The sequence below is a fragment of the Triticum aestivum genome, chromosome 3A (assembly GCF_018294505.1).
Source record: "Triticum aestivum cultivar Chinese Spring chromosome 3A, IWGSC CS RefSeq v2.1, whole genome shotgun sequence".
NCBI classification, from domain to species: domain Eukaryota; kingdom Viridiplantae; phylum Streptophyta; class Magnoliopsida; order Poales; family Poaceae; genus Triticum; species Triticum aestivum.
In genome coordinates, this window is record NC_057800.1 from 20,645,724 (window position 1) to 20,716,905 (window position 71,182).

Consider the following 71,182-nt stretch of genomic DNA (forward strand, 5'->3'; position numbering starts at 1 on the left):
CAGATATATAGACGAAGGTATTGCAGAGCTTGTACCTGGTGTGCTGTTCATTGATGAGGTATTATATTATTATCTCAGGATTGAAAATCTACTTGTCTTCGTAGGTTTGTTTTGGATTTCCTAAAATATGAATGAGCTTGGGCTTGTTTATTTCCAACTTCTCCTATTGCCAAATAAACATGTGTCCATCTTGTGGAGCAGCATTGTTCTCCTGAACTAATTGGCTTTATGTTACTAAATGGTAGAACTATGCCTTACAGTGATCTGATTTCATTAATGATAATAATTTTATCTGTAGGTTCACATGCTGGACATTGAGTGCTTCTCTTATCTTAATCGTGCTCTCGAGAGCCCATTATCGCCAATTGTAATACTCGCTACAAACAGAGGAATATGTACCGTAAGGTAAGAAATTTGATTTACCTGTCGTGAATTGCTCCATGCTGAACTGCAATACTGGAATCCCTGTCAGCGCCTTGCAATTATGCCCACTTTAGGCGCTTAGGCATCAGGGCGGTGTGCTCGCCTTACCACCTTAAAAATATTGCTCTTATGTACTATTTTGCCATTATTATACATCTTATGATTGTACAACTCTTTTATTTATTCAGGGGAACTGACATGACAAGTCCCCATGGTATCCCAGTCGACCTCCTAGATAGGTTGGTTATCGTACGGACACAGATATATGGCCCTATCGAGATGATCCAGGTTCCTATTTCCTGTCTTATCATGTGTTCAACTTTCCTATGTAGAAATGCATTTAATGTTTGTTTATTGTGCGTTGCAGATATTAGCTATTAGAGCACAAGTGGAGGAGATTGAAATTGATGAAGACAGTCTTGCATTTCTAGGAGAGGTTGGGCAGCAGACATCTTTGAGGTATGGTTCTTCTTGTTGTTTCGGATTATGTCCACACACTTGCGTCCCATGCCAAGATTAGAAATGCGAAATTAAGTTAAATAGCTGGAATGTGGGTTGGAAGGACTTTCTCGAGCCTTTAAAGCTAGGACAGTTTCCAACCTGTTTTATTGCTGTCATCCCACTTTTAGTGTTCTACTTATTTGAATTTCAACATGTCTGTATGTCTAGTGTAATCATTGTTGGTTGTAATGGGTTGTAATAGATCTTGAATCTCTTTGCAGACATGCTATTCAGTTGCTATCACCTGCTAGCGTAGTTGCCAAGGCTAATGGGAGAGACAAGATCTGCAAGGTATATGTTGAATTTCAATAACATGTCATCTTCCTAGCTTGATTTCAGTCACTTGTAGTCTGACTTCACGATCCTCTGTCAGGCTGATCTCGAAGAAGTTCGTGTTCTGTATTTGGACGCAAAGTCCTCTGCTCAGTTGCTTCATCATCAGCAGGGAAGTTACATCACCTAAATTACCCTTGCACAAGAATTCTCAGCTGTCGGCTCAGGTGACTGGACTGTCTTCCCCTACCTTGACTTGGCAAGCAGGCGCTGACTTCAAGAGCACAGTTGGGGGCATTATTTTTGTAGCAGGTGCACTCTGGACTGGACTTCCATTGGTTCAAGAGGACAATTTGATTCTGGTCTATGGCTTCTTTTTTTTTTGCGGGGGCTGGTCTATGGCTTCTGTTTGCTGATTAGATTTAGATTATGTGTAGGGATTACCGGGCATCTTCGTTGCCCTTGCTAATTAATGGTTAGATCTCGTTTCCCCCCTTACGACTACCAGTCACCCTTGGATGTATCAGGTCGTGATTCCTTTATGGTAGAACTGGAATTTCTTGGATTATGTCTCGTGTTAAGACCGACTCAACTTGTTGAGCATTTGTCATTGCACGTTGCCTTGCTCACTTGAGCTCAGTAACGTATTGAGTTGTGCTGTAAGTTTGCCTTGTGTAACTTGTTACTCCCTCTGATCCATAGTAATTGATGCTGGTTTAGTACAAAGTTGTACTAACTTTGTACTAAGCTAGTATCAATTAATATGAATTGGAGGGAGTAGATTAATTCATCTACTGTTTTTTTTGCTCTATAAAAATCCACTGCCATTATAAAAGGCCAATAAAACGTGGTACTTTGTTTTGTTTCTAATCACAGGCTTCATTTATTAGCTCGAGTTAGAATAATTACCACATGTAGGCATCTGATTGATAATGAGGCTGATTGTTTTGCAGCCAATTTTTGGCATGCCTATTTGCAAGGCTGGAAGTTGCCAGCATTTGGCATGTTTGGCTGCCAATTGGTAAGGCAAAAAAGATGGAATGCGGTGTCAACATGCTTGTCTATCAACCTGGTGAAGAAATTGTTGCTGCTGGTGAATGCACTTCACCAGAGAGAAACGGTATCTAGCAAATTCTTTATAACGGAAGAACCCGAGTAAATGGCGGAAAACCAGCACATTTGTGGACCCTAAATAAAAAAAACCATGATGTTTATGTTTTATTTTTTGCAAAAATCCACCACCATTTTGCTGACAGTTTGCGATCGGTAAATAAACACGTCGGATGGGACTTGCTGGCAATGCTGATGTGGCAACAAAACTTGACACTGTTTGACTTAAACGTTATGCTGCACACATGACCCACCGGTCAGCATCTGGGATCATGCCTTGACGTCGGAATTGGCTTGAGAGCGTGCGTGCTGAGAAGGTGGTGGCCACCATCGGCCGCACCTCCGGCGAATCTTCTTCATCAGGCAAACGCTCCCGAGCTAGGCGAGGTGAGGCGGAGCGGGGGCGGAAGAGGATGGAAATTTTACCCACGGGTACAGGTACCGTATCCGTATGGATAGGGTATGGGCACACTTTTATATCATGGGTAGTATTAATATTCTACTTGTTAAGTCATGGGTAGGGACGGGTATAATCTTGTATCCATGGGTATATCCATACCCTGACGCTTGTGAACTAACATTAAGTTGTCGTCAATTAATCATCATTAATTTTTCATGTGACTTTTCTGCTCCTATTGACTTATGAGTATGTCGTACTCATCCACCTGTTATTGAGCTAAGATAATTATTTTTTGTCAAATGTGCTATCAATGAGTGTAAAAATGTGAACAACTCGTGTGCTATTTGTTCTACCTGCTGGGTACCCAACGGGTATGGGTAAAGTTTCATACGCATGGGTACGGGTACGGGTAGAATTTTGTATCCACTGACTATACAGGTATGGGTATGGTATTGCTTTACCCTGCCCATACCCTACCCATTGCCATCCTTGAGCACCGCATCTGCAGCCTAGCTAGCCAGGTGAGGTGACGAGCACATCGAACAGGGGGAGGAGGTAACGCAAGTAGGGCTGGACCAAAAGCTCGTAGCTCGTGAGCTTAATAAGCGCTCGATAGTTTGGCTCGTTTCTTAATAAATAGAGCCAATCATCAATTTCAGCTCGTAAAGATTAACAAGCTTAACGAACGAGCTAATGAGTTTCGCGAGTAGCTCGTTAAGCTCGTTGGTAACTACACTGAACAAATTTTCGTCTTCGTGCCTAAATTTTTGTGGCAGCTCAACCATCTATTTAATGTGATCTACATATAAGGCAACAAATTAGTGCATTTCTTTTCGTAGTCACCTCATTCCTTATTAAAAACCACATCTACACACTTATTCTGTAGACTGTAACACATCAGAATTTGTTAATGAGCGCTCGCGAGTTTAACGAGCTTCAAACGAGCCAGCCGAGCAGCTCGTTAGTCCACCCCTAAACGCAAGTCATGGCGGCCATGGTCTGCACCTCATCGACGCCGCCAAGGCAGCGTGCGTGTAGACCCCTCTCGTGCGGGGAGACGTTCGCCGCGGGTATGCCCCTGCCGCTGTGCCCCTTCTTCAGCAATGTGCTCACTCACTTCAGCACCGCTGGCTGTACCAGGGGCCAACGTGATATGGCCGTATAGCGCTAGCTGTCCTAGGGGCAGCGTGGGAGTGAGTGGTGTGACCTTCGAGAGACAATTCGACGGTGCGAACAATTTTCCTAATCTTTCACGATATGATATCACTTGAAACGGCGTGACTCTTGCGATCTTGTAGATGCAATCACCATGAAAACAACACACACCCGACAATAGAAAGTACGGGAACGACCTTCAACAGATCAGTGGAAATTAAAACTATGGAATCAATCTCAAAAAAAAAAAACACAAAGCGTCGATAGCTCATCGATAAATATCCAGCGGTGGCTCCGTGATACCCCGACTTGCCGATCTGTCCATGGAAAATATAACCTAAAAACGAAAATGTCGTAATAATTTTTTCATAGATGTCTTTGTTAGTGTAACAAGTGTGCTTGCCAATTTTCGTGGAAACGGGATGACAGTGCTTCGTCGGTGAAAATAAAACAAAAATAAATATAACACTTGAAGGTAACATTTGTCGTTTGACTTTTTTTTTTGCATAGATCAAAATACTTAGGCTTTCCTCCTAAAAATTTGCAGGTAACATTTCGGTGTGACAATGATCACGTCAATTATTTTGACATTTGAAAAAAAAACATTTTTGATGAGTAGAAGCATATGCTCCCAAGAGCCGAATTGGATTTCCGACTAAGGAGCTCCAAATCCTCTTTCCAGTATTGTTGTGCAATAAAACTAGTAGAGAGATGTCCAACCCTATGAGCGTTGTGTGTTTTCTACTAGCCATGGTGCACATGTATTGCACGTTTGGAACAAATATATGTCCCATATATACTAATGAGTACGCAAAAACATATTTATAGTTTACACCCTAATAACCATAAAATAACCCATCAATATAGATGCAGGGGACTCATGATTCGAAGTTCTATTTGGTATGTTATCCAAAACACCCTATATATTCAATATGCGCCACAATTTAAACAAGACAATGATATGTACTAACGAAAGTTCGGTGCACATCATTGTTGCTCTCATCCATAATGTCGATGCTCATGGTGGTAGAGGCAGAGCTACAAAGTTTCTGATGTGCGGGCCACATATTAGTCCCACGTGCTCATTTTTGCTCCTACTCTTTAGAGGTTTATTGCTGGGTTGGGTGGGTCACATCTAGTTTTGACTCTCGCTAGCTCCGCCACTTTTGTAGTGGTTGGCTTATTTTCAGCCGTTCGATGCAAATAGTAACTCTTATAAGGGTTTTTACTGCTTGTGCATAGTTGGTGATCATGCAATTCTGTTTTAATTGCTGAATGGTGAGTTTGTTGTATGGTGATTCATAAAATTGTTTTAAATATATGCAGAATATGCTTGCTCTCATTTATTTGTTTGATTGAATCCATGGACAGTTAGAAATTCTATTACTGCCACAAAACATCCTTTTATTATTGAACTACCGCTCTTTAGCTTCAGACTTCCATTCCTAAAATCGCGCACCCACACCATAGGCCACTAGGAAGTTCTTTTTTTTTTTTGCATTCATGCACCTAACCGGATATTGTAGCTAGCTATCTAGGCGGGCCGCGGGCTTCTCAAAAAAAATCTAGGCGGGCCGCGGGCTTCTCAAAAAAAATCTAGGCGGGCCGCGGAGCACAGTCCGGTCCACCGGATCCGCCGAATGCAACGCTGGCACCTACGCTTCCATTGCTTTGGCGGAAGAACTTGGCGTCGTAGCAGGTGGGCGCAGTGTGAAGAATGATTTGGAGAGTTTCGGGGAAAGGGTGCCCATCGAGGTCGACAGCTACGTAACCCTTGATGACAGCGGGTTTGGGGTCGCCGGGTGGCCGTCGTCCGTTGCCCATAACGGTGCCGGTGTGCTTGCCGCCGGGCCATGTGTTGAGCACCGTGCCACCCACCAGGTTGGCAACGGCCTCAGGGAACATCCACCACGGGAAAATGGCCCGAGGGTAGTAGCCGAGGTCCGTGTCGTTCACCAGCACATGCCAAGGCCCAGCAGGGCTCTGCACATCATCCATCCATCCATGCATGGAAAAGGAAAGCTCGTTAACAAAATGAAACTACGTATTTATTATCAACAAAAATCACGGTACATGTACATATACCTTTTGTATACTAACTAGTAAGTATGGCACGGGATCATCTACACCGGATGCGCCATTGACGAGGCTAGCGCCCAGGGCGACGGCCCTGCTTGTTTGAACGAACCCTCCGCAGTTCAGGTTGTAGCACAGAGTCTTACCGTCATCCGGCTTTGCACATCAACCAAACAAGATCAGGTCAGATTCATGCAGCTATATATTAGTACTACTCACCATACGAGTACGCACACTCACCGTATAGAATATGTTTAACCGAGGATTATTGTCCTTTTCTGGATAGGCCTGCAGGGGTTCGTCCTTAGGATGGGGATGCTCCCTATGGGGCATTGCCTTGTGCCTTTGTTCCATTCCTGCTCCACCGCCGCCGCCTGCGTATCTCCATCTTGTTGCTCAATGCTCAGCCACCGCGCTGGCTATGTCCCTCATTATCTACATGCACCCGCACACACATTTATGCACGGCGTCACTTGATTCAAAAGGAAGAAAAAATGTGCACTAATTTTCTTGGATATGGAGAACAAAAGCAGACCACTCGCGGAAAATTCAGTAGCTAATTATTTGCATGTATAAAATGAGGATCCTTAACCTGGTGTTTCATGTCCTTCAGCAATGGGTTATCCAGGCTCGGTTGCTTATAGATGTCAACGCAGTCAATTATTTCCCCATTTCTGCTCTGCAATATGCATATAGAAAATGATATGCGCATATATAGATATAACAACAGGTCAGAAAGGAAACAAAACTAATGAAAAAAGTATATTCCCGAAAGAACAAAATCGCAAGTTTAGAATCGACTGAACATATATATAGATGGAGATGGATACACGTATATACCTTTATAGTCATCTTAATGTCTTTGGGATCGAATTGTACCGCATCATCAATAACCGCGGCCAGTGCCAACTCTACTGCAAAAACAACCAGCAGAAGTAAGAAGCACCATGACAAGTTCATCGCCTATGTTGCCGACTCTCTATTGTTTTTGAGTTTTGACTGAACCCTGAGATGAACTAATCGATGGATGCTCATATATATAGGCCGGCCGCAGTACTTTTACCAATTCACACTTAGTTGGGCAATAAATGTTGGAAGAGTATAATGACCAAAATATCCTAGGTAAAATACAATTTATATGGTCTGTGTTGAGCTACTAGTGAACAAATAACTCGGTGGAGTAGGGCAAAATGGGAAAATACTGGTCAAATACATTAAAGACCCATAAATTAGCATGTTGTCTCGTAGGAGCTGCTAGCTGGCTGTAGTCATTGTAGTAGTACTCCCTCCTTTCCGGTTTATAGGGCTTATCTCAAAATCTTAGGTTTCCCATTTTATAAGACTCAGTTTGGTTGTTCCCCATCACAATTTCAGATTCCAAGGTGCATTAAATAATTACATCATGCATTAAATAATTACATGCAAGTATTAAGAGAAAATTAATCAATGCATGTACTTTATCCTTGCATGCATTGCAATTAATACATTGATAAACATAAACTTTTGAGGAAAACAAGAGCATTAATTGAGTGCTTTTGCAAATTATAAAAAGTATTCCACCACTCACCATCTATCTTGGTTGGTGAGATTTTTGAATTGAGCCCTATAAACCGGACAGGAGGGAGTAGTAGACAATATGTTGAACTGGCTGCTAGCTGGCTGTCATCTGCACATTCATCTTTTTACTAATTAATTTGACATGTGTTTTATGATGACTTGTCCATAAATGAGTGACGTAAATGGATGTATGAGTTAAAAGTTGTACTCATATATATTAGACTTACCTATATAAAAGTTGTACTCAAGAATTATGTCTACTATAAACAAGAGATGATCTCAAGTCCACGAGCAAGATTTTCAATGTCATCGCTGAAACGATGGACTTCAGGTAGGTGCTTTCCTTCTTGGGGCTGTTGATCACATAAATGTCATCTCTATAACATAGTTATTCGAGATCAAGGTGTCGTGTCTCACTGCCTGAATAGCGATCGAGCTATCTGTGTGAACATTTGTTGCAAGAATAATTTGACTACCTATGTTTTTTGTAGTCTGATCCTCATGAGCTATGTATAGATACCCATGTAGGACCACTTCAGGAAAGATTTTTGTTTGAAGGACTTAGTTTTTTAAAGGAAAAAGTCCATTTTAAACCTTGAATTTGTAGAGCCTAGCTAAATCGAACCCTCAACTTCAAATCCCGGTCGTTGGCACTCTGAACTTATCAATCCCGGTCTAAATTGAACCCTGGAGCTATTTGGCGCACCGGGAAAGCGACGATCCTGGGATTGCATCTCTCAGCTTGCTTCTTTGGTGGGCCGACCAGCCTAAAAAATAGTCATGAATTTTTTTACGAATTCAAAAAATTGTGTTTGATATTGAAAAATGTCCGCAAATCAGAAACAATGTATGGAAATAAAAAATATATTATTAAATACGAAAACACTTCAGGAGTTTGAAAAAATGTTCAGGAATTAAAAATTATAATTAAATACGAAAAAACTTTAGGAGTTTGGAAAAATGTCCATGAAATAAAAAATGGTCGCAAATCAGGAAAAAAGCAGAAATAAAAAACATTCTTAAATTTGAAAAATCTCCAGGAGTTTGGAAAAACCGCGAACTCAAAAATTGTCACAAAATTGAAAAGCTTCTTGCATTTGAAAAAAAATCGTGAACTCCAAAAATGTTTTGAATATTAAAAACTGTTCACGAATTTGAAAAAAATATCAAGAATTAAAAAATGAAAAAATGTTCACGAACTCAAAAATTGTTTGCATAGTATATGAGATGTACAATGTTTGATTCTTTTTTGAAAACATTGTACATCTCATATACTATTAGACTCACAGAAATTTTGAAAACAATTGTGAATTTGACAAAAAAAGAATCACAAAATGAATTCTTTTATAAAAATTTAATAAATCATGAATAAACATCACAAAAAATAAAAAAATCACGAAGTTAGAAAAAATCATGAATTTCTAAAAGGATCATGAAAATTTGAAAATGTTCACAAAGTTTTAAAAAGTTCACGTGATATGCACTTGAAAAAATTCACAAAATCTATACAATAAAAAAATTGATAAAAACCGACCCTACACCGGACAAAAACAAAAGCATAAAAACGGCCTAAAAGGGCCGTCCTGCTCGAGAGGGGGGGGGGGGGGGGGGGGGGGGTTGTGCCATACCCGGCATGCTCTATTTGGGATTCGTGGTGACTATATCTCGTTTTACGCAAGATGGAAGGATCCCTCTTATGAAACAGCTGCAGTCACGAACTGGCCCATTAGCACCACTAAAATAGGAGAAATGAAGAAAAAGCGAGGATTTGATCCTAGGTCACGCATGGAGGTGCTAGGTGTTGCTAGCCATCGCACCACAGTTGCATTCATCGTAATATGGGAGGTGCGACTTACTTAAGGGAAAAAGACCCTAGATTTTTTAATTCTCCTTATTTTTTCTTATTTCTTCCCTGGTTTTCTTTGAGGTTTTTTCCTTTATTTTTATTTTTTTATCTTTGTTTCTTCCATGATTTTTATCTGTTTTCCCTTTCTTTCACATTTTGCTTCAATTTTTTTCTTTATCAGTTTTCAAAGTTTTCCCATTCTTTTTGTGTTTGTTTCTTTGGTTTTATTTTTTCGTTTCTTATTACTTTGGTTTATTTTTTTATTTTCATTGGTTTTTCGGTTTTCTTTCTTTGATTTGGTTTTCATTCTACATTTTTCGTATCCAGAACATTTTTTAAATACACATCTAACATTTTTCAAATACGAGATTAATATTTTTAGAATACATGGTGAACTTTTTATCCATAAAATTTTCAACAATTTTGAAATGCTTGATTAACATTGTCGAAATAAAAGATAAACATTTTTTAATACATGAGCAATATTTTTTCTATACACACTAAAAAAAATCAAATGTATGATTAACATTTTCAAAAAGAAGACCAACATTTCTTTAACACCTGGTCAACATTTTTCTATACACATTTAATATTTTTCAAATGCTTTACTATCTTTTTTATATGGTCAACATTTCTTCTACATAAATTTAATATATATTTTTATTAAATGGTCAACATTCTTTCCGTATATTTTGACATTTTTTAATTGCTTGGTTAACATTTTTTATTACAAGAACACGCCAGGACTAACGTGAGTCGCTCGAAAGATAGTATAGCCTGAAGTTTTTTCTTTCCCCGCATATTACTAGGCTAGGCCATTTCCAACAATCGTTCATGTTACCTTGCTTGCTCATGTTTTTTCCTTTTTTTGTTTCATCCGTTTTGTTTGTTCCTTCAGACGTTTCATCTGTTTTTTTGTGTTTCCTTTGTTTTTCACCGTTTTCTATGTTTTATTCCAGTTTTCACTGCCTTTTTCTTTTATTTCTTTTTTCTTTGGTTCCCTTTTGTTCCTTACTCTGTTTTATTGTTTTTTTCTTTCTTCCATTTTCTTTGTTTTTTGTTTCTTTCTTAGTTTTCATCTGTTTTGTTTTGTTTTCCTTGCTTTTTGTTCGTTTCGTGATGGGTTTTAATGGGTTCTTTGGCTTCTTTCTTTTTCTTCATTTTCGAGGAGTTTCTTCCGTTTGTTTCTTCTGTTTCTTTGGTTTTCACTACTTTTCTTTGTTATTTCTTCAAAACATATCTACATTTTTTATAAACATTTATACATTTTACGTAGTAATAAGGTACACGCGCATTGCACGCATGAGATTTGGTAATCAGATTATGAATAAATAACACAGTATAGCATGTAAACTTTGAGTCATATATGCGTGATGTAGATGTTCGTTTAATTCTTATGATTCATCTAGTTCAAAATCAATTAGCAACAACCAGGTTTTTAGACCCAACGACGTGTACTATCACGTTCAACCATCATCTCCTCTTCAACCTCCCGCTTATATGTGACTCAACGGAGTAGCATGGCCTTTCTTATGGCAACTTCTTGGCCGGTAGGAATTTTGATACATCTGCCATTCTGTCAGGAGAGTTGTCGATGATGTGACAAAAGGCCCGCCTTCAACTGGAGTCGAGAAGACGCAGGCAGCAAAGCTCAATCATGCGCACCAACAATGATGACCCACTCCGCCAATTACTCTCTAAAAGCAGGCTAAAAGCAGGGCCGGCCCAGGGCCCAGGCAGGAGGGGGGCCCATGATGTAGTACACACATATAGTATAGCCCAACAAAAAATAGACAAGGAAAAAAAATATGAGATGAGAAAAACAAGATGGGCTCGACCCAGCAGATCACCTGGTAATGTGTAGCGAAGCGTCACACACGCAAGTCACGGCCGCACGATGCACGCGTACATGTGAAACAAACCAATCGGATTTTTTTTGGAAATGGAACAAATCAATCGGTTCGTCTTCGTCGTCTCATCATCCCGTCGCTCCGTCGTTCCTCGCATGGTGCCTCAGCCGCTCGTTGCCTCCGCGGCATGCAGCAGTCCGGCAACTCGGCCTTCCAGCAATACGACAATACGTATGTATGTGAACGCAGGTACGTATCCAATATCCATGTTCGGATGTTCCTGATCCATTCATTCCTACCCTAATTCCAGTAGTTTCTTTAGCACATATATTAAAAGAATCATCCATGATTCATCCCATGAAGTATCAAAAATTTTATGTATAATTTTCTATTTCAATCTTTCATAGTATGTATTAAATCATCCTAATTTTTTGTCATTCTGTGTACATGTCTAGGGTTCTGATCATCCGATCTATAAAATTATAATTCGTTGTCTACTCTTTGCTTCGTAATATTAGGACATTATCATGCCATGTTGCCTAAGAAGCATTTGTCGGGTGCTGAAAAAAGAAAAAGAAAGAAAGAAATATATCTGAAAATTCAACCACTAAAGGGTTCTTTGACAAAGTATTTTGCATCTTCAAGTATTGTTGATGTCAATGAAGAACATAGGCAAGGAACTAATCCTGAGCATGAAAATTCAGATGTTAAGGTCAATGAAGATGGTGCAAGTACAGAGGAGCAAATAATTTTGTTTCCTATTTGAGGTAATCATATCATGTTAGTTTTATTTTGCATTGCTCAACAATTATTGTAGTCCAGTTCCAAACAAAAGATGTGTGGTTGAAAGTTTACTTTTAATATTATGCAAATGAAGTTATATATACTGTTTATGTATCACGCAAATACATACATATATGTATGGTCTTAAGACTTAGGGGCCCATATCGTCGAGTTCGCCTAGGGCCTCCCGAAACACAGGGCCGGCCCTGGCTAGAAGAGATGAGAGAACCTAGACTTCCTTGAGAAGAGACCTCAAAATAAGCTTATTGACAAGGTTCTGTCCCGAACCTCCAACCACTCTCCACTCGGCACACTAACCGAAGCTTAGGTTGGATCTTATGCTCAATTGTCGGGGAGACTAAAGCTTGAGGACTTGATTTCATCGAGGTCGCTTCATGAAGGAAAAAAAAACTCGAATACAAAAGCCCACAATCTCGCTCGCTACGCTCTATCTTTAGATGTTGGTCGCCATACACGGCCGATCTCACCGTATGATGCACTACCTCTGTAAAGTAATATATGACCTTTTAGAGCATGGCCATCGCTCCAACATGGACCGCTGCCTCACGTGCCCACGTAGGCTCGGATGCCAGATGGATTCAAAGGTGCAGCCCCGCAGGTGGCAGGTGCATCCTGCAGAAGAGCCGTCTGCTTTGTCAGAAAAAAGGTAAAGCTAGCAAAAAGATGAGAGGAACTGGGTAAAGAAAGGATAGAGAAAGGCCCCCACTTTGATAGATGCTACTGCAGCCTCCATTGGGCTTTGATCAATCAACTCGGTGGTTTCACCCTCAATTAATTTACGTGGTGATGCCTCCATTGTACATGCCCTTAGATCACTATAGTTGTTTGTTATCCGTATAAAGCCAAGGGAAAAAAATCGTATGTTCATCCTTTTACTTCATTGGATTTTTTTGAGTCTGATCGTATATATCCATCCTCGTGGTCCAGACGGGGGCACCGTCATCGATTGCGTACAAAATTTCTTATCCAATGCACACATCGTTGCCAGCACGGCAGACCCTCTCTCACTCTGGTGGCGTGGATGTACATGCCGCGCCAGCAGGAAAAGGGAAAAAAAAAACACGCGAAAAGAGGAGGAGGAGGAGGAAGAATTCCATCGACAGCCCTCCCTCGGAACTATCGGATCTCGGGAAGAAGATATATCCATCGCTGGCACCCGTCGTCTTCCTCCCCCTTCTTCCCCATCCCATCTTCGTCCACTCGCGAGCTCGCCATTAATCCCACTCCACTCGGCTCCAGAGGGCCGGCCGGCGGCCTCCGCTCGAAGTCGAAGGTGCGACGACGTCGTTTTCCACCCGTCCCCACGTCAGCCACTCCACTCCCGGTACTACCAGTACTAGTCAACGCGCCGGTTTAATGCGATTTTCGCCGTTACATTTTTTTTTTGGTAACGGAAGCTGAGAATTCCTGCGGTGGTGTGCGTGCGATCGCAGGAAGGTCCCCCTCTCGCCCCCCGTTAAGATGATGCGGTGCGCCGTGAGGGGCGGCGGTGCTCACGTCGTCATCGGCGAGCGGAGGTCGCCGTCGTCGTCGCCCGGCAGCGGAAGGAGCGTCGTGCGGATGTCGGAGGGCCGCGGCGGGCTCTGCTGCGGCGGCGTGAGGTCGCGCGCGGCGGATCTCGCGGGGCTCGAGATGGGCAGGCCCAGCGCCGGCGCCGCGGGGCTCTTCCGGAGCCCGCGCTACGGCCGCGTGCGCGCCACCGCCTCAGGTGCGTCGCCGTCACACCCGATTCGGGGTACACAAGCGTGCTTCTGCAATCTGGGGTTTGGTTGTTAGGGGTGATGCAAGCTCCAGCAACAACCTATACCAATCGCCGCCAGATTCCGTGCGATTCTGTGAATATTTGGCAGGGGGAATGTGACGGGGGGTCATGCCTGCTGCGCCGGCCAGCAATTTCGTTGTGAATTCCGCTTTGGGGAAACAGGGATTGCATCCGCGCTGTCTATCCAGTACTAGTACCAGCTGTAGTTGTCGTGGGTGCTGTACTAGTGTGGTTGCCAGCGGACTTGTGACATGCTTATTGGCCGTCTGAGATTCAGCTTCTGGTATACCATGGGAATGTCCGGGTTGCATAGTAGGCTCCGAATTGTGCAGGATGTTGGTAAAGAGCTTGCGGTTAGCTGCACATGATGCCATGCCAGTGTATTGTCACTGGAATTTTTCAACCGTTTAACCGTGTCAGCTAATCTAGGCTCCTTTACCATCTTATATCCAGCTGACCCCGAGGATATTCCATCTGACAAGCTTCAAGCTAAATCATCTGGGAGTGTTCTGCCGTACGTTGGCGTTGCTTGCTTGGGGGCAATTCTGTTTGGCTACCATCTTGGGTATGTTTTTCCCTTTCACTCTACTGTAGCGTAGAAAAATTTCCCATGCATTGCAAGGGATAAAAGCGCAGTTTCCTGGTCTAATTGTTAACTGACGAATACCAGTGTCTAGCAAAACTGAATATCTCATTTTGAATACATGTGCTTTAGTGTGGTCAATGGCGCGCTTGAATATCTCTCGAAAGATCTTGGGATTGCTGAAAATGCTGTGTTACAAGGTATGCCATTCTTTTACTTACTAGTATAAGCCACACTTCAATTATTGTAGTTTTAGAATCTTTTCGTACATATCTTCTCTTAGTGTCTGCAATAGGGACATCTGAAATGTCAGATCAATTATGTACAACCATTTTTCTTTTGCAAGATACTTGCATACTGTTTTTAAAAGGGATAAAGAATAACATATGCACTAGGACTTTATGCATTATGAGGATTCCATGAGATATCATTTTGCCTATATGCTTCACAATACATCTGCCTTTTCACTCAGGATGGGTGGTTAGCACAACCCTGGCTGGCGCGACAGTAGGTTCTTTTACTGGAGGGGCTTTGGCTGATAAATTAGGGAGAACACGGACATTTATCCTAGATGCCATCCCTCTTGCTGTAGGCGCATTCTTGAGGTGTGTTCTGAGACTGAATTCACTGCTATAACAATTTATGGTTCAAGGTATACTATTGCTATGTAAACCTAACTCGCAAAACATTTGTAGTGCAACAGCTCAAGATGTCCGTACAATGATTATTGGTCGATTACTTGCTGGGATTGGTATTGGGATCTCTTCCGCTCTTGTGCCGCTTTACATATCTGAGGTTTGTGATATCTCAAAATTATCACAACCACTGTTCAGCAACTTCTGCCTGTGATATTGAGAACTTCCCCAGCTGACCTATTTGCACCTTGTCTCAAAATTATCACAACCACTGTTCAGCAACTACTACCTGTGATATTGAACTTTCCCAGCTGACCTATTTGCACCTTGCAGATCTCACCAACTGAAATACGTGGAGCACTTGGTACGATTAATCAACTTTTTATCTGCATTGGAATTCTTGCAGCTTTGGTAGCTGGATTGCCATTAGCACAAAATCCTGCATGGTTAGTTTTCTCCTATCCTCTTTAACTTTGTCACATTCTGTTGGTGCCTTCTGAATTTATTGTGCTTGTGCTTAAAATCTGTTACCAACTTCTGAATTCTCGAAACTTCTAATTTATGAAACCATGATATATCTAAGAGCAATTGTTTTTTGTAATTACAAGGGGGAAACCTCTTTCTTCATTTGTTTGTGAACAAATGCAATTGTAAGGGAGGAAGTCAGAAACAACAGGAATATTTATTTTTAATACATATGACAGAACTAAAGATGCAAATCCCAATAAATCTGGCATGATAAACGTATGAGTTATTCACTTTCTCCTATGTGGTTGTGTGTAATCAGGTGGAGGACAATGTTTGGAATTTCAGTAGTTCCATCTATTTTGCTGGCTCTAGGAATGGCTGTTTCACCTGAAAGCCCTCGCTGGCTATTCCAGGTTTGTGCTGTGCCAATTCTTTCACCATATTTCGTACTAAGGTGCCAACACTATATTTGAGAATAACTTTCATGCGATTAAACGCAGCAAGGAAAGATTTCTCAAGCGGAAGCAGCTATAAAAAAATTGTATGGGAAAGAGAAGGTTACTGAAGTTATGTATGACCTAAAGGCTAGTGGGCAAGGATCTAATGAGCCAGATGCCAGCTGGTTTGATCTATTCAGCAAACGCTATTGGAAAAGTAAAATGTTCTCTGATTGTTTCCCTATACACTATCAAGTCAATGTCTTGGTACAAAGGAATTAGTGATAAAGTTTCATGTGTTGTCTTGATCTTATAGATGCAAGTGGTTTGGGCAAAGCAACTTCTGCCTATCATCTATGACAGTTTTTTTTTCTTTTTTCTTTTTTTTTTTTGCATAGGAATGATAATAAGAAGAATTACTATGGTTTTTATGCTCTCACATTTGCATAGTTGCTCGATGGAAACTATCATCTCAGGGTTAGCCTAGAACTTTTCCTTGCAAACTGCTTCTACCAACCATGTTCTTTACAGTCCACGATTGAATGAACAATCATGACTGGGGTACATAACTTGGGTAGCAGTTTATAAGTATTCTTCTGATACTCATTTGTGCCTGCGTCATAATTGATAATCATGATGAAATTTTGGTATATGTGTCCTGATATATTCCTCATACTGCAGTTGTGAGCGTGGGAGCGGCACTGTTTTTGTTGCAGCAACTTGCTGGCATAAATGCTGTTGTGTACTACTCTACATCAGTGTTCCGCAGTGCAGGCATTGCATCTGATGTTGCAGCGAGTGCTCTTGTTGGTGCTGCCAATGTTTTTGGTTAGTTCCGTGTTCGTAAGAGTGTTTCGGTAGTAACTTCCAATTCCTTTTCTGAGGTGTATGCATACTTCTCATAGGCACCATGATTGCATCTTCACTGATGGACAAGCAAGGGAGGAAGAGCCTTCTCATAACAAGCTTTTCTGGAATGGTACTGTCTTTTCTACAGTAGTCTGTGTATTTGTGTTTCTCAATGTGCAAATGACTTATGAATTACTGTATCTTCTTTCTCTTTTGAAGGCGGCGTCGATGTTACTCTTGTCATTGTCCTTCACCTGGAAGGCTTTGGCACCTTATTCTGGCACTCTTGCTGTTGTTGGCACTGTCCTGTAAGTAGTTTACATTCACCTAATATGGATTTCTCCTGGTTTTTCTTTATTAAATAATTTTAGCACTTAACTAACTTGAAATCTTGATTGTAATTTTTGTTCAGGTATGTGCTGTCATTCGCTCTTGGAGCTGGCCCTGTTCCAGCTTTGCTCCTTCCTGAAATATTTGCCTCCAGAATAAGGGCCAAGGCTGTAGCATTATCAATGGGCATGCACTGGGTAAGTCTCTAGTGGTCACAGTTGTGACAACTGACAACTGACAAACAGATGTCTGCGCCAACCAATTATATTTTGTACCCTCCTTCAGCAGTATCGCGTGTCTTTTAGTACAAAATACAGGTGGTCATATCTTGTCCACTATTAGATAGATGAAACTGGAAGGAGAAGAAAAAGAAAAATGAATTCTGTAACAGTGATAATCCTTTCTACTCCCTCCGTCCCGTAATATAAGATGTTATTACAACTATCGGTTGTTTAGTTGTAATAACTTATATTATGGGACGGAGGGAGTACTTGCTTAGATGATCAATGTTTTGTACTGTCAGACTTAGCCTACTGGCACCAGTGAATCATCACCTGTTCTTTCTCTTTGCAGGTATCCAACTTCTTCATCGGCCTGTACTTCCTGAGCGTCGTCAACAAGTTTGGAATCAGCACCGTGTACTTGGGATTCGCGTCCGTGTGTGCTCTCGCGGTCCTGTACATTGCCGGGAATGTGGTCGAGACCAAGGGGCGATCCCTGGAAGAGATTGAGCGGGAGCTAAGCCCGCCCAATAAAGCCGATGCTAATGCTTTCTTGGTGAGTGATCAATGAGCACCGAGCAGAAACCATCCTTGGACCTGGGGATGTTGTCTCTGCCTTTTATGAGTAGTTCCTGAAAGAGTAACTCTTCCTGAAATAAGTGAGCCGCAAGATCACCTGACGCCATGCAAACCGCCTGGTGCTCAGGGTGTTGTGGCACCAGTGAAGCTCAGCTATTTCTTGTTACATCTCAAAATCAAAGAGCTTATGTGTCATTGCTCCGGGAGGTGCAAGATTTAGGCTGGCTGTTAGCCCTTGGATGTCATCGTTTTTGAGTGTACAGATGATCTCCTTGTATGTGTCGGAAATAAAACTCCGATTTGCCGAATTTCAAAGCGTGATGTGTAATTATGCTTACCAATTGAAAATGCCCTATCTCGTACTGTGTAAATGAGATCTTGATGCAGCGGTAAATCGGTAAGTACTCCACACAGTTCATGTGTTCATTTGTGAGCGGGTGCGTCTAAGTCAAGTGATGGGGGGCATGAAACTCATCCAAGATGAAGATGATGGCTTCGTGCTCGCACGACACACAGGGCGACGCACGGGACGAGAGATGGAGCGTATCTTACGCCGCCGATCTGCAGCACCGCTCGCTCACGTTCCATGATGGCGAGTTGATTCTCCAGCGTGATGCTCTCCGGCTTAATCTGGTGGATGACCGCGGAGTCATAGTGGATGCGCGTTTCGGAGTCATAGTGGATGCGCGTTTTCTCCGTGCAGGGGAATTCATAGACATTGGTGACATTATCTCGTTGCCGTGTCATTTTGCGAGGATAAGGGAGCGATCCCCGATGGTGAGCGCGTCTCCAGTGGGTGCGACACACAGCACGATCCATGGTGCGGTACACGGGGGGCATGTGGAGATCCAGGCGGGCGCGGACCGGGTCGGGGTGGCCCCGCACCTCACCAACCGCCTGCTAATGGCGGCGGGACGCGTGGGAGCCCCTTCATGGCCACCCGACCGACAGGCGGGGCCCAACACCAGGCCGAGCGTGGCGCCTTCTAAAGCGGAGGGGGCGAGGGGAGTCGCCTCATTTCCCCCACCTACCTCCACTACGCGAGACGCACACCTCGCGCCTCTCTTCAAGCATCTATGGGAGCGCCCTAGGGTTTCCTTCCCCAATCCTCTCCTCCCTGATTCCTTTGGCTGGTGGCGGGGCAAGGCTGGCGGCGACGACCGATCCTTCGCCCAAGTGACTGCAACGGAGCAGGCGGGGGGTGCGCCGCGCGTCTCGATGGGAGATCGGGGCGGGGGGAGATCTGGTGGTTGGCGCAACAACACAGCGCGCAGAGGGTTCGGAGGTGGGCGAAGGGCTCCGCTGCCAAATCAGTCTCGACACATGGTGTGGCAGCGGCCAGATCCGCCACCGGCGACGTCGGGAGATTCGAGATCTGGTGATGGTGAAGTTGGAGACAGATGGGAAGCTGCTGCGCGTGCCATGAGCGGCGCGACCAAGGAGAAGACGGCGGGCTCCAAGGAGCCACCTCCGCATCCTGCACCTGGGCAAGCAACGACCAAGGGCAATGCCGAGATCTGCATCAACTGTTCCCTCCCAGGTCATTTCGCTCCTCGCTGTCCTACTATTCGCTGCGAAAAATGCAACAAATTAGGTCATATGGCTCAGCTTTGCCAAGTTCTGAGGCCTTGGGAATGCATTCCTCTCATGTGTGGGTTTCAGTCGCCTGGTCAGGGATTCTTCTATATTCCTGATATGTGTGCTGCTAAACATAGTGCAGAGAAAACTAATAATGTGGTGATTACTATAGTGGAGGGTGATGCTACTGTTAAAGACATTGAGCAGGAATTTAATGCTATATTTGCCAAAAAACCTGGGAAAAAGAAATGGCGCTGTACGGCCCGCTCTATTGGCCCTGCTCAGTATGTGATGCGATTCCCTAATGCTAGTGAAGTAGAAAGGGCATGTTGTTATGGAAAACGCTTGCCTCTGAAGGAAGGGAACATTGTTGTATGTATTACTCCTTGGACTGCTTCTATTGGAGCCAAAGGCATTATGGAGAAAGCATGGGTTAGGGTTCGCAACATTCCCATAGAGAAAAGATGCACTGAACATATAGCTTATGCTGGAGCTCTAGTTGGGATTACTTTAGAAGTTGATGAATCGACCGTTCATAAACCTGAATATGCTAGAATCCTTCTCGGTTGTAGAGAGGTTGAGAAAATTCCCCCTTCAGCTGAAGGAATGCTGGGAGAACAGTATTATGATTTTTTCTATGAAGTTGAAAAAGTTGTGACTGTGGGTGCTGAGAAAAGTCAGTCCTATACTGCTGTGGATAGCAGTGCATCTCCTTCCTTCCCCAAGAAAGCGAGGATGGACTCATATCCTGCTTCTTCCATGGGGCAGGGGGAGACGAATACATCCGTGACTGGTAATTTTTCCTCTCAGAACTATGGTAAGGGTATGCAGAGGCTTCCGGCAGTGGCTGAGAGTGAAGAAGAAGATGAGAGTGAGGAAGGTAACAACACAGAGCTTCTGATTGAGACTATGGCCAGAGAACATGCGGCTGAAAAAATGTCTTATTGTGGATCTCAATCTGATAAAAAATCATGTGAGAATGTCTCTGAGGATTTGAAAGTGGAAGAGATGACTGAATCTCCCAGTAATGAGATCAGTGTGCATCAAGGTGCTTGGGGAATGATTACTCCTGTTCCACCCTCACCTCTGTTTATGTGTCACGATGTGAATACTTATGGGAATGCTTTTCCTCCCTTGTCAGACTATGTGGTTTGGCCCTCCCTGCCTCACATTGTGCCTCTCGAAGAGGGTTTCATGGAAGGAGGAGAAAACTGCAGTGTCTATACAGTTGAATCTCCCTCTGGATCCCCAATTCATGACTGCATGAGTCAGGGCAGACAGAAGCAGAAGTTGGAGAAGGTGGGAGATGTGGCCACCAACAGAATGAAGAAGCGCAATTTGGAAGGTACGAATATGCCCAGCTCAAAAAATCAATTTCATGCTTTATCTGACTCTGCCATTATACTGCGTGCATCTTTGATGGGGGTACAAATACCTGATGATGACTTTGCTACTGTTGATATTTTACGTGAATTAGAACTTTCTAGATGTCTGTTGCAGGATAAAAACATTGATAGTAATTCGCAAAAAATAACTGTCAGTGATGGGTTTGGCAATGATGTGCCCCTCTCTTTAACATGGGACGATGATAGTGGAGATATTGAAGAACCATTCATCCTGGTTCAATCTAAAAACAAGAAAAAGAAGTATCACCGTAAGAAATCGGTGGTGGTTTTATCTCCCAATAAATCCAGCGGGCCTGTGACTAGAAGTCAACAGAAAAAGGGGGTGGGTAAGGCTGCTATGGAACCTGGCAGACCTACCAGAGTGAGAGATAAACCCGATCGGTATAAATGAAAGGGGTTTTTTGGAATTGTAGGGGAGTGGGTAAAAAAGGCATGTCCACCTGCCTCATTGACATGATAAGTGCCAATGAATTGGATTTTATTGGACTTCAGGAAACTATGAAGAAGTCGTATACTCCTGCTTTCTTTAGGCAAATTGACCCTTATCAGAAGTTTCATTGGGAATGGATCCCTTCAAGGGGGAAATCTGGTGGCATTCTTTGTGGGCTTAACAAGGAAAAATTTGATATCCTTACGACTAAGTGTGGTAAATATATCCTGCAGCTGAACCTGTTCGATAAGAACAAAAATTGTAGCTGGGCCTTGATGACTGTGTATGGTGCTGCACATGATGAACAGAAGCCTGAATTCATTGCTGAACTGTCATCTATGTGTCACAGCAGTAATATTCCTTATCTAGTTGGGGGAGATTTTAATATCATTCGGCATGGTGGGGAGAAGAACAAAAAAACATCTATGTCCCACTTCTCGGAGGTGTTTAATTCTGTTATTCATCTACTTGGGTTGAGAGAGATTTATATGACTGGTGGGTGTTATACCTGGTCAAATAAACAAGAAATCCCAACTTTGGAAAAGCTAGATAGAGTTCTCATGTCTCCTGAGTGGGAGGATCTATACCCTCTTGCTTCTGTACATAAGTTGGTCAAGGATATATCAGATCACAACCCTTTGTTAGTGGATGGTGGGAGTGCCTCCTCTAGAACACCAGGTAGCAGGTGTTTTAAATTTGATAATGCTTGGCTCAGTAATCCAGAATTCTTCCCTCTGGTTTCTGAGATCTGGTCGAGGCCTGTATACACTTCAAACCCCATTGACTCCTTGAATATTAAACTTAAGAGGATTAAGAAGTTTTTTAAGGGCTGGGGATCTAATTTGTTTGGTCACAATAAGATCAGGAGAAAAATTATCAAGCTCGAGTTGCAGGAGCTTGAAAAACTGGAAGAGACTGATGGTTTATGTGGGGATGCCTACACTAGGAAGTTGGATATTCTAGTGGAGCTTAATAAGATGTATGTGGAAGAAGAACTACACTGGCATCAATTCTCTAATGAGAGGTGGCTTCTGAAAGGAGACAATAACACTGGTTTCTTCCATAAAGTAGCCAATGGCCGTCGTAGGAAAAACTCCATGATCTCCCTGGAGTGTGGGTCCACTATTATTGAGGGCACTAAAAACCTTCTGGTCCATGCTACTGAATACTATAAATCCTTATTTGGTCCAGCTCCTGGCAATTTATGTCAGATAGATGCTGCTCTATGGTCTCAGGATGAGATGATTACTCCTGGTGACAATGAGGAATTAACTCGACCTTTTTCGTTAGAAGAAATCAAGAAAGCTTTGTTTAGCATGAATTCTAACCGTGCCCCTGGTCCAGATGATATTCCTGTAGAATTCTATCAACACTGCTGGGAGGTAGTAGCCCAAGACCTTCTATGCTTATTTGATTGGTTTCATGATGGCAAGCTAGATGTACAACGACTTAACTATGGCATCATAACCTTGTTGCCTAAGTCAACTGATGCTAGTAGGATCCAACAATATAGACCCATTTGTCTATTGCGCTGCCCCTACAAACTACTTACAAAAGCCATGGATATTAGAGCTAGCAAATATGCACACAAGCTGTTTAGTATTCACCAGAATGCTTTTATTAAGGGGAGACACATAGTGGATGGAATCCTATCTCTCCATGAAATTTTGCATTATACTCATTTCAGAAGGCAGGTGGGAGTGGTTTTGAAACTTGACTTTGAAAAAGCATATGACAAAGTCAATTGGGACTTTTTGCTTGACTGTCATAGGAAACGTGGGTTTAATTCTAAGTGGTGTGGGTGGGTCTCGCAAATACTGAAGAATGGCACAGTTAGTGTCAAGATCAATGATGAAGTGGGACCTTACATCCAAAGTGCTAAGGGGGTGAGGCAGGGGGATCCTCACTCCCCTTTCCTGTTTAATATTGCGGCTGACTGTCTGACCAAAATGGTACTTACAGCACAAAAAATGGCCTCATTAAAGGTTTAGCTGCTGATCTTATTGAGAATGGGGTTTGCATCCTGCAATACGCGGATGACACAGTACTTTGTTTTGAGCATGATATTGACAAAGCTGTGAATATCAAGCTCTTGCTTTATCTCTTCGAACTTATGTCTGGGCTTAAGATCAATTTTGAGAAGAGTGAAATATTTAGTATCGGGGGGGGGATAATGATACTGATTTGGTGTATGCCAACATGTTTGGGTGTCAAGTGGGCACACTTCCCATGAAATATCTGGGAGTCCCTGTTACTTATTCTACCCTCAAGAATGCGGATCTAGATTTCCTTGACGGAAAAATGATCAAAAAACTTGATGCCTGGGTAGCATATGCAGCATCTTCTGGAGCTAGACTAACGTTGCTAGGGTCCAGTTTGGATGGAATTCCCTCTTTCCTCATGTCAATGTTCCTTTTTAATAAGACCTTTATTGAGAAGCTGGATAAACATCGCAGACGTTTCTTTTGGAGGAGGAAAAATAAGAAACATGGATACCATATGGTTAAGTGGACGAGGATATGTCGATCGAAAAGGATTGGGGGATTAGGGATTAAAGATCTTCATAAACAAAATATTGCCCTACTTGTTAAGTGGTGGTGGAAGTTAGAAACAAGTGATGGGCTATGGCAGCGTATTGTAAGAGCTAGATACTTCAGGAACAAAACAGTGGCTACCATTCGGAGCCGCTTTTCGGACTCTCCCTGCTGGAAAGCAATTATGAAGGTCAAGGATTCTTATATGGCAGGAAGAAAAGTTAAAATCGAAAGTGGAAACCTGGCTAGGGTCTGGTATGATCCGTGGGCTGAGAATATTGCGTTGAAAGATCACTTTCCTGATCTATTTGGTATTTGCCAGGAGCAGGAATGCACGGTTGCATCTTGGGCGACTAACAACTATGAGCTGGGCTTTAGACGTAGACTGGTTGGGGTGTTGGGTGAGCAGTGGGCTTGGATGGTTATGGAGGCTAAGAAACTGTCGTTGAATGACTCCCCAGATAGAATCTTGTGGGATTTTGATAGTAAAGGGAAGTTTACTACTAAATCCGTATATGTATGGTTGGAAAGAAATCTTTCAGGTCCTAACTATAGGATGGTATGGAAAGCACCTATTCCGCTGAAAATTAAGATTTTCCTTTGGCAGCTGTTTCAGAACGCAGTTCTCACTCGTGATAATATGCGCATTAGAAACTGGCCTGGAAATCCTGTGTGCTCCTTCTGTAATGAAGTCGAGACAGCAAATCATTTGTTCTTTACCTGTTCGCTTGCTCGGTCGGTTTGGGGGGTGTTGGGCATGACGGCCGGGGTTTCATGTTGCCCTCGCTCTCTGTGGCAAAGCTTAACTTGGCTTTATAAGTTCTTTCCGGATGGGAAACAGTTTTACATGATGATTATTGCTGCAATATGCTGGGGGATTTGGACCCTCCGCAATAAAGTCACATTTGATAATCATATTGTTCGTTCTCCTCTTGAGGCTGTTTTCACTGCATGCTCGTTTTTGCTGTACTGGGCAGGTTTGCTAAAGGAAGAAGAAAGGGCGAAGCTCCAGGCTGGAGTGAAGAGGTTGGCTCACGCGGCTGCTGCGCTGGCGGACAGGTCCCTCCCTCGAGGCAGATCCCTTTTGGGTGACAGAGAAGGGATCCAGATTGGTTAGCAGTGCTCAGCGCTCGGTCCTTTTGCTTGCCGCCTCCCACTGGGGTTTGATGCCCGCTGGTTTTATGTCTTCTGGTTACGGTTAGCCTAGTCGCAGATGTTGTTTAACTTGCCTCATCCTGGGATTTCCTCTCCTGTCGTTTTTGGGCTGCGGTTTGTGAGTGTCATCAGGTTTTCGTCCCATGGCGGGTGGTCCGTTCCAGGATCATCCTGCGGTGGGTTTCCTGATGGTGCGCCAGCTCGCTCTCCCCTTTCAGCTTCATTTGATCTCAAAAAGCTTATATCTTTCATCCTGTTAGTTGTAGTGGTTTGGGCACTAAGAACATCTGATACAGACTGATGTATTTCCGTTGATTGCGAAATTAATGGAAAGGGGTTGAGAGCCCGGTTGGAAAAAAAAAAAGTCAAGTGATGGGTGTGTCTAAGTCGAGTGATATAACATGTAAGAAAGAAAAAGGCAATTTTTTACATGGATCTTAATGCAAGATCCGACAAATATAGCATCGACTGAGACTTGGTTACTTAGCAATCCCGTTTGCGAAATCAGTAATAACCATGTACTACCAGCAAAGAATTATATAAAAAAATGTACTACCAGCAAAGAAAAAATCACTTTATTTTTTTTGCTGGAAGAAATCAAATCATTCGATGAACTCGAGCAGCGTCCTGGCCACCTTGTCCCTCAGCTCGGCGCGCTTCATCCCGGCCTTCAGCTCCGCGCGCCGCTGCTTCCTGACCCTGGCCTCCAGCGCCGCCGCCCTCTCGTCGCCGATCATCCCGAACGCCGTCCTGAGCACCCCGCAGGGCCGCCGAGACGCGATCGCGTCCACCTCCGCGGCGAGGCAGGGGTACAGCGCCTCGAGCTCCGCGCAGCCCCTCCGCTCGTGGTGGCGCCTCGCGGCCTTGTCGGCGGCGCGACGCTCCCGGCGCCGCGCCCTCTCCGCCAGCGTGTCCGCCACCGTGCCCTCCCAGAGGCGCTTGGAGAGCTTGTAGACCCTCATGTCGTCGTCCGTGACGGGGACGGTGCCGCGGGAGAGCCGCCGGACGGAGCCGTAGTATCGGTTGCGCAGGTTGGACACGCGCTCGGCGGCCTGCTCGCCGCTGAACCGGATGCGGCCGGCGAGGGCGGCCGCGAGGTCGTCGCGGGAGGGGAGCTGCCCGTGCCGCTCCCGGTGCGCGACGACGGCCTCCAGGAGGACCACCTCGTCGGCGCTCGGCCAGCTTCGCAGCCGCGCCCCGGTGCCGGTCCGCGGTCGTCGCGGTTTCTTGGCCGCGGGCGCCTCGTCCGCGCCGTCCGAGGAGGACGCGTAAGGTTCGGGAGAGGGTTCGGGAGACGGGGAAGGTGACGGCGGGAGGCTGATGTCGTCGTCCTCGGACGAGACGGAGGAGATCGCGGCCTCGTCGGAGGAGGACGACGGAGACATGGGCGGCGGCGGCGGCGGGTGATTGGCGATTTGGGGAGGGGGCGGGGGTTTGCCGGTTTGGACAGTTCGTGGGTGTGTCTGATCTTGTTTTTTTTTTTTTTGAGGGAAATGTATCTGGATCTTGTAGGTAGGAGAGTTGTAGCTCAACTGGGCCATTAGGCCCAAAATGCCACATTAATTTTCTGGATATTCTCACATTTTATCACAGCGCATAAACACGTTGCAACATGCAAATCGGGCATTACAATTCCCTCCATGTAATTTCCCTGTATTTGATGTTCTTTTCTTGGAGGGAAAACTGCGCGGAGAAGTCAAATAAATACAGGGGGAAACCACTATAAAAAGAAATAGCAGGCACGCCTCAAAAATTTGTAGAGAGAAACCTGGTTCAACGTTCCAGGAGAGTGACATGGAGAGTGGGTTTTCGAAATCCAGGTGCACTGAAACGAAAAAAAGGCAATACATAAAATAAAATAAAAATAAACAGAAATGCCCACAAGGAGCCACCAGAAGTTCTCATAAAAAAAACTTAAAAATTCATAAATATCCATCTTTGTTAGTGGTTGGTTATCTAGTTGCTCATGGTACCATTGCACGACAGGTTTTCGACCGTCGATTTGCGATTCGAGCGGTCTGGGCTGCCCGTTCGGACATAAGAACTATCGGGATTGCAATGCATACTTACAATTTTTCACGTTTTGCCACAAATTGGTCATACGATGACATACGAAGTAAAATAAAACAAATTGGTTTTACAATAGTGAACGTTAAGACTCAGATGGACATATGAATTTTGCTGCTTACCGATATCTCTTTTAAAAATTTATAGAGCTCAAAACAGAGTAGCAGATCGCCTGGCGAGCTATGGTAGAATAGAGCGTAGCACGGCTTGTTGGCTACAGGATTGCGCACCTTGTATCGCCGAGCTTTTGCCAGCTGATTGTAACTCTGCATCTACAGAATAAAACTCCTTATCGTCGCAAAAAAAAGAATGTTACTAGAGTGTGAACAGTAGTTTTGTCACATTTTCCTCATACATTGTCGAAAATGAATTTGTTTTTCTCACAACAAACCCATACCCTGCAAGCTTGCTAGGGCATTGTGTGCAAGTACACTAGTACTCCCTCCGTCCCAAAATACTTGTCGTCAAAATGAACAAAAAAAGATGTATCTAGAACTAAAATACATTTAGATACATCCCCTTTTATTTATTTTGATGACAAGTATTTCCGGACGGAGGGAGTACATTCGAACTTTCAGAATGTTGGGGAAATCGTACTCCTTGTAACAGGCGAAGGAAGGCAAGATGAGCGACATGTTCTTCACTCCCGGCCGCGGAAGCAGATCACCAACCAACGCCCAGATTCGAATTGAATTCTTCCGGAAGCGTCTCTCCCCTTGTCGTCAGTGGTCTCGGCGTGCGGGCCGACGGACCAACCCAAGCTCCCTCCCCTCTCACAGCAGGCGCCAATAATCCCAACCCCAACCCCCAAGCCAGAGATAACAACCCCAGCGAGTCGGCGGCAACCCTCCTTCCCGCACCGGTGGAGATGGACGCTCCCTCGTACCGGCTCGCGGCGGCGGTCACGGCCCCCTCGGGCGCCGAGGCCGAGTTCCTCGTCGTCCGGCAGCTGCCCCCGCCGTCCCCGCCCGGGGGCGAGGAGGAGGGGGAGTACGGGCGCTACGTCGACAGCGACCTCTACGACCTCCCGTCGGCGCCGCTGCGGCGCCTCGCGGAGGGGGAGCCGGCCCGGCCGGGCGTCGCCGTCGCCGGCGCGGAGGCGGACGGCTCCCTCGACCTCTCGCGCCTCGACGTCCCCGCCGCCCTCGATCAGGTGACCCATCGTTACTTCAGTGAAATCTGGTCGCTCTGCTGAGTAGCTTGCAAAATCTGGTGGTATATATCTGGGGGAGCTATGGATTACGAGTTTGTACAAGCCTTGTTTACTCGTCCTAGTAGAACCATAATTTGACAAACGGCAACTGATCTAAGAGATGGGCTCTTCTCACTCGCTAGATTTTGAGCCAATTGGGCCTGACGAATGCAATGTGCGGGGAGTGGAGGCTCCTCAAGCATATTGTGGAAGCAGAGTTTGGCCCGGACGCGGGCGTCAACACGGTGCTCGTCATCACGCCGCTCGAGTCGAAACCGGAGGCATTGCAAGGTCTGCTGCTTCATTTCTTACTAATGCTTGTGTCCAGGAATTTGCCTGGCCACCAAAATCCACCGTAACTCGAGTTGTGCGTTGCAGACTCCTGTAAATGGATGACCAAGGAGGGTGCTCGGGAATTGCTTTCTGACGTGAAAACCGGTGATACTCGAATTGGGCCCTATGTGCACGCTGGATTTGTGAAATCGGAGCTATCGTCAAATTGTACCACTGACTCCACATTGGTCTCCCAGGTCTGTATAATTTTAATTTTGTTTGGATCAAATTTCGGTTTCTAGTCAACTGTCATGCCGATTTGTCTCCTTTTTCCTGAAAAGCAATGTTTGGTGACAGGAGTACCCTCCTGGAATAACCCTTGTACCAATGAAGAGTAGTACCTTACGGCCATTTCGTACGACTAATCTCGTGGTAATACAAGCAACCAGTGGTACATGCGGATCGAAGCGCCCTGATTATTTTGCTTGTGGTGATGCTTTACTGATAGATCCTGGATGTTGCTCACAGGTTCATACAGAGGTAAAAGCAATATCTATGATTACATTCTTTTAGCTCTACATACAGCGACGGGGTGTATATCTTGAGGATGCAGCTTCTGCCTTGGACTTATTTTGTAAAGTATTATTATCTATTTAATTGCTTTGGTTCCTTCCATGGGACTTTGATTATTCAAACCAACTTCTTCGTACTGGCCTCAAAACTACCCCTAGCTTTATGAGGGAAAGAACTTGTGCCTAAAATATTTGCCTATTAGATTAGAATCACCAAGGAATACCAAAGAGTGACACAAGGGGCCAAAAAGCGCTGAATACTTAATGTGAAAACATTCTCTTTTCAGAGTTGCGGCTATCAGTGCAAAGAACACAACTTGGTGCATAATGCCACAAAATTTGGTTCGGGAAAGAATTAACTTGAATTGTTTGAGAAGACTAGATCTGATTTGTGGTGGGTTGTATAACTCTTTAAAATGTGAACTTTAAACTCAAAGTATGTTAGATGACAGATACAAGTTTGCTGTAAATAGTAACAGTTGTGCTTTTTCTTCCCTTGCTGATTTTTCATTTGTCAAAAGTATGGCATTGTTACTCTCACTGTGGAACAAGTTTGAACTTGAAATTTTATACATAAATTAGTAGAATAATTTGAGAAGTATGCCTTCCATTTTATAGATATTTTCTGTTGCTGATTTGGTAATTGGTACCCAAACCAAAAGTGCACAAAATTGTGCTTTGCAATAGACTTTGTTTTTAATCCGTTAGATGATACTGCATGCACAGCTATAGGGCTGTTGGCCTACAACAGTAGTTGTTTATATTGAATACTGTTTTAAGCAGAAACTGTTCATTCTGTCCTAACAAATGATCACATCCCTGCCATCTCCAGCTTGCAGATCTTGTCAATTCCCTTCCAAAGAAGTTATTGGTCCTTGTTACACATCATCATAATGATCATGTTGAGGGTACGTTAGAATGTTTTCTGTAGCACTTCTTAGTTTTTCTGTTGAAAATTAAGATCATATCTGGGAGAAAAAGGAAAAAGTCATGAAGCTGGAAACATATACCATGCTATAGTTCTTTAGCTCCTCATTTGTGTTAATTGTTATCATGCCTATTTGTCCATCGTAAATAAACTGGCTGCATTTGGCTGAATGACTTAGGTCTTTCGGTTGTTCAGAGATGCAATCCTGATGCTGTTCTTTTGACACATGAAAACACGATGAAGCGCATAGGGAAAGGTAACGACTTACACCTTTTTCTAAACCAAAATTGTAAAGGTTGTTATCCACTTTGCCAATTCATATTTGCCTTCCTATTTTTGGAGTACAAAAGTAGTTCAGGAATGAGTTTACTTGGGATAATTCCATTGACATCTAGCAAGTGAAACCCTTCCCTTAGACCTTGTTTTGACCATCCTAAGAGGTTCCTGCTAGTCATAAACCTGTGATTAATGGTGGAAGTAGAGTTTACAAACAAAAGGAGAAAGGGGAAGAAATTTTTATCTAATAAGCAAGAAAATTATTTAATATTTGCAGCACCTTGAATGAATGGAAGGTTTTGACCACTATAAGTTGGGTACCACATGTCAGCGCATTAGTGGTGGAAGGTGGGGCAAGAGAGCCATCAGGCGTACGAGGTGGTTAAAATCATAAAAAACGACAATATCTCTGGTGAAGCTTGCAATGCAACATATCTTCTTGTTTACTTGGATACTCTCTTAGGTATACGGTATACCTTTCTACATGGTCCTCCTCATAGTGGTTTTCACTCTGTCCTGGTATGTTTGGCACTTCTAAGGTGCTGTATTGTTGGATCATTATTCATTATTAAATGTCAAACTATTAGTTTGTTTTAGTTTTGATTGCCTGTGAACGACGGTAGTAATAATCCAATTTTATTTCATTAATTTAGGGTACTCACTAGCCACCATCTTCAACTGCTATATACCATGGCTATCTCTGTGAACTAGCTCAACTTAATACTCATTAATTTATTTGTGCTGTTCATACACATCTTATATTTCATTCGTGCATGGTGTATAGGGAACTGGTCAACCAGCTATACTGCTGTGACTGGTGGTGAAAGCATATGCATAGGTGACCAAGAACTGCAAGTCATTTTTGCTCCTGTAAGCCAGTGTTTTCCTTGGAGAATCGTTCTCTGGTTTTAGCTTATGCCATTGTTTCGTTACCTAGCATGATAATTCCTTTGAACTTTCCAATAATTAAATACTTAATTATGTAACAATTTTTGTGAAGTCCAATGCAAGAACATAAACCCTAATGGTTATAGTAGCATTTGGCAGTCCGACGTATATTGTTTGGTATTTTGCTTCTTGCTGTTCAAATATAGTTGCATGCCATAGTCCATACAGAATGATTATGCCAACCACTGATAATATTTTGCAACGATTATTTTAAGAAAAGATGGTGGCATGACATTTGTTACTTGAATGGATTTACATTTTATAAGAATTAAAGAATGTTAGACTTCAGAAAAAATAGTAAAATACACAAAACGTAGCATTCCTAACGTTGTTTTGAAGCAAAATAGTAGCAACACTATACATGATCTCTGCATGACCTAGAAAGTATTCTCCGGAAAACAGTTGACTTATACAGCAAACCAATATTCACATTTGAAGAAGTCTATGTTTCTGTTATTCTGTTGAATTAACTATGTGAACTCATAATGGCCGAAGCATACGATTTGTCTATTTTAGAGTTTGGAGTTCATCCATTTACTGGTATGATCTGATCTGAAGCATGTATTCAGCTGTTTCTGTGGAATCTGCATCATATTTTAGACCAGAACATACTGAATTTATTGATTGATACTTCTCTATGTTTTCAATACTAGGGTCATACAGATGGTCATATGGGGCTTCTCCATGTCAATACCAATGCACTAATTGTCGGAGATCATTGCGTAGGGTAAGCATCATTCTTCAGCATATTAGCAGCAGTTGTTGCAGATACTATATGACCATTCTTCATTGATATCTAAATTGATGCAAGTATTAAATCGAACTACCATATCTAAATTGTATTACTTGTTAATGTTATATTTGACGAATGGATAAGACACACGAATAGAATGACCAGCTTCAAGGACTACAACATGCTCGGATTTTTAACTTGTCCCCACTCACTAAAGAAACTACTGGGCTGTCATATATAGGCTATGTATAATGTACAGAGGCTTGTCTATAGACAGCATATTAGACACCCACCAGTTTTTTTAATTTTATTAATAAAAAAGATGCAAGAACTAAAGTACTGACTACTTTTGCTCAAAAGTTATACAGAATAAAATCACACACTAAACAGGCAAGTGATGCTAAATAAAATAAACACTGAGAAGTAATGATGCATAATTTTGCCATTTTCAGGCATGGAAGTGCAATATTGGACAATAGAGCTGGTGGCAACATGAAGGTAACAATGATTTTTGTTTGGAAGCTCATTTCTTGCATTATAACCGAAGTTCGCAAATCGTGGAAAATCTCTCGGTTTCTTTCCCATCTTGTACTTTGTTTCTGTGCTTTACGTTTTCTAGCAATGCTGCCTCGAGAGAGTTGTGTTGTCTAAATCAGAGTTGCATTGGCATAAGGGTGTTCTGAATTATGCAGGACTACTTCCAAACCACATACAAATTCTTGGAGATATCGCCACACGTGCTAATTCCAATGCATGGAAGAATCAACCTATGGCCCAAGCATATGCTTTGTGGATATCTCAAGTATGGAATTAATCGCTACTGCAAACTTTGTCTACACTTCACATGTTCTATGGTTGAACAAGTTCATTTTTAGCAGAATATAAGATGAACTTTATAGTTTCAGATTTGTCGAATCAATTCAAATGTAGTCTGTTCCTTTGTTGCAACTTTTCCTGTTTCTTCTAAAAAGTGGCCTATTATCGTTTTCTACATACCCACCTCTTGATGGATGCACAATTATGTTGTTATTTCTTCATCTTTGTTCGTACCTGATAGTACGATACAGTTATCTGTTTGTAGATACTGCAGACATTAGCTCAGATGTAATGTGCATCTTGCTGAATTTGTAGGAATCGAAAGGCTAGAGAAGCCTCCATTCTGCAATCCATAGAGAATGGTGCTCAAACTTTGTTTGATATAGTTTCAAAGACTTACTGTGATGTAGACAGGAAATTATGGATTCCTGCGTCCTTTAATGTTCGCCTTCATGTTGATCATCTGAACTCTCAACAGAAACTTCCCAAGGTGAGTGAAAACTGCACTCAACTTCTGTATGTTTCATGATTAATCCAGAGTAAAGAGCCTGTATGTTCCATAATTAATACATGAAAAAAGACTACAAGTGAGTGGTTACCATTTTGAGAGCTTTTCCTCCTGTGGGCTCTGAAAATTCAAAGAAACACAATAACACATCAAATTTCAGAATATTTTTTGTTTGATATTGTAGAAATATTTATAACCTATACTAGTGCAGACCTGTAGGGGAAGTATTATGGGACGAAAATTTAGCCAGATGCAAATCAGAATGCACCTGAATGTTTTCTGCAATATTTTACACTGTAACAATATCTTCGACGAAAAAACACATCGAAATATTCTGAAAACTGTCTGCAACTTCTCACGTTTCCTTATTTGACAAGCATGCTCTTGTTAGAACCAGTTATTCATTGATTCTGATGATGATTCAATTTAATTTTCTTGGGGATCACCATGCAGGATTTCTCCTTAGAAATGTTCAGTGGAAGTTGCGATGAATTTATGTCTAGCCTGCAGCAGTGACCATGAGTGTGAGAAGTAAATCGAATGCTCCTTCTGAGTTTGTATTCCATCTAGGCTGCTCTGTTGAGTTCTCTGGCGTTTTTGTGCACAAAACTAAACAAAGTGATAATGGGGGTTATGTTATTGAATAAACCGAAACGTTTTAGCTATTATCAGAAGTGTACATACATATCGAGAAGCCCCATTGATATAACATGTTACTCAATTTATGCAGGACTTCTCAACGGAAAAGTTTGAATCGAGCTGCGGAGCACATTTCATATTTCGGTGGGGCGTGGCGTATGCCCAAGCCAGGAGCTCACCCGCCCTCATCATCGCGGCAAGTGCCCTCGCCGCTGGTGGTCTGGCAATTGTGTATGCCCTCAGAAGGAGCAACGTCAACCAGCCCTAGGATTCTTCTCCGAGACCCGGCAATCCCCATCCGCGTACACGCGTCTGTCGACCTACGATCGTGCTGTGAGTCAGACTGTAAACTCCCAAGATTGTTCGTAATTGCACATTTGTGAATTTTGCTCCGTATACACACAACGCAAGGGAGAAGCTCCCGGTGCTACGTTGGGTTCCTCCTAATCCACAGGTACTTTCGACCTAGAGATCCATGTGTAGGTTAATCGAATACAGAGACTTTTGACTTTGTTCTAAAATAAAACCCGCACTGACCTGGGTCTAGGTTTCAGCTGTCGGCCCAGTTGCCAATTTGTGAGAAGACCAGGAGTGGCCATGTTTACAATTGTACATGTGAAGAGAATTGCTTCCTTGGCAATTACTACCGCTGACAAAATTAAAAGTATGTGTACAAACTTATGCAAAGAGCAAGCGATGTTCGCCAAAGCATCAGGGTGGCCGGTTGCGCGTGTCTGCCTGCCGTAGCTGTAGCTGGTTATGAAGGAAAGAGTGCCTGGAAGTCCCACTCCGGTCTTTGTCGGCCTGACGAGGGAAAGGGGGAGAAGGAGAGGCTCTAAAGACATACTCCCTACGTTCCGAATTACTTGTCTCGGAAATGGATATATCTAGAATTAAAATACATCTAAATACATCCATTTCTACGACATGTAATTCCGAACGGAGGGAGTAGAATGGTTGATGCCGGAGCAGGAGGGGACGGTGCAAGAGTTGCTCTAAAGAGAACAAGCTAGAGATGGAAAAAGAGTGACTGATACTTTTTCTCTCAAATAAAAGAAAGAAAATAATGCCTGATACGTACTTTATCTGTTTCAAAATAGATGACTCAACTTTATACTAGCATAAAGTCTTTATACTAGTAATACTAGTATAAAGACTTTACTTGTATAAAGACTTTATGCTAGTATAAAGTTGAATCTGTTTCAAAATAGATGACTCAACTTTATACTAGCATAAAGTCTTTATACTAGTACTAGTATAAAGATTTTATGCTAGTATAAAGTTGAGTCATCTATTTTAAAACGGTGGGAGTACCAGGTTGCTTTCGTGCTAATTACCACCGCTGCCGAAAGTAGCACTGTTAGGAGTGATACCGACTTCTGCATGTAGTAGAATTAGCAGGGCAGCAAGGATGGACGGTTGCACGTGTCTCCCGGACGTAGCTGTGGCCCAGTGTTCCATGTATGTAGTATAAGTAACCAAGAGCTGCATTTCTTTATGCCCGACGTAGCATGGCGAGCAGCAGCACGGCCAAGCCCATGGAAGCCCTCCCTTCCGGTTCCGGGAGCATCCTCTCCAATGTGGTCACCGTCCTGCTGCTCCTCTCCTTGGGCTTCGTCTTCGGCATGGTGTACAACGCCAACTTCCAGGAATCCTACCTCACGCCCTTCCTGCAGCCGCTGCCTTCTCTCCTACGGCCATCGCCGACTCCGGTGGTAGCGTCCGGCTGCTGGGGACGGCGCTGCTGGACCTCGGTAACGCGCGGTTCGCTCTGCTATCGGAGACGTGCATCCCTCTCCTCTCCTTCCCGGCCGCCTACGCCTTCCTCATCGGCGCCAACGCCAGCTTCATTGACAGCTTCCCCACCCGCGCGCGGCACGCGCCCTTTTTCCTCCGCCGCAACATAAGCCGCGCGCAGTGGCGCAAGGGGTCGCAGTGGTTCGAGATGGATCGGGAGCTCGCCATTGACGTCGTCGCCGAGGAGCGGTACATGGCCGTGTTCCGCGGCGACCACGGCATCGCCAACATGTTGGAGCACTACATGCCGACGCTGGTGACCCTGCTGGGCTGGGGCGTGCGCGCTGCCAACCGGACCCTCACGTACACCGACTGGCCGAGACCGGGCCCGCACCCGGCGAGCTACGACGTGAGGGACGTCACGCCGGAGCTGCTGGGGGGGATGAGGCGAGGGAACGGGGAGTGCGGCTACGGCGCCGGCGGGGCGGTTGAGTTCTGCTTCATGTTCGCGCGCAAGTTCTCCGGGGACGCGCTCGGCAAGCTGCTTGAGCTCGCTCCTAAGGTCATGGGGTTTGGTTGAAATTTTGTATGTATAATAGCCGCTAGTTCGTGTGTGTTTTTTTCACAAAAGAAAAGGTTGTATTTGAATTTTTTTACGGAAGGCCATGGCGGTTTATTGATTATGATGTTAGGAAAAATGATTGAAATTATTATTGATCAAACTTATGCATTATTTTAGTATTAATACTTTATAATTTTTTTTATCATTTACCTACTTGAGGACGAGCAGAAATTAAGCTTGTGATGTTGATACGTCTCCAACGTATTTATAATTTATTAAGTGTTCATGCCATATTTACAATAAATTTATATGGTTTTGTTGTACTTTTATATTATTTTTCTAGACTAACATATTAATCTAGTGCGCAGTGTCACTTCCTGTTTTTTTGCCTATTTCTTTGTTTTGCATAAAACTATACCAAACGAGGTCCAAACGCGATAAAAATTTACGGTGATTTTTTATGGAGGAAAAGAGACCAACGAAAGCTTCGGGGAAGGACTAGAAGATACCCATGAGAGCCACAAGCTCAAGCGGCGTGCCCTCCCCCGGGGCACGGTACCTGAGCTTGTGCCCCCCCCCCCCTCGGCGTGATTCCAACACTGAGAAATCCTATAACAGCGTGTTTGGTAATAACAGGGAAAGGGAATGGGAGTTTAGAGATGGGAGTTTGCCAAGGGATTAGACATGGGAAATTGATTTTAAGTCCCATTCCTCTGTTTGGCATGTGAAGGCAATTAGAAATGGGATTTTAAGAGGGAGTTAACTGCCCCTGTTTGATTGGTGGGATTAGGCAGGAGAATGCCTTCCTCACGTACGTACTCAGCTAACCAAAGGTCCCTCACGAACGTGCACAATCAACGAAATGTTTTTCTTTTTTGCTAATTCCCAATCCCCAGTTCAATTACCAGGGGTCCCCTAGGGAAGAGATCTGAGGGAGTTGGCCCTCTTAATTCCCCTTCCCCCTCCTTTCTTAATTCCCATGTCCCTGAGTCAATCAAAGGATTTTAAGTCTCACTTAACTTAAACTCCCATTCCCAATCAACAACTCCTCCCAACCAAACAAGCTGTAAATTCATAAACCCCTGAAAGTTGACCTATATGAGTTATCTGCCGCCGCAAGCCTTTGTTCTGAAGCGATCTCATCTGGGATCCTATTCCAACACCCTGCCGGAGGGGGAACGTCGTCACCGGAGGCAATCTTCATCATCCCCGCTGCCTCCATGACGAGGAGGGAGTAGTTTACCCTCGGGGCTGAGGCTATGTATCAGTAGATATGTGTTTGATCTCTCTCTCATGTTCTTGATGTGGCACGATCTTGATGTACCATGAGCTTTGTTAATAAAGTTGGATCATATGATGTTGTTCCTTCTCTATCTTTATTGTGATGAATTGAGTCTTGCACTTTGAAGTTTTGTATGTTGGATTGAATACTTTGGATTTGAGACCACTTAATGTATGTCTTGCTTGTGGGTACTCGTGGTGACAATGAGGTAATTTATCGAGATCACTTGATATATGTTTTGGTAATCAACTCACAAATTCTCGTGATGACTGTTGGGGATCGTAGCAGAAATTTAAAATTTTTTACGCATCACCAAGATCAATCTATGGAGTCATCTAGCAACGAGAGAGAGAGGAGTGCATCTACATACCCTTGTAGATTGCGAGTGGAAGCATTCAAGAGAACGGGGTTGATGGAGTCGTACTCGTCGTGATCCAAATCACCGATGATCCTAGCCCGAACGGACGACACCTCCGCGTTCAACACACGCACGGAGTGGAGACGTCTCCTCCTTCTTGATCCAGCAAGGGGGAGGAGAAGTTGATGGAGATCCAGCACCACGACGACGTGGTGGTGGAAGCAGCGGGATTCCAGCAGGGCTTCGTCAAACGCTACTGGAGGAGGAAGAGGTGTCACGGGAGGGAGAGGGAGGCGCCAGGGCTTAGGGTGCGGCTGCCCTCCCTCCCATCCACTATATATAGGGGCTTGGAGATCCCATCTAGAGAGGGGGGGGGGGGCAGCGGCCCCCGGGGCGGCGGCCCCTCGGGGGGCAACGACCCCCTTAGGGTTTCCAACCAGGGGGGCGCATGCCCCCTCGGGGGGCAACGGCCCCCTAGGGTTTCTAACCCTAGGCGCCTTGGGCCCTTAGGTTGGACGCACCAGCCCACCAGGGGATGGTTCCCATGCCACTTCAGCCCATGGGGCCCTTCGGGATAGGTGGCCCCACCTGCTGGACCCCTGGGACCCTTCCGGTGGTCCCGGTACAATACTGGTGACCCCCGAAACTCTCCCGGTGGCCGAAACTGGACTTCCTATATATAAATCTTTACCTCCGGACCATTCCGGAACTCCTCGTGACGTCTGGGATCTCATCCGGGACTCCGAACAACTTTCGATTAACCGCATACTAATATCTCTACAACTCTAGCGTCACCGAACCTTAAGTGTGTAGACCCTACGGGTTCGGGAACTATGTAGACATGACCGTGACATATCTCCGGCCAATAACCAACAGCGAGATCTGGATACCCATGTTGGCTCCCACATGTTCCACGATGATCTCATCGGATGAACCACGATGTCAAGGATTCAATCAATCCCGTATACGATTCCCTTTGTCCATCGATATAGCACTTGCCCAAGATTCGTCAATCTCGTTACGGCAAGTCTCTTTACTCGTTCCATAACACATCATTCCGTGACCAACCCCTTAGTCACATTGAGCTCATTACGATGATGTTTTACCGAGTGGGCCCAAAAATACCTCTCCGTCATACGGAGTGACAAATCCCAGTCTTGATTCGTGCCAACCCAACAGATACTTTCGGGGATACCTGTAGTGTACCTTTATAGCCATCCAGTTACGTTGTGACGTTTGGCACACCCAAAGTACTCCTACGGTATCCGGGAGTTTCACAATCTCATGGTCTAAGGAAAAGATACTTGACATTAGAAAAGCTTTAGCAGACGAACTACACGATCTTGTGCTAGGCTTAGGATTGGGTCTTGTCCATCACATCATTCTCCTAACGATGTGATACCGTTATCAATGACATCCAATGTCCATGGTCAGGAAACCGTAACCATCTATTGATCAACGAGCTAGTCAACTAGAGGCTCACTAGGGACATGTTGTGGTCTATGTATTCACACACGTATTACTGTTTCTGGATAATACAATTATAGCATGAACAATAGACAATTATCATGAACAAGGAAATATAATAATAACCATTTTATTATGACCTCTAGGCATATTTCCAACAGTCTCCCACTTGCACTAGAGTCAATAATCTAGTTGCATTGTGATGAATCGAACACCCATAGAGTTCTGGTGTTGATCATGTTTTGCTCGTGGAAGAGGTTTAGTCAATGGATCTGCGACATTCAGGTCCGTATGCGCTTTACAAATATCTATGTCTCCATTTTGAACATTTTCACGAATGGATTTGAAGCGACACTTGATATGCCTGGTCTTCTTGTGAAACCTGGGCTCCTTGGCAAGGGCAATGGCTCCAGTGTTGTCACAGAAGAGAGTCATCGGGCCCGATGCATTGGGAATAACTCCTAGGTCGGTAATGAACTCCTTCATCCAGATTGCTTCATGTGCTGCCTCCGAGGCTGCCATGTACTCCGCTTCACATGTAGATCCCGCCACGACGCTTTGCTTGCAACTGCACCAGCTGACTGCCCCACCATTCAAAATATACACGTATCCAGTTTGTGACTTGGAGTCATCCAGATCTGTGTTGAAGCTAGCATCGACGTAACCCTTTACGACGAGCTCTTCGTCACCTCCATAAACGAGAAACATATCCTTAGTCCTTTTCAGGTACTTCAGGATATTCTTGACCGTTGTCCAGTGTTCCATGCCGGGATTACTTTGGTACCTTCCTACCAAACTTACGGCAAGGTTTACATCAGGTCTGGTACACAGCATGGCATACATAATAGACCCTATGGCCGAGGCATAGGGGATGACACTCATCTTTTCTCTATCTTCTGCCGTGGTCGGGCATTGAGCCGTGCTCAATCTCACACCTTGCAATACAGGCAAGAACCCCTTCTTGGACTGATCCATATTGAACTTCTTCAATATCTTGTCAAGGTATGTGCTTTGTGAAAGACCAATGAGGCGTCTCGATCTATCTCTATAGATCTTGATGCCTAATATGTAAGCAGCTTCTCCAAGGTCCTTCATTGAAAAACACTTATTCAAGTAGGCCTTTATGCTTTCCAAGAGTTCTATATCATTTCCCATCAATAGTATGTCATCCACATATAATATGAGAAATGCTACAGAGCTCCCACTCACTTTCTTGTAAACACAGGCTTCTCCATAAATCTGCGTAAACCCAAACGCTTTGATCATCTCATCAAAACGAATGTTCCAACTCCGAGATGCTTGCACCAGCCCATAGATCGAGCGTTGGAGTTTGCATACCTTGTCAGCGTTCTTAGGATCGACAAAACCTTCCGGCTGCATCATATACAATTCTTCCTTAAGGAAACCATTAAGGAATGCCGTTTTGACGTCCATTTGCCATATCTCATAATCATAGAATGCGGCAATTGCTAACATGATTCAGACAGACTTCAGCTTCGCTACGAGTGAGAAGGTCTCATCGTAGTCAACCCCTTGAACTTGTCGATAACCCTTAGCGACAAGCTGAGCCTTATAGATGGTTACATTATCATCCGCGTCTGTCTTCTTCTTAAATATCCATTTATTTTCTATGGCTCACCGATCATCGGGCAAGTCAGTCAAAGTCCATACTTCGTTTTCATACATGGATCCTATCTCGGATTTCATGGCTTCAAGCCATTTGTCGGAATTCGGGCCCGCCATCGCTTCTTCATAGTTCGAAGGTTCACCATTGTCTAACAACATGATTTCCAGGACAGGGTTGCCGTACCACTCTGGTGCGGAACATGTCCTTGTAGACCTACGAAGTTCAGTAGCAACTTGATCTGAAGTTTCATGATCATCATCATTAACTTCCTCTCTAGTCGGTGCAGGCACCACAGAAACATTTTCTTGAGCTGTGCTACTCTCTGGATCAAGAGGCAATACTTCATCAAGTTCTACTTTCCTCCCACTTACTTCTTTCGAGAGAAACTCTTTCTCTAGAAAGGATCCATTCTTGGCAACAAAGATCTTGCCTTCGGATCTGAGGTAGAAGGTATACCTAATAGTTTCCTTAGGGTATCCTATGAAGACGCATTTTTCTGATTTGGGTTCGAGGTTTTCAGGTTGAAGTTTCTTGACATAAGCATCGCATCCCCAAACTTTCAGAAACGACAGCTTAGGTTTCTTCCCAAACCAGAATTCATACGGTGTCATCTCAACGGATTTCGACGGAGCCCTATTTAAAGTGAATGCGGCAGTCTCTATAGCATAACCCCAAAATGATAGCGGTAGATCGGTAGGAGACATCATAGATCGCACCATATCCAATAGAGTGCGATTACGACGTTCAGACACACCATTACGTTGAGGTGTTCCAGGCGGCGTGAGTTGTGAAACAATTCCACATTTCCTTAAGTGCGTGCCAAATTCGTGACTCAAATATTCCCCTCCACGATCTGATCGTAAGAACTTTATTTTCCTGTCACGTTGATTCTCAACCTCACTCTGAAATTCCTTGAACTTTTCAAAGGTCTCAGACTTGTGTTTCATCAAGTAGACATACCCATATCTATTTAAGTCATCAGTGAGGGTGAGGACATAACGATAACCACCACGAGCCTCAACACTCATTGGACTACACACATCAGTATGTATGATTTCCAATAAGTTGGTTGCTCGCTCTATTGTTCCGGAGAATGAAGTCTTGGTCATTTTGCCCATGAGGCATGGTTCGCACGTGTCAAATGATTCATAATCAAGAGACCAAAAGTCCATCTGCATGGAGTTTCTTCATGCGTTTGACACCAATGTGACCAAGGCGGCAGTGCCACAAGTATGTGGGACTATCATTATCAACCTTACATCTTTTGGCATTCACACTATGAATATGTGTAACATCACGCTCGAGATTAAATAAGAATAAACCATTAACCAGCGGGGCATGACCATAAAACATGTCTCTCATATAAATAGAACAACCATTATTCTCAGATTTAAATGAGTAGCCATCTCGCATTAAACGAGATCCAGATACAATGTTCATGCTCAAAGCTGGTACTAAATAACAATTATTGAGGTTTAAAACTAATCCCGTAGGTAAATGTAGAGGTAGCGTGCCGACGGCGATCACATCGACCTTGGAACCATTCCCGACGCGCATCGTCACCTCGTCCTTCGCCAGTCTCCGCTTATTCCGCAGCTCCTGTTTTGAGTTACAAATATGAGCAACTGCACCGGTATCAAATACCCAGGAGCTACTACGAGCGCTGGTTAGGTACACATCAATAACATGTATATCACATATACCTTTGGTATTGCCGGCCTTCTTATCCGCTAAGTACTTGGGGCAGTTCCGCTTCCAGTGACCGTTTCCCTTGCAATAAAAGCACTCAGTCTCAGGCTTGGGTCCATGCTTTGGCTTCTTCCCGGCAACTGGCTTACCGGGCGCGGCAACTCCCTTGCCGTCCTTCTTGAAGTTCTTCTTACCCTTGCCTTTCTTGAACTTAGTGGTTTTATTCACCATCAACACTTGATGTTCCTTTTTGATCTCCACCTCCGCTGATTTCAGCATTGAATATACCTCAGGAATGGTCTTTTCCATCCCCTGCATATTGAAGTTCATCACAAAGCTCTTGTAGCTAGGTGGGAGCGACTGAAGGATTCTGTCAACGACCGCATCATCCGGGAGATTAACTCCCAGCTGAGATAAGCGGTTGTGCAACCCAGACATTTTGAGTATGTGCTCGCTGACAGAACTATTCTCCTCCATCTTACAACTGTAGAACTTGTCGGAGACTTCATATCTCTCGACCCGGGCATGAGCTTGGAAAACCATTTTCAGCTCTTGGAACATCTCATATGCTCCGTGCTGCTCAAAACGCTTTTGGAGCCCCGGTTCTAAGCTGTAAAGCATGCCGCACTGAACCAGGGAGTAATCATCACTACGCGACTGCCAGGCGTTCATAACGTCTTGAGTTGCTGGGAAAACAGGTGCTTCACCTAGCGGTGCATCAAGGACATATGCTTTCTTGGCAGCTATGAGGATAATCCTCAGGTTACGGACCCAGTCCGTGTAGTTGCTGCCATCGTCTTTCAGCTTGGTTTTCTCTAGGAACGCGTTGAAGTTGAGGGCAACATTAGCGTGGGCCATTTGATCTACAAGACATATTGCAAAGTTTTAGACTATGTTCATGATAAGTAAGTTCATCTAATCAAATTATTTAATGAACTCCCACTCATATTGATATCCCTCTAGTCATCTAAGTGATACATGATCCGAGTCAACTAGGACGTGTCCGATCATCACTTGAGACGGACTAGTCATCATCGGTGAACATCTTCATGTTGATCGTATCTTCTATACGACTCATGTTCGACCTTTCGGTCTTCCGTGTTCCGAGGCCATGTCTGTACATGCTAGGCTCGTCAAGTCAACCTAAGTGTATTGCGTGTGTAAATCTGGCTTACACCCGTTGTATGCAAATGTTAGAACTTATCACACCCGATCATCACGTGGTGCTTCGGAACAACGGACCGTAGCAACGGTGCACAGTTAGGGGGAACACTTTCTTGAAATTATTGCGAGGGATCATCTTATTTATGCTACTGTCGTTCTAAGCAAATAAGATGTAAAACATGATAAACATCACATGCAATCAAATAGTGACATGATATGGCCAATATCATTTTGCTCCTTTTGATCTCCATCTTCGGGGCGCCATGATCATCATCGTCACCGGCATGACACCATGATCTCCATCATCATGATCCTTGTCATCGTGTCTTCATGAAGTTGTCTCGTCAACTATTACTTCTACTACTATGGCTAACGGTTTAGCAATAAAGTAAAGTAATTACATGACGTTTATGTTGACACGTAGGTCATAAATAAATTAAGACAACTCCTATGGCTCCTGCCGGTTGTCATACTCATCGACATGCAAGTCGTGATTCCTATTACAAGAACATGATCAATCTCATACATCACATATATCATTCATCACATCCTTTTGGCCATATCACATCACACGGCATATGCTGCAAAAACAAGTGAGACGTCCTCTAATTGTTGTTGCAAATTGTTTTTGTGGCTGCTATAGGTTTCTTAGAAAGAACGTTTCTTACCTACGCCAAAACCACAACGTGATATGCCAATTTCTATTTACCCTTCATAAGGACCCTTTTCATCGAATCCGATCCGACTAAAGTAGAAGAGACAGACACCCGCTAGCCACCTTATGCAACTAGTGCATGTCAGTCGGTGGAACATGTCTCACGTAAGTTTACGTGTAAGGTCGGTCCATGCCGCTTCATCCCACGATGCCGCCGGATCAAGATAAGACTAGTAACGGCAAGTAAATTGACAAAATCGACGCCCACAACAACTTGTGTTCTACTCGTGCATATAAACTACGCATAGACCTAGCTCATGATGCCACTGTTGGGGATCGTAGCAGAAATTTAAAATTTTCTATGCATCACCAAGATCAATCTATGGAGTCATATAGCAACGAGAGAGAGAGAGAGGAGTGCATCTATATACCCTTGTAGATTGCGAGTGGAAGCGTTCAAGAGAACGGGGTTGATGGAGTCATACTCGTCGTGATCCAAACCACCGATGATCCTAGCGCCGAACGGACGGCACCTCCGCGTTCAGCACACGTACGGAGGGGAGACGTCTCCTCCTTCTTTATCCAGCAAGGGGGAGGAGAAGTTGATGGAGATCCAGCAGAACGACAGCGTGGTGGTGGAAGCAACGGGATTCCAGCAGGGCTTCGCCAAGCGCTACTGGAGGAGGAAGAGGTGTCACGAGAGGGACAGGGAGGCGCTAGGGCTTAGGGTGCGGCTGCCCTCCCTCCCCTCCACTATATATAGGGGCTAGGGGGGCGCATGCCCCCTTGGATATCCCATCTAGAGAGGGGGGGCGGCGGCCCCCGGGGCGGCGGCCCCTCGGGGGGCAACGGCCCCCTAGGGTTTCCAACCCTAGGCACCTTGGGCCCTTGGGTGGGACGCACCAGCCCACCAGGGGCTGGTTCCCATGCCACTTCAGCCCATGGGGCCCTCCGGGATAGGTGGCCCCACCCGGTGGACCCACGGGACCCTTCCGGTGGTCCCGGTACAATACCGGTGACCCTCGAAATTCTCCCGATGGCCGATACTGGACTTCCTATATATAAATCTTTACCTCTGGACCATTCCAGAACTCCTCGTGACATTCGGGATCTCATCCGGGACTCCGAACAACTTTTGGTTAACCGCATACTAATATCTCTACAACTCTAGCGTCACCGAACCTTAAGTGTGTAGACCCTACGGGTTCGGGAACTATGTAGACATGACGGAGACATCTCTCCGGCCAATAACCAACAGCAGGATCTGGATACCCATGTTGGATCCCACATGTTCCACGATGATCTCATCAGATGAACCACGATGTCAAGGATTCAATCAATCCCGTATATGATTCCCTTTGTCTATCGATATAGCACTTGCCCGAGATTCGATCGTCGGTATACCGATACCTTGTTCAATCTCGTTATGGCAAGTCTCTTTACTCGTTTCGTAACACATCATCATGTAACCAACCCCTTAGTCACATTGAGCTCATTACGATGGTGTCTTACCGAGTGGGCCCAGAGATAGCTCTTCGTCATACGGAGTGACAAATCCCAGTCTCGATTCGTGCCAACCCAAAAGATAATTTAGGGATACATGTAGTGTAACTTTATAGCCACCCAATTACGTTGTGACGTTTGGCACACCCAAAGTACTCCTACAGTATCCAGGAGTTTCACAATCTCATGGTCTAAGGAAAAGATACTTGACATTAGAAAAGCTTTAGCAGATGAACTACACGATCTTGTGCTAGGCTTAGGATTGGGTCTTGTCCATCACATCATTCTCCTAATGATGTGATCCCGTTATCAATGACATCCAATGTCCATGGCCAGGAAACCGTAACCATCTATTGATCAACGAGCTAGTCAACTAGAGGCTCACTAGGGACACGTTGCGGTCTATGTATTCACACACGTATTACTGTTTCCGGATAATAAAATTATAGCATGAACAATAGACAATTATCATGAACAAGGAAATATAATAATAACCATTTTATTATTGCCTCTAGGGCATATTTCCAACAATGACATTGGAGTAATCTAAGCATAAATGTTGATAAACGTTTTCATCATACTTTCTCCAATAGAAACTTTGGAGTGATTCTTTATCACATGTTGAGGGATGATATGTCCATTTTGCATCATGCTTTTATATCAATATTTAATAAATTATGGGCCGTTATTACACATTATGTCACAATACTTATGCCTATTCTCTCTTATTTTACAAGGTTTACATAAAGAGGGAGAATGCCGGCAGCTGGGATTCTGGGCTGGAAAAGGAGCAAATATTAGAGACCTATTCTACACAGCTTCAAAAGTCCTGAAACTTCACGGAAGATGTTTTCCAAATATATAAAAAATACTGAGAGCAAGAACTTCACGAGGGGGGCCACACCCTGCCCACGAGGGTGGGGGGCGCGCCCTACCCCCTGGGTGCGCCCCTACCTCGTGGGCCCCCTGGTGGCCCTCCGGTGGCCATCTTCTGCTATATGGACTCTTTCGATGGGAAAAAATCACAAGCCATCTTCTCGGACGAAACTCCGCCGCAACGAGGTGAAACCTTGGCGAAATCAATCTAGGGCTGTGGCAGAGCTGTTCTGCTAGGGAAACTTCCCTCCCGGAGGGGGAAATCATCGCCATCGTCATCACCAACGCTCCTCTCATCGGGAGAGGGCAATCTCCATCAACATCTTCATCAGCACCATCTCATCTCAAAACCCTAGTTCATCTCTTGTACCCAATTCTTGTCTCCAAGTCCGGGATTGGTGCTAGTAGGTTGCTAGTAGTGTTAATTACTCCTTGTAGTTGATGCTAGTTGGTTCAATTGGTGGAAGATCATATGCTCAGATCCTATATGCATATTAATACCCCTCTGATTATGAACATGTTTATGCTTTGTGAGTAGTTACTTTTGTTCCTGAGGACATGGGAGAAGTCTTGCTATTAGTAGTCATGTGAATTTGGTATTCGTTCGATATTTTGATGAGATGTATGTTGTCTCTCCTCTAGTGGTGTTATGTGAACGTCGACTACATGACACTTCACCATTATTTGGGCCTAGAGGAAGGCATTGGGAAGTAATAAGTAGATGATTGGTTGCTAGAGTGACAGAAGCTTAAACCCTAGTTTATGCGTTGCTTCGTAAGGGGCTGATTTGGATCCATATGTTTCATGCTATGGTTAGGTTTACCTTAATACTTTTGTTGTAGTTGCGGATGCTTGCAATAGAGGTTAATCATAAGTGGGATGCTTGTCCAAGTAAGGGCAGTACCCAAGCACCGGCCCACCCGCATACCAAATTATCAAAGTACCGAACGCGAATCATATGAGCGTGATGAAAACTAGATTGACGATATTCCCATGTGTCATCGGGAGCGCTTTACATCTTATAAGAGTTTGTCCAGGCTTGTCCTTTGCTATAAAAAGGATTGGGCCACCTTGCTGCACCTTATTTACTTTTGTTACTTGTTGCTCGTTACAAATTATCTTATCACAAAACTATCTGTTTCCACTTATTTCAGTACTTGCAGAGAATACCTTGCTGGAAACCGCTTATCATTTCCTTCTGCTCCTCGTTGGGTTCGACACTCTTACTTATCGAAAGGATGGCGATAGATCCCCTATACTTGTGGGTCATCAAGACTCTTTTCTGGCGCCGTTGCCGGGGAGTGAAGCGCCTTTTGTAGGTGGAATTTGGTAAGGAAAAATTTATATAGTGTGCTGAAATTTACTGTCACTTGTTTACCATGGAAAGTAATCCTTTGAGGGGCTTGTTCGGGGTATCTTCACCCCGACCAGTAGAGCAAAGAGTTGCTCCTCAACCTACTGAACCTACTGAAAAATGAAAATGAAAATGCTTGCTTTGAAGTTCCTTCGGGTATGACAGAAAAACTGTTAGCTAATCCTTTTTTAGGAGATGGAACAAAACATCCTGATAAACATCTGATATATGTGGATGAAGTTTGTGGATTATTTAAGCTTGCAGGTGTACCCGGAGATGTTGTTAAGAAGAAGGTCTTCCCTTTATCTTTGAGGGGAGATGCATCGACATGGTATAGGCTATGTGATGATATGAGGTCTTGGAACTACAAACGATTGAAATTGGATTTTCATCAGAAGTTTTATCCTATGCATCTTGTTCATCGTGATCGCAATTATATATATAATTTTTGGCCTCGCGAAGGAGAAAGCATCGCTCAAGGTTGGGGGAGGCTTAAGTCAATGTTATATTCATGCCCCAATCATGAGCTCTCAAGAGAAATGATTATTCAAAAAATTATGTTCGGCTTTCTGGTAACAATCGCACCATGCTTGATACTTCTTGTGCTGGCTCTTTTATGATGAAGTCTATTGAATTCAAATGGGATTTATTGGAAAGAATTAAACGCAACTCTGAAGATTGGGACCTCGACAATGGTAAGGAGTCATGTATGACACCTAGTTTTGATTGTGTTAAATCTTTTATGGATACCGATATTTTTCATAAATTTAGCACTAAATATGGACTTGACTCTGAGATAGTAGCTTCTTTCTGTGAATCTTTTGCTGCCTATGTTGATCTCCCCAAGGAGAAGTGGTTTAAATATCATCCTCCCATAGAAGTAAAAGTAGCTGCACCTATTAAAGTTGAAGAAAAGACTATCACTTATAATGATCCTATTGTTCCTACTTCTTATGTTGAGAAACCACCTTTCCCTGTTAGGATAAAGGATCATGCTAAAGCTTCAATAGTGGTTCGTAAAAGCAATATTAAAACACATACACCTCCTGAGCAAGTTAAAGTTGAACCTAATATTGCTATTGTTAAAGATCTATTGTCTGATAATATAGATGGGCATGTTATTTATTTTTGTGATGAAACTGCTAGAATTGCTAAACCTTGTGATAAAGATAAACCTAGACCTGTGGTAGGCATGCCTATTATTTCTGTTAAAATAGGAGATCATTGTTATTGTGGCTTATGTGATATGGGTGCTAGTGCTAGTGCAATACCTTATTCTTATGCATGATATTGCACCTGCTGAGATGGAAGATATTGATGTCACAATTAAACCTGCCAATAGAGATACTATTTCACCAATGGGAATTGTTAGAGATGTTGAAGTCTTTTGTGGGAAAACTAAATATCCTGCTGATTTTCTTGTTCTTGGTTCCCCACAAGATAGCTTTGTCCCATTATATTTGGTAGACCCTTCTTAAATACTGTTAATGCTACCATAGATTGCAAAGAGATGTTGTTACTATCGGTTTAGATGATATGACTCATGAATTTAATTTTTCTAAATTTAGTAGACAACACTGCGAATAAGAATTACCTAGTAAGGATGAAATTATTGGTCTTGCTTCTATTGCCGTACCTCCTAGTGATCCTTTAGAACAATATTTGCTAGACCATGAAAATGATATGTTTATGAATGAAAGAAGGGAATTAGATGAAGTATTCTTTAAACAGGAACCTATTCTGAAAAACAATTTACTTGTTGAAATCCTAGGGGATCCTCCTCCACCCAAGGGTGATCCCGTGTTTGAGCTTAAATCGTTACCTCATACTCTTAAATATGCTTGTCTTGATGAGAAAAAGATATATCCTGTTATTATTAGTGCTAACCTTTCAGAGCATGAGGAAGAGAGATTATTGAAAACTCTGAAGAAGCACCGTGCTGCTATTGGGTATACTCTTGATGATCTTAAGGGCATTAGTCCCACTCTGTGTCAACATAAAATTAATTTGGAAGAAGATGCTAAACCAGTTCGTGATCATCAACGCCGGCTGAATCCTAAAATGAAAGAAGTGGTAAGAAAGGAGATACTAAAGCTCCTTGAGGCAGGTATAATTTATCCCGTTGCTGATAGTCAATGGGTAAGCCCTGTCCATTGTGTCCCTAAGAAGGGAGGTATTACTGTTGTTCCTAATGATAAAGATGAATTGATTCCTCAAAGAATTATTACAGGTTATAGGATGGTAATTGATTTCCGCAAATTAAATAAGGCTACTAAAAAGGATCATTACCCCTTACCTTTTATCGATCAAATGCTAGAAAGATTGTCCAAACATACACATTTTTGCTTTCTAGATGGTTATTCTGGTTTCTCTCAAATACCTGTGTCAGCCAAAGATCAATCAAAGACTACTTTTACATGCCCTTTTGGTACTTTTGCTTATAGACGTATGCCTTTTGGTTTATGTAATGCACCTGCTACCTTTCAAAGATGCATGATGGCTATATTCTCTGACTTTTGTGAAAAGATTTGTGAGGTTTTCATGGACGACTTTTCCGTCTATGGATCTTCTTTTGATGATTGCTTGAGCAACCTTGATCGAGTTTTGCAGAGATGTGAAGAAACTAATCTTGTCTTGAATTGGGAAAAGTGCCACTTTATGGTTAATGAAGGTATTGTCTTGGGGCATAAAGTTTCTGAAAGAGGTATTGAAGTTGATAAAGCCAAGGTTGATGCTATTGAAAAGATGCCATGTCCCAAGGACATCAAAGGTATAAGAAGTTTCCTTGGTCATGCCGGTTTTTATAGGAGGTTCATTAAGGACTTCTCAAAAATCTCTCGGCCTCTGACTAATTTATTACAAAAAGATATACCATTTGTCTTTGATGATGATTGTGTAGAAGCATTTGAAATACTTAAGAAAGCATTGATCTCTGCACCTATTGTTCAGCCACCTGATTGGAATTTACCCTTTGAAATTATGTGTGATGCTAGTGATTATGCTGTAGGTGCTGTTCTAGGACAAAGAGTTGATAAGAAACTAAATGTTATTCAATATGCTAGTAAAACTCTAGACAATGCTCAAAGAAATTATGCTACTACTGAAAAAGAATTCTTAGCAGTTGTATTTGCTTGTGATAAGTTTAGACCTTATATTGTTGATTCTAAAGTAACTATTCACACTGATCATGCTGCTATTAAATATCTTATGGAAAAGAAAGATGCTAAACCTAGACTTATTAGATGGGTTCTCTTGCTACAAGAATTTGATTTGCATATTGTTGATAGAAAAGGAGCTGAGAACCCCGTTGCAGACAACTTGTCTAGGTTAGAAAATGTGCTTGATGACCCACTACCTATTGATGATAGCTTTCCTGATGAGCAATTAAATGTCATAAATGCTTCTCATACTGCTCCATGGTATGCTGATTATGCTAATTACATTGTTGCTAAGTTTATACCACCTAGTTTCACATACCAGCAAAAGAAAAAGTTCTTCTATGATTTGAGGCATTACTTTTGGGATGACCCACATCTTTATAAAGAAGGAGTAGATGGTGTTATTAGACGTTGTGTACCTGAGCATGAACAGGAACAGATCCTACGCAAGTGTCACTCCGAAGCTTATGGAGGACACCATGCTGGAGATAGAACTGCACATAAGGTACTGCAATCTGGTTTTTATTGGCCTACTCTCTTCAAGGATGCCCGTAAGTTTGTCTTATCTTGTGATGAATGTCAAAGAATTGGTAATATTAGTAGACGTCAAGAAATGCCTATGAATTATTCACTTGTTATTGAACCATTTGATGTTTGGGGCTTTGACTATATGGGACCTTTTCCTTCCTCTAATGGATATACACATATTTTAGTTGCTGTTGATTACGTTACTAAGTGGGTAGAAGCTATTCCAACTAGTAGTGCTGATCATAACACTTCTATTAAAATGCTTAAAGAAGTTATTTTTCCAAGATTTGGAGTCCCTAGATATTTAATGACTGATGGTGGTTCACATTTTATTCATGGTGCTTTCCGTAAAATGCTTGCTAAATATGATGTTAATCATAGAATTGCATCTCCTTATCACCCTCAGTCTAGTGGTCAAGTAGAATTGAGTAATAGAGAACTCAAATTAATTTTGCAAAAGACTGTTAATAGGTCTAGAAAGAATTGGTCCAAGAAACTTGATGATGCATTATGGGCCTATAGAACTGCATATAAAAATCCTATGGGTATGTCTCCGTATAAAATGGTCTATGGAAAAGCATGTCACTTACCTCTCGAACTAGAACACAAGGCTTATTGGGCTATTAAAGAACTTAGTTATGATTTTAAACTTGCCGGTGAGAAGAGGTTATTTGATATTAGCTCACTTGATGAATGGAGAACCCAAGCCTATGAAAATGCCAAGTTGTTTAAAGAAAAAGTTAAAAGATGGCATGACAAAAGGATACAAAAGCGTGAGTTTAATGTAGGTGATTATGTATTGCTATACAACTCTCGTTTAAGATTTTTTGTAGGAAAACTTCTCTCTAAATGGGAAGGTCCTTACATTATCAAGGAGGTCTACCATTTCGGTGCCATAAAAATCAACAACTTCGAAGGCACAAATCCGAAGGCGGTGAACGGTCAAAGAATCAAACACTATATCTTAGGTAATCCCATAAATGTTGAAACCGATGTTATTGAAACCGGAACCCCGGACGAATACATAAGGGACACTTTCCAGAACATTTCAGACTCCGAAAAGGAATAGGTATGTGGTACGGTAAGTAAACCGACTCCAAAACAATTTTTAAGGCAATATTTCTCCGTTTTGTAATATTTAGAAAAAAAGAAAAATAAGCAGTAGTCCGGAAAGGACACGAGGGCTCTTCGAGGGTGGAGGGCGCGTCCCCCTACCTCATGGGCACCTCGTGTGCTCTTCGGACTCTGTTTTTGTACACGACACGTATTTTGGTCAGTAAAAATTCATTATATAATCTCCCGGAGGTTTTGACTCCCGTATCACGCAAAAATCTCCTATCTTTGTTTCGAGCTATTTTTCTAACAGATCTAGATTATCATGGCGTCTCCAAGTGCTCCCAGGGATAAGTTCTTTGAGAAGGTCATCAATCCTTACCTCGCGGAGGTGCAGCGACACCCTCAAACCATTGAGATGCATGATGGGTTGCTGCACATCCGTGATGCTGAGGGACCGAAGGAGACCAGAAGCGTGGAGACGAGGCTCGAAGCAATGGAGCAACAAGTTTTCAAGTGTCAGGGGATGGTGGAGCATGAACTCAACTCTAACCACATGATGATCACATAATTCACCAACAAACACAAGCGGGATACCGACAACATCGGGGAGACCATCTTCAAGCTTCACGAGAAAATTGAGCACCTTCAAGCTCAAATCTATGACCTGCAAAACCAAAACTGTGAATATGAATATATATTCAAAAGGATGAGTTTGGCTGCAGATTTGAGGATCCCGGAGACTCGGTCATCTTTCTATGGTGAGCCTATGCCTTGGAAGAAGGATGACAAGCCTACGCCATCAACAAAATCACCATCGTCTCCACCAACAAAGAAGAATTGAGTATCTGGTATGGGCACTCCACTTGGCAACTGCCAAGCTTGGGGGAGGGCCCCGGTATCGTATCACCATCACTTTTATCTTTACCGTTTTTCTTAGTTCGATCCTTTTGGTAATATCTTGATCTAGTAGAATAAAAGTTCTTAGTATGATCTAGTCGTGAGTTTTGCTCTATTATCCTTCTATGTAATCGAGTCCGTGAGCTATATAATAAAGATTAGTGTTGAGTCAAGGGCTTGATTATTTTGCCATGATCCTAAGTGAATAAAAGAAAAGAGAAAGAAATAAAAAGAAACAAAGAGATCATGTGAGTCTTATGGAGAGTAATGAGCTCACATAGAAAGAGTATGATGAATAAAAGTTGTTGAGGGTTGACAAACACAGTTTTGGTCATTGTTGCAATTAATAGGAAGTAATAAAGAAAGAGAGGTCTTCACATATAAATATACTATCTTGGACATCTTTTATGATTGTGAGCACTCATTAAAATATGACATGCTAAAGAGTTGACATTGGACAAGGAAGACAACATAATGGGTTATGTTTTCTTACATCTGAGATGAATTATATTGTCTTGGATCTTCCAACATGATGAGCTTGCCTTTCCCCCTCATGCTAGCCAAATTCATTGCACCAAGTAGAGATACTACTTGTGCTTCCAAATACCCTTAAACCAGTCTTGCCATAAGAGTCCACCATATCTACCTATGGATTGAGTAAGATCCATCAAGTAAGTTGTCATCGGTGCAAGCAATAAAAATTGCTCTCTAAATATGTATGATTGATTGGTGTGGAGGAAATAAGCTTTATACGATCGTGTGATATGGAAGTAATAAAAGCGACAGACTGCATAATAAAGGTCCATATCACAAGTGGCAATATAAAGTGACGTTCTTTCGCATTAAGATTTTGTGCATCCAACCATAAAAGCGCATGACAACCTCTGCTTCCCTCTGCGAAGGGCCTATCTTTTACTTTTATCTCCTACCTTGCATAAGAGTCATGGTGATCTTCACCCTTCCTTTTTACATTTTATCCTTTGGCAAGCACAATATGTTGGAAAGATCCTGGTATATATGGCTAATTGGATGTGAGTTTTCATGAACTATTACTGTTGACATTACCCTTGAGGTAAAACGTTGGGAGGCAAAACTATAAGCCCCTATCTTTCTCTGTGTCCGATTAAAACTCCATACCCATAAGTATTGCGTGAGTGTCAGCAATTGTGAAAGATTATATGATAGTTGAGTATGTGGACTTGCTGAAAAGCTCTTATACATTGACTCTGTCCTATGTTATGATAAATTGCAATTGCTTCAATGACTGAGATTATAGTTTGTTAGTTTTCAATGAAGTTTACGATTCATACTTGATATTGTGATTGAATTATTACTCTAGCATTAGAGATTATATGACAAAGAATTATATGAGTTGTTGTTCTAAGAATGATCATGATGCCCTCATGTCTGTATTTTATTTTTATCGACACCTCTATCTCTAAACATGTGGACATATTTTTAGATTTCGGCTTTTCGCTTGAGGACGAGCGAGGTCTAAGCTTGGGGGAGTTGATACGTCCATTTTGCATCATGCTTTTACATCAATATTTATTGCATTATGGGCTGTTATTACACATTATGTCACAATACTTATGCCTATTATCTCTTATTTTACAAGGTTTACATAAAGAGGGAGAATGCCGACAGCTGGGATTCTGGGCTGGAAAAGGAGCAAATATTAGAGACCTATTCTGCACAGCTCCAAAAGTCCTGAAACTTCACGGAAGATGTTTTCCAAATATATAAAAAATACTGAGAACAAGAACTTCACCAGGGGGGCCACACCCTGCCCACGAGGGTGGGGGGCACGCCCTACCCCCCTGGGCGCGCCCCCTACCTCGTGGGCCCCCTGGTGGCCCTCCGGTGGCCATCTTCTGCTATATGGAGTCTTTCAATGGGAATGGCGAAACCAATCTAGGGCTCTGGCGGAGCTGTTCTGCCGGGGAAACTTCCCTCCTGGAGGGGGAAATCATCGTCATCGTCATCACCAACACTCCTCTCATCGGGAGAGGGAAATCTCCATCAAGATCTTCATCAGCACCATCTCATCTCAAAACCCTAGTTCATCTCTTGTACCCAATTCTTGTCTCCAAGTCCGGGATTGGTGCTAGTAGGTTGCTAGTAGTGTTAATTACTCCTTGTAGTTGATGCTAGTTGGTTCAATTGGTGGAAGATCATATGTTCAGATCCTATATGCATATTAATACCCCTTTGATTATGAACATGTTTATGCTTTGTGAGTAGTTACTTTTGTTCCTGAGGACATGAGAGAAGTCTTGCTATTAGTAGTCATGTGAATTTGGTATTCGTTCGATATTTTGATGAGATGTATGTTGTCTCTCCTCTAGTGGTGTTATGTGAACGTCGACTACATGACACTTCACCATTATTTGGGCCTAGAGGAAGGCATTGGGAAGTAATAAGTAGATGATGGGTTGCTAGAGTGACAGAAGCTTAAACCCTAGTTTATGCGTTGCTTCGTAAGGGGCTGATTTCGATCCATATGTTTCATGCTATTGTTAGGTTTACCTTAATACTTTTGTTGTAGTTGCGGATTCTTGCAATAGAGGTTAATCATAAGTAGGATGCTTATCCAAGTAAGGCAGTACTGCTACCTCTTGAGCTTGCGTTGGATTTCCCCGAAGAGGAAAGGATGATGCAGCAGAGTAGCGTAAGTATTTCCCTCAGTTTTTGAGAACCAAGGTATCAATCCAGTAGGAGGCCACGCTGAAGTCCCTCATACCTGCACAAAACGATAGCTACTCGCAACCAACGCGATTAGGGATTGTCAATCCCTTCACGGTCACTTACGAGGTGAGATCTGATAGATGTAATATTTTTGGTATTTTTGGTATAGAGATGCAAAGTGAAAAGTAAAAGGCAAAGTAAAAAAGCAAATAAAGATTAAAGTGATGGAGATTGATATGATGAGAATAGACCCGGGTGTCGGTGTCAAAACCGGCGGATCTCAGGTAGGGGGTCCCGAACTGTGCGTCTAGGCCGGATGGTAACAGGAGGCAGGGGACACGAAGTTTTACCCAGGTTCGGGCCCTCTCAATGGAGGTAAAACCCTACATCCTGCTTGATTAATATTGATGGTATGGGTATTACAAGAGTTGATCTACCACGAGATCAAAGAGGCTAAACCCTCGAAGCTAGCCTATGGTATGATTGTTGATGTGTATGTTGTCCTACGGACTAAAACCCTCCAGTTTATATAGAGACCGGATAGGGTTAGGGTTACATAGAGTCGGTTACAATGGTAGGAGATCTGATCATCCGTATCGCCAAGCTTGCCTTCCACGCCAAGGAAAATCCCTTCCGGACACGGGACAAAGTCTTCAATCTTGTATTTTCATAATCCAGGAGCCCGGCTGAAGGTATAGTTCGGCTATCCGAACACCCCCTAATCCAGGACTCCCTCAGTAGCCCCTGAACCAGGCTTCAATGACGATGAGTCCGGCGCGCAAATTGTCTTCGGCATTGCAAGGCGGGTTCCTCCTCCAAATACTTCATAGAAGATCTTTAAACACAAAGATAGTGTCCGGCTCTGCAAAATAAGTTTCCACATATTGCCACAGAGAGAATTATAATATTAACACAAATCTAATCTGCTGACGTATTCCGTGGTGTGACACACCACGGCCAAGCCTTTATCCAAATCGTTTCATTATCCCACCTCAACGCGTTATGCGAGGCGGTTTCCTTGGCACGTCTTGTAAAAGCAGAGATCGTGTCCCCTCATTTCGGGATTCTCATCAATACGGGCGTGGGTAACCCAACCGCGCCTTTGATTACGGCGCTTGGAGATAAGCAAGTTTTACCAGGCTGGTGGGGACACATAATCGCGTCCACCCATATAAGGGGATAAGGATCCACCTTTTCACCCACGCCTTCTTCCTCCTCTGCCTATCCATTCTTGTGCACTCGAGCTCCAGCGCCCAAGTCCGCACTACCACCTCAACCCTCTCCAGTCATGTTCGGAGCGGGAGGCAAGTGGATGGTCTCCTCCGTCACGGAGGGACACATCAAAAAGCTAAGGAAGGCCGGATATCTGGCCAGCGACATCGCGCACAGGCTCCCCGAAAAGGGGTAGCTCATCCCCACTCCTAGGCCCCACGAGAGGGTGGTATTTCTCCCCCATTTCCTCTACGGACTGGGCTTCCCTCTACATCCATTTGTCCAGGGGCTCATGTTCTACTATGGCCTGGATTTCCACGATTTGGACCCGAACTTCGCCCTCAACATCTCGGCGTTTATCGTCGTGTGCGAGGCCTTCCTCCGCATCCGCCCCCATTTCGGCTTATGGCTAAAGACCTTCAACGTCAAGTCAAAGGTGGTGCGCGGCAGCCAGGCGGAGTGCGGTGATGCCATGGTTGGCAAGATGGCCAACGTTCTGTGGCTCGAGGGCTCCTTTGTGGAGACCCTGAAGGGGTGGCAATCAGGGTGGTTTTACATCACCGAGCCACGCGACGCCGAATGGGTCGCACCCCCTGAGTTCCGATTCGCCCCCCCACGCGGCTCACCTCCTGGAAGGAGACGGGCCTGTCTTGGGGTAAAAAAGGAGAGCTGACCGGACTCCAAACATGCATCCAAACCCTGGTGGACAAGAAGCTCAAGCTTGTCAACGTAGTCCAGGTTATGCTCGTCCTCCTGATCCTCCCGTGCCAACGACGGGCCTTCAACCTTTGGGAATTCGACCCGGCGCAGCATCAAACTCTTAACAGGCTCTTCGACACGACGTATGAAGATGCCTGGAGGGTGCTTTTCAAGGGCGTCGAGGCTCCTGTATCCGCTGCCAAGGATGGCGGATTCAGTACTCAGCATCACGCTCATGCGGTAAGCTGTTTTTGTCCTTTTGCAGGGTATCAGTTTTTCATAGTTTGACCCTATGCAGGATCTGAGTTCCCCTTATCCTGGATAGGATTGGGTGGTGACGTCCGGACACATCAACTGTCCGGCTCCTCTGCCCGAAGGCCCAGCGGACGCTCGCTTGGCGAAGCTGCTGGTTCCGGCGCCCTATGTGGTGCCGGAGAAGAAGGCCACGAAAAGGGCCACGGGAACTCGAAAGAGTGCCCGACGCCAGGAGGTGTCGAATTCATCATCCGACGGTCCCGAAGCGCCTTCCTCTCATGAAGACGAGGAGGAAGAAGAAGAGACCTCTCCCCTTCCAGCGGGAGGAGAAAAGAAAAGGAAGGCCGCCCTCTCTGAGGAGGCTGGAGGGTCCAAGAAGGGGAAAACCCTTCCTCTGGACTGCTCAACTGACGCCGACGATGATGAAGAGGAGTGGCAGCCCAGGGCCAAGCCCCTGGCGAAATCGTAAGTATCCGGATACCGGAGTGACTCGTAGTATTTGCTTATTGCATAGCTTTCCCTTATGTCGAACGTGTTTATGCAGCCCACCCAAAGACCGACTCGACGCGTCGTCGAGCGGCTCACTGGGCTCGTCGGAGGTGAACTCGCTCCCGACGACTTCCTCCCCACGCCCTACGGGCGACACCGAACTGTTGTCCCAACAGGTTCCAAGTAGGGAGGAGGTGGTCCTGGAGGCGCCGCAAGGCGACCTCCCGGACTCCAGGAGTAAAGGGGAGGAACCCCCCCAGGGCTCCAAGTATGGCTTAAGGCCGGACACAGCTCCGGAATCTTCAAGGGTTCCAGAGTCCGGCGGGCGATCTCCTTCCAAGAGGAGCAAGCCTACCGTGTCGGTGTCCTCCGTCCAACCGGAGGCGCCGGACAATATGTTGGAGGCGCTCCAAGGTGCCTCCATCGATGAGGGGCACCGCACTATTATGAGTGCGGTGATTCAGAAGGTTCAGTCTGCCAAAAGCGGACTGACTGAAGCTTGTACAAGCCTTTTAACAGGCTTTGAGGTAAGTAAAGAATGTTCAAATAATGTTACTGCATAGACAGTAGCCCCTGATGCTCTGTTGGGTGTTCGGGAAGAAAAGCCGAATAGACGATCAAAGAATTCACAGGAGTCTAACAAAAGGAGTCAATATGTGTATGCAGGCTTCTCTACTAGCGTCCGCTGCATTGACTGCGGAAATGGACATGCTGAAGCAGAGTCTCGAGAAGTCCGAGCAAGAGCTCGGGCATGCCAAGAAGCAGCTCGAGGACAAGGAAGGTAAGAAATACCCTGTTTGAATATGTATATAAAAAAGGTGCAATTGCAAAAAATGACAGGATTGACATGGCTACTGCAGGGGCCACGTCTGAGGTGGCGACCCTTAAGCAAGCGCTGCTCGAGGCCGAGAAGAGTGCGGCCGTGGAGCGCACCGAGCGGGAGAGGTATGAGGCTGAGGTTGGCAAGGTGCGGCAAGAGCTCCAGGTTCTCATGAAGAAACATGAGAGCTTGGAGCTTGACTCGAAGACGCGAGCATCTGAGCTCGCGGCAGCTATAGAAAATGCCAAGTCTGCCAAGGCCGAGTCCCAGAAGACCCTCCAGGAGTTGGATGAGGTGAAGAAGATTGCGGCGGGTAAGGCATTCTTTATGCAAAGCAAACACATAAACGTGAGTTACCTGTTACTTACCCGAATCCGGAGCTCTCCAGGGGCATTTGCAGATCTTCCCCAGAGTGTATCTGATGCCGCCGCATTCTATCGAGCCGAGGAGGGCAGCTCGACGGAGAAGGTGTTCTGGTCTCAGTACGCTGAGGCCGGACACCCCGTGCCCCTGAGCGACCAGCTGAAGCAACTGGTCGAGCTCCACAAGGCGGCCGAACAGGCCATGAAGGGCCTCCTAGTTCGGCTGTGGCCTGGAGAGGCCCTGCCTGGGAGCTATTTCGGGCTGGTGCGGCGGCTGGTGGAGGCCTGTCCAAGGCTTGAAGACATCAAGCGCTCCGTCTGCATTGAAGGTGCCCGTAGGGCCCTTGCCCGTGCTAAGGTGCACTGGGGCAAGCTGGATGCGGAGAAGCTTGTGAAGGACGGGCCACCGCCGGGGAAAGAGCATCGCAAGCCCGAGAATTATTCTAAGGATGTTCTGAAGGGTGCCTGCCTTGTTGCGGATGAATGTACCAAGGATGTAGTTTTTGAGTAAAACCTGCTCCTGTTATCCTGTGCGCTGAGGACTTGTTCATATGCGCTAAGCAATGCTGCTTGAATTTAAAATATTACCTTCTGTGCGACTGTTTATCAATACTGAGAGATGGCGAGTTGTCGGCTTCTGCCCCCTTGCCGCTAGTGCTGGGGTGTTCGGGGATAAACCTGGGCGCTCTTTTTCCCATATTTGGGTCCTTCGAGGGAGGCGCTCAGCCCAACGAACGAGGCAATCAGACTAGCGTGAACACTCTCACTTAGCCATAGAATTCTATAAATTTCGCGAAGCCCCTATTATTCGGAAGACCGAGTTCGTGGCGCTATCCACGCCTTGGCCGGACAGAGCCGACTCCTCGCCCTAAGCGGCATAAGTCTTTAAGGACTCGAAAAGACCTCTCGAACAGCGACCAGCTCTCGCCTCATCATGACGGTCAGTTTTAGCTTTCTCCACTGAGGTGCTCGGCCCAGCTTAACTGGGGCACAATCGCAGTGGTTCTCCTAGTGCTACCTTAGCCGATATAGCGGAACGTAAGGCACCAAAACATAGGAGCCGGGCAAACCCAACTATTGACCCAAGACATGATTCAGAGCCGATGCATATAATGCTATAAGTTCGGGGTGCCGCACTTGTGAAAGTGTTCGGACTTCTTACACCATGTTGAGGGGTACTGAAGCCCCTGGCGTATTTTGGCCGTACCAAAGTGTACGGGTGCAACATGTCATGAAGGAACATATATATACAAAAAGGGTAATGCAAAAAATAGACAAAAGCTATGCATTGTTCATTAAAATAGCTGCGATCAAAGCAGAACGATACAAGTAATGCGGTAAACGAAAAGTTGGACTATTTAACATGTCTGCTCCAGGGGCAAGCTGCGGAATAGTATGCGAAACAGGTATACTGCTCGTGATAGAGACCACCTGTGATTTCCGTAATGCGGCATGGCTTGTCTGCTTCCCTGGTTCTTGCATCGTTTGTGCGGCAGTTGAACTGCCGAACAGGCCTTTCAAAGAGTAGAGTCCTGAAAGTAAGAGAAAAGTAAAAAATCGGCAGCCCCTGGTGCGGTTTAAGCCGTGTTTTGGGCGTGCCGTGATGGTGCCCCTCCCCCTATGCCCATGGTATTTCCAGAGCGTAGTTATGGACGCGAAGTACTGGCGTCGCCTTTTTGCGAGGGTTGGGGTTGGGGCCGCATTGCTACGCCTGCTCGGAACGTGCCAGGCGGTCTTGTTGTAGGTTACTCCGGGCGCGCTTGACGGTGTCCGGTCGTTGAATGGCCGGACTGGAGAACTGCCTGGAGAGGCTGCTTTGTACTTCCGCTGCGAGGGCCGCCGTGTGCTCCTCCGTTCGGAGGGAGCGTTCGGTGTTTCCATTGACCGTAATTACTCCTCGAGGGCCTGGCATCTTGATCTTAAGGTATGCGTAGTGCGGGACTGCATTGAACTTGGCAAATGCGGTTTGCCCGAGCAGTGCATGATAACCACTGCGGAACGGGACTATGTCGAAGATTAACTCCTCGCTTCAGAAATTATCCGGAGATCCGAAGACCACTTCAAGTGTGACTGAGCCTGTGCAGCTGGCCTCTACACCTGGTATTACGCCTTTAAAGGTCGTTTTGGTGGGCTTAATCCTTGAGGGATCTATGCCCATTTTCCGCACTGTATCCTGGTAAAGCAGGTTCAGGCTACTGCCGCCGTCCATAAGGACTCTAGTGAGATGAAATCCGTCAATAATTGGGTCGAGAACCAATGCGGCGAATCCGCCATGACGGATGCTAGTGGGATGGTCTCTTCGATCAAAGGTGATCGGGCAGGAGGACCATGGGTTGAACTTTGGGGCGACTGGCTCTACCGCGTATACGTCCCTTAACGCGCGCTTCCGCTCCCTTTTGGGGACGTGGGTGGCGTATATCATGTTCACCGTCCGCACTTGTGGGGGAAAACCCTTCTGTCCATTGTTGTTCGGCGGCCGGGGCTCCTCGTCGTCATCGCTACGCAACCCCTTGTCTTCATTGTCAGCGCATAATCTGCCTGCCTACTTGAACACCCAACAATCCATGTTGGTGTGATTGGCTGGCTTTTCGGGGGTGCCATGTATTTGGCACAAGCGGTCGAGTATTCGGTCCAAGCTGGACGGGCCCCTAGGATTCCTTTTGAATGATTTTTTCCGCTGACCGGATTTAGAGCCTCTGAATCCGGCATTAACTGCCGTATCCTTAGCATTGTCGCCATTGATGCGGCGCTTCTGTTGGTTGCGACGCGACCTGCCACTAATGTCCCTGGTGTCCGAACTACCAGGGTTCTTGGTCATATTGTTGCTACGAGCAAGCCAGCTATCCTCTCCCACACAAAAGCGGGTCATGAGTGCCGTGAGTGCTGCCATAGATTTCGGCTTCTCCTGTCCTAGGTGCCGGGCAAGCCACTCGTCACGGATATTATGCTTGAAGGCTGCTAAGGCCTCTGCGTCCGGACAGTCGAGAATTTGATTTTTCTTTGTTAGGAACCTTGTCCAGAATTGCCTGGCCGATTTGTCTGGCTGCTGAATTACGTGGCTTAGGTCGTCAGCGTCTGGGGGTCGCACATAGGTGCCCTGGAAATTGTCGAGGAATGCGACTTCCAGGTCCTCCCAACAGCTGATTGACCCTGTTGGCAGGCTGTTAAGCCACTGCCGGGCTGGTCCTTTAAGCTTGAGTGGGAGGTATTTGATGGCGTGGAAATCATCGCTGCGGGCCATGTGGATATGAAGGAGATAATCCTCGATCCATACCGCGGGATCTGTTGAGCCATCATATGATTCGATGTTTACGGGTTTGAAACCCTCGGGTATTTGATGATCCATTATTTCGTCTGTGAAGCACAATGGGTGTGCGGCGCCTCTGTACTGGGCAATATCATGACGTAGCTCCAATGAGCTTTGTCTACTTGTTCGGCCCTGCTGAATTTGTGGCCGGCGTGACGGTTATCGTCTCGAGCCGTGGGGCGCCTACGCGATCCGTAGATCAATCTTGTTTGCCTTGCCTTGTCCTCCAATATGTCTCGTAAGTCCGGCACATATTCCCGTGCCTTGGTACGGGGTGCGGCTTGGGTGGAGGGCCATGAGGCCTCTTTGTCGCGGCCACGAGGTGGCCTGTCGGCCGTGTCGAGTGCTTCCTCCTCTAATCGGGGTAGCAACCTGTGCTTCGGGTAGCACTTGGAGGGTCGTTCGGGTTTATGCTCTTCGGCCGCAAGGACTTCAGTCCATCTATCGACTAGCTGATCTTGATCAGCTTTAAGCTGCTGCTGTTTTTTCTTGAGGCTTCTTGCCGTGGCCATAAGCCTGCGTTGAAAATGCTCTTGTTCGACGGGATCCTTCGGCACGGCGAATTCGTCGTCGTCGAGGCTTGCCTCGTCTTCGGAGGGAGGCATACGATTATCGTCCTCGACCTCTCTGTCGGCCGCTCTCTCATGAGGGCTGGTTTCTCCATCCTCCTGTGCTAAATCTTGCTCGGGGGATTTCCTTCGGCGCTTTCCGGGGTATTATTATCTCCCGTGCTGGAATCGCCGTTTTTGTGTTGGCGGGATTTTGAGCGGCGCCGCTAACGCTGGCGCTTTTGTTGTTTCTTGGAGGGGTCATCCTCCGCTGTTCCATCGCCCTCTCCCTCTTTTGGGGTGTCCACCATGTATATGCCATATGACGAGGTGGCTTTCCAGTGCCTAGTAGGCGCTGGTTCTTCATCATCTCCTTCAACGGTGTCCATACCGTCGATGTCTTCGGAGTCGAAGTCGAGCATGTCGGTTAAGTTGTCGACAATGGCTACAAAGTGGGTGGTGGGTGGGTTTTGAATTTCTTCATCGTCCGTACCCCAACCTTGCCGACCGTAGTCTGGCCAGGGCTCTCCTGTCAAAGAGAGAGACTTCAGTGATTTCAGGATATCGCCGAAAGGCGAGTGCTGAAAGACGTCCACGACCGTGAACTCCATGATCGGCGCCCAATCGGATTCACTCGGCAGGGGCGCGGAGAGTTTGGAGTCCAGAGAAGAATCCGGCTCCATGGAGTCACGAGTCTTGTAGAGTACGGGGCTGGTGTTCGGTTCAACTGCCGTTGGGATCGCAACCCCCGAGGTGGCGTCCAACCGCCCATCCTCGATCGACGCGGCCGACTCCGAACTAGGGGTCGGAGCCAATGCGGGTGCGGCCTCCAGGGCTTTGTTCGGCGGCAGAGCTAGATCATGCTTGTCGTGACGGAGCGGCGCGCTCGGCAATGCTTCGAATCCGTTGAAGATCAAGTCCCCGCGGATGTCGGCCGTGTAGTTTAAACTTCCGAATCTGACCTGACGGCCAGGGGCGTAGCTTTCGATCTGTTCTAGATGGCCAAGTGAATCGGCCCGCAGTGCAAAGCCGCCAAAGACAAAGATCTGTCCGGGGAGGAAGGTCTCACCCTGGACCGCATCGCCATTGATGATCATAGGGGCCATCGAGCCTGACGGCGACGACACAGAGGAACTCTCAATGAAAGCACCAATGTCGGTGTCAAAACCGGCGGATCTCGGGTAGGAGGTCCCGAACTGTGTGTCTAGGCCGGATGGTAACAGGAGGCAGGGGACACGAAGTTTTACCCAGGTTCGGGCCCTCTCAATGGAGGTAAAACCCTACGTCCTGCTTGATTAATATTGATGGTATGGGTATTACAAGAGTTCTACCACGAGATCAGAGAGGCTAAACCCTGGAAGCTAGCCTATGGTATGATTGTTGATGTGTATGTTGTCCTACGGACTAAAACCCTCCGGTTTATATAGACACCGGATAGGGTTAGGGTTACATAGAGTTGGTTACAATGGTAGGAGATCTGATCATCCGTATCGCCAAGCTTGCCTTCCACGCCAAGGAAAATCCCTTCTGGACACGGAACGGAGTCTTCAATCTTGTATTTTCATAATCCAGGAGCCCGGCTGAAGGTATAGTTCGGCTATCCGAACACCCCCTAATCCAGGACTCCCTCACCGGGGGCCATAGGTTTCACTAGTGGCTTCTCTCAAGAGCATAAGTATTCTACGGTGGGTGAACAAATTACTGTTGAGCAATTGACAGAACTGAGAATAGTTATGAGAATATCTAGGCATGATCATGTATATAGGCATCACGTCCGTGACAAGTAGACCGAAATGATTCTGCATCTACTACTATTACTCCACTCATCGACCGCTATCCAGCATGCATCTAGAGTATTAAGTTAAAAACAGGGTAACACTTTAAGCAAGATGACATGATGTAGAGAGATAAATTCATGCAATATGAAATAAACCCCATCTTGTTATCCTCGATGGCAATGATGCAATACGTGCCTTGCTGCCCCTTCTGTCATTGGGAAAGGACACCGCAAGATTGAACCCAAAGCTAAGCACTTCTCCCATGGCAAGAAAAACCAATCTAGTAGGCCAAACAAAACTGATAATTCGAAGAGACTTGCAAAGATAACTAATCATACATAAAAGAATTTAGAGAAGATTCAAATATTATTCATAGATAGACTTGATCATAAACCCACAATTCATCGGTCTCAACAAACACACCACAAAAAAGAAGAAGATTACATCGAATAGATCTCCACAAGAGAGGGGGAAAACTTTGTATTGAGATCCAAAAAGAGATAAGAAGCCATCTAGCTAATAACTATGGACCCGAAGGTCTGAGGTAAACTACTCACACTTCATTGGAGAGGCTATGATAATGTAGAAGCCCTCCGTGATGACGGCTCTCTCCGGCGGAGCTCCGGAACAGGCTGCAAGAGGGGATCTCGTGGATACAGAAAGTTGCGGTGGTGGAATTAGGTTTTTGGCTCCGTATCTGTTCGTTTGGGGGTACGTAGGTATATATAGGAGGAAGAAGTACGTCAATGGAGCTTCGGTGGGCCCACAAGGGTGGGGGCGCACCTGGGGGTATAGGGCGCGCCCCCCTACCTCGTGCCCACCTCGAAGCTTCCTTGGCGTAGGGTCCAAGTCTCCCGGGTCATATTCAGGAAGAAAATCACGTTCTAGAAAGGTTTATTCCGTTTGGACTCCATTTGATATTCCGTTTCTTCGAAACACTGAAATAGGCAAAAAAACAGCAATTCTGGGCTGGGCCTCCGATTAATAGGTTAGTCCCAAAAATAATATAAAATTGGAAAATAAAGCCCAATATAGTCCAAAACAGTAGATAATATAGCATGGAGCAATAAAAAAATTATAGATACGTTGGAGACGTATCAGGCATCCCCAAGCTTAATTCCTGCCCGTCCTCGAGTAGGTAAATGATAAAAAGAGAATTTTTGATGCGGAGTGCTACTTGGCATAATTTCAATGCAAATCTTCTTAATTGTGGTATGAATATTCAGATTAGGAAGATTCAAGACAAAAGTTCATATTGACATAGAGAATAATAATACTTCAAGCAAACCAACAAAGCAATTATGTTTTCTTAAAGTAACATGGCCAAAGAAAGTTCATCCCTACAAAATCATATAGTTTAGTCATGCTCCATTTTCGTCACACAAGAATGCTCTCATCATGCACAACCCCGATAACAAGCCAAGCAATTGTTTCATACCTTAATAATTTCAAACTCATAAACTTTCACGCAATACATGAGCGTGAGCCATGGATATAGCACTATGGGTGGAATAGAATATAATGATGGGGGTTATGTGGAGAAGACCAAAAGGAGAAAGTCTCACATCAACGAGGCTAATCAATGGGCTATGGAGATGCCCATCGATTGATGTTAATGCAAGGAGTAGGGATTGCCATGCAATGGATGCACTAGAGCTATAAATGTATGAAAGCTCAACAAAATAAACTAAGTGGGTGTGCATCCAACTTGCTTGCTCACGAAGACCTAGGGCACTTGAGGAGGCCCATTGTTGGAATATACAAGCCAACTTCTATAATGAAAATTCCCACTAGTATATGAAAGTGATAACTCAAGAGACTCTCTATATGAAGAACATGGTGCTACTTTGAAGCACAAGTGTGGAAAAAAGGATAGTAGCATTGCCCCTTTTTATTTATTTTATCTTTTTTGGGCCTTCTTTTTTTCTTTGGCCTTTCTCTTTTTTTGGGACAATGCTCTATTGAATGATGATCATCACACTTCTATTTATTTACAACTCAATGATTACAACTCGATACTAGAACAAAGTATGACTCTATATGGATGCCTCCGGCGGTGTACCGGGATATGCAATGAATCAAGAGTGACAAGTATGAAAAAATTATGAATGGTTGCTTTGCCACAAATACTATGCCAACTACATGATCATGCTAAGCAATATGACAATGATGAATGTGTCATGATAAACTTGATGGTGGAAAGTTGCATGGCAATATATCTCGGAATGGCTATGGAAATGCCATAATAGGTAGGTATGGTGGCTGTTTTGAGGAAGATATAAGGAGGTTTATGTGTGAAAGAGCGTATCATATCACGGGGTTTGGATGCACCCGCGAAGTTTGCACCAACTCTCGATGTGAGGAAGGGCAATGCACGGTACCGTAGAGGCTAGCAATGATGGAAGGGTGAGAGTGCGTATAATCCATGGACTCAACATTAGTCATACAGAACTCATATACTTATTGCAAAAATCTACAAGCCATCAAAACCAAAGTATTACGCGCATGCTCCTAGGGGGATAGATTGGTAGGAAAAGACCATCGCTCGTCCCTGACCGCCACTCATAAGGAGGACAATCAAATAACACCTCATGTTTCAAATTTGTTGCATAACGTTTACCATACGTGCATGCTACGGGACTTGCAAACTTTAACTCAAGCACTTCTCAAATTCACAATTACTCTACTAGCATGACTTTGATATTACTACCTCCATATCTCAAAAAAATTATCAAGCATCCAACTTTTCTTAGTATTCAACACACTCAAAAGAAAGTTTCACAAATCTTGAATACCAAGCATGTTATTATTAAGCAAATTACCATGCTATTAAGACTCTCAAAATAATTTAAGTGAAGCATGAGAGATCAATAGTTTTTTCAAAACAAATCCACCACCGTGCTCTAAAAAATCTAAGTGAAGCACATAGAGCAAAATTATAGCGCCAAAAGATATAAGTGAAGCACACAGAGCAAAACTACTTAGCTCAAAAAGATATAAGTGAAGCACATAGAGTATTCTATCAAATTCTAATTCATGTATGGCTCTCTCAAAAGGTGTGTATAGAAAGGATGATTGTGGCACACTAACAACCAAAGACACAAATAATACAAGACGCTCCAAGCAAAACACATATCATGTTGGTGAATAAAAATATAGCTCCAAGTAAATTACCGATGGAAGTGGACGAAAGAGGGGATGCCTTCCGGGGCATCCCCAAGCTTTGACTTTTTGGTGTCCTTGGATTATCTTGGGGGTGCCATGGGCATCCCCAATCTTAGGCTCTTGCCACTCCTTGTTTCATAATCCATCACAAGAATTCACCCAAAACTTGAAAACTTCACAACACAAAACTCAATAGAAATCTCGTGAGCTCCGTTAGAGAAAGAAAACAAAAGACCACTTCAAGGTACTGTAATGAACTCATTATTTATTTATATTGGTGTTAAATCTACTGTATTACAACTTCTCTATGGATTATAAACTATTTTACTAACCATAGATTCATCAAAATAAGCAAACAACACACGAAAAACAGAATCTGTCAAAAACAGAACAGTCTGTAGTAATCTGTAACTAACGCAAACTTCTGGAACTCAAAAAAATCTACCAAAATTGTACAACCTAGAAAATTTGTTTTTTGATCAGCAGCAATTGGAATCAGTATTTTATCGCGTTCTGGTGATTTTTAAAAATTCGTCCACTGAACGCAAAGTTTCTGGAAATTACAGCAAGATCAAATAACTATCATCCAAGAAGATCCAATAGGTCTAACTTGGCACAAACACTAATTAAAACACAAAACCACATCCAAACAGAAGGTAGATGGGTTATTTATTCCCTAACAGAAGAAAAACACAAAAAAACTAAAAATAAAATTGGGTTGCCTCCCAACAAGCGCTATCGTTTAACGCCCCTAGCTAGGCATAAAAGCGAGGATAGATCTAGGTATTGCCATCTTTCGTAGGCAATCCATAAGTGGCTCTCATGATAGTTTCATATGGTAATTTTATTTTCTTTCTTGGAAAGTGTTCCATGCCCTTTTTAATGGAAATTGAAATCTAATATTCCCTTCCTTCATATCAATAATCGCACCAACCGTTCTAAGGAAATGTCTACCAAGAATAATAGGGCAAGAAGGATTGCAATCTATATCAAGAAAATTGAAATCTACGGGCACATAATTACTATTTTCAACAATAAGAACATCATTAATCCTTCCCATAGGTTTCTTAATAGTAGAATCCGCAAGATGCAAGTTTAGAGAGCAATCATCAAAATCGCGGAAATCTAGCAAATCACACAAAGTTTTGGGGATAGTGGAGACACTAGCACCCAAATCACACAAAGCATAAAACTCATGATCTTTAATTTTAATTTTAATAGTTGGTTCCCACTCATCATAGAGTTTTCTAGGGATAGAAACTTTCAACTCAAGTTTTTCTTCATAAGATTGCATCAAGGCATCAACAATATGTTCGGTGAAGGCTTTCTTTTGACTATAAGCATGTGGAGAATTTAGCACGGATTGCAACAAGGAAATACAATCAATTAAAGAGCAACTTTCATAATTAAATTCCTTGAAATCCAATATAGTGGGTTTAGCAACATCAATCCCACTTTCATCAATTTCATCATAAAGATCTAAATACTCCGAATTTTTAGAACGCCTTCTAGGTAAAGGAAGATCATATTCAGTTTCATCAAGATTCATATTGCAAAACAAAGATTTAATAGGAGACACATCAATAACTTTTAGACCTTCATCTTGATTTTCATAGGAATTGGAAGAACACGCTTTAATAAAGGCATCTTTGGAAGCACGCATCCTAGCGGTTCTTTCCTTGCACTCATCAATGGAAATTCTCATGGCTTTGAGAGACTCATTGATATCATGCTTAGGAGGAATAGATCTAAGCTTTAAAGAATCAACCTCAAGAGAAATTCTATCAACGTTCCTAGCCAAATCATCAACTTTAAGCAATTTCTCTTCAAGCAAAGCATTAAAATTCTTTTGTGAATTTATAAGCTCTTTAACACTATTCTCAAATTCAGAGGGCATCTTATTATAATTTCCATAAGAGTTGTTGTAGGAATTCCCATAATTATTAGAAGGATTACTAGGATATGGCCTAGGATTAAAATTCCCTTTATAAGAGTTGTTACCAAAATTATTCCTACCAACAAAATTCAAATC

At 44.2% G+C, this 71,182-nt stretch overlaps 4 protein-coding genes across 12 annotated transcripts in view; all 4 read left to right on the forward strand.

The window, feature by feature from the left end:
* The window catches only part of LOC123059914 (ruvB-like protein 1), a 6,333-nt gene extending 4,473 nt beyond the window's left edge, over positions 1-1,860 (forward strand). For 2 of the 3 annotated variants that reach the window (XM_044482464.1, XM_044482465.1), the window contains 6 exons: positions 1-58; positions 299-405; positions 612-711; positions 791-882; positions 1,146-1,215; positions 1,298-1,860. The exon at positions 1-58 is cut by the window's left edge and continues 8 nt beyond it. In XM_044482464.1, coding sequence (XP_044338399.1) covers positions 1-58; positions 299-405; positions 612-711; positions 791-882; positions 1,146-1,215; positions 1,298-1,387 — 517 coding nt within the window. In that variant the 3' untranslated portion in view covers positions 1,388-1,860. The remainder of the gene's footprint in view (positions 59-298; positions 406-611; positions 712-790; positions 883-1,145; positions 1,216-1,297) is intronic. The other variant, XR_006427646.1, reaches the window with a different exon arrangement.
* An 11,159-nt stretch (positions 1,861-13,019) lies between these two features.
* LOC123059915 (plastidic glucose transporter 4) lies at positions 13,020-18,207 on the forward strand. The gene is made up of 14 exons (XM_044482466.1): positions 13,020-13,319; positions 13,429-13,703; positions 14,211-14,322; positions 14,473-14,540; positions 14,813-14,945; positions 15,036-15,135; positions 15,309-15,421; positions 15,763-15,856; positions 15,944-16,097; positions 16,562-16,708; positions 16,786-16,859; positions 16,949-17,037; positions 17,142-17,256; positions 17,633-18,207. Exons 2-14 carry the CDS (start codon positions 13,457-13,459, stop codon positions 17,849-17,851), a joined length of 1,665 nt encoding a protein of 554 aa, XP_044338401.1. The 5' UTR covers positions 13,020-13,319; positions 13,429-13,456; the 3' UTR covers positions 17,852-18,207.
* Positions 18,208-18,896: 689 nt separating this feature from the next.
* LOC123059916 (uncharacterized) lies at positions 18,897-25,316 on the forward strand. 2 transcript variants are annotated; one of them, XM_044482469.1, is made up of 3 exons: positions 18,897-20,485; positions 20,579-20,782; positions 24,785-25,316. In XM_044482469.1, the coding sequence occupies exons 1-3, from the start codon at positions 19,078-19,080 to the stop codon at positions 24,922-24,924; spliced, it is 1,752 nt and encodes a 583-aa protein (XP_044338404.1). In that variant the 5' UTR covers positions 18,897-19,077; the 3' UTR covers positions 24,925-25,316. The 2 variants fall into 2 exon arrangements, with proteins under 2 accessions (XP_044338404.1, XP_044338403.1); XM_044482468.1 differs by having other exon boundaries at positions 18,897-20,782.
* A 2,366-nt stretch (positions 25,317-27,682) lies between these two features.
* On the forward strand, positions 27,683-34,601 carry LOC123059917 (uncharacterized). Of its 6 annotated transcripts, none has more exons than XM_044482473.1 (13): positions 27,683-28,182; positions 28,365-28,512; positions 28,600-28,751; positions 28,852-29,034; positions 29,899-29,974; positions 30,173-30,250; positions 31,055-31,140; positions 31,872-31,945; positions 32,404-32,449; positions 32,644-32,753; positions 33,083-33,257; positions 33,729-33,828; positions 34,006-34,601. In XM_044482473.1, exons 1-12 carry the CDS (start codon positions 27,898-27,900, stop codon positions 33,789-33,791), a joined length of 1,476 nt encoding a protein of 491 aa, XP_044338408.1. In that variant the 5' UTR covers positions 27,683-27,897; the 3' UTR covers positions 33,792-33,828; positions 34,006-34,601. The 6 variants fall into 6 exon arrangements, 4 of the variants coding, with proteins under 4 accessions (XP_044338408.1, XP_044338406.1, XP_044338407.1 ...); XM_044482471.1 differs by having other exon boundaries at positions 33,729-33,806; XM_044482472.1 differs by having other exon boundaries at positions 33,729-33,799.
* Positions 34,602-71,182: the final 36,581 nt, after the last annotated feature.

Coding starts and splice junctions, on each gene's coding strand:
- LOC123059915 (XM_044482466.1), top strand. CDS start 13,457: ATGATGCGGTGCGCCGTGAGGGGCGGCGGTGCTCACGTCGTCATCGGC. Junction 16,709..16,785: donor TGGTGCTGCCAATGTTTTTG/GTTAGTTCCGTG, acceptor TACTTCTCATAG/GCACCATGATTGCATCTTCA. Junction 16,860..16,948: donor TAACAAGCTTTTCTGGAATG/GTACTGTCTTTT, acceptor TCTCTTTTGAAG/GCGGCGTCGATGTTACTCTT.
- LOC123059916 (XM_044482468.1), top strand. CDS start 19,078: ATGGGAGATCGGGGCGGGGGGAGATCTGGTGGTTGGCGCAACAACACA. Junction 20,783..24,784: donor GAAGAAGCGCAATTTGGAAG/GTACGAATATGC, acceptor TGTACTGGGCAG/GTTTGCTAAAGGAAGAAGAA.
- LOC123059917 (XM_044482470.1), top strand. CDS start 27,898: ATGGACGCTCCCTCGTACCGGCTCGCGGCGGCGGTCACGGCCCCCTCG. Junction 28,513..28,599: donor GAAACCGGAGGCATTGCAAG/GTCTGCTGCTTC, acceptor TGTGCGTTGCAG/ACTCCTGTAAATGGATGACC. Junction 33,258..34,005: donor CTCAACAGAAACTTCCCAAG/GTGAGTGAAAAC, acceptor CAATTTATGCAG/GACTTCTCAACGGAAAAGTT.